At 43.0% G+C, this 72089-nt stretch overlaps 2 protein-coding genes and 1 long non-coding RNA gene across 8 annotated transcripts in view; 1 reads left to right on the top strand and 2 right to left on the bottom strand.

Annotated features, from left to right (window-relative positions):
- LOC118394930 (rho GTPase-activating protein 12-like) overlaps nt 1-21697 on the bottom strand; it is a 232701-nt gene extending 211004 nt beyond the window's left edge. For 2 of the 5 annotated variants that reach the window (XM_052464086.1, XM_052464087.1), the window contains exon 1: nt 21437-21695. The gene's annotated coding sequence lies outside the window, so the exon portion shown is untranslated. Of the gene's footprint in view, nt 1-21436 lie in introns of all 5 variants that reach the window. The other 3 variants (XM_052464088.1, XM_052464090.1, XM_052464089.1) reach the window with 3 other exon arrangements.
- A 4917-nt stretch (nt 21698-26614) lies between these two features.
- On the bottom strand, nt 26615-56716 carry LOC118394929 (kinesin-1 heavy chain). Of its 2 annotated transcripts, XM_035788630.2 has the most exons (25): nt 56339-56716; nt 44144-44231; nt 43745-43923; nt 43364-43412; nt 41860-41915; nt 41493-41580; nt 40689-40813; nt 40107-40211; nt 39692-39837; nt 39286-39434; nt 38390-38577; nt 37746-37814; nt 37425-37631; nt 35908-36051; nt 34875-35063; nt 34302-34419; nt 34108-34163; nt 33509-33618; nt 32783-32884; nt 32535-32595; nt 32154-32330; nt 31267-31483; nt 30826-30961; nt 29957-29994; nt 26615-28951 (listed from the first exon to the last, which is right to left on the bottom strand). In XM_035788630.2, the coding sequence occupies exons 1-24, from the start codon at nt 56465-56467 to the stop codon at nt 29982-29984; spliced, it is 2901 nt and encodes a 966-aa protein (XP_035644523.1). In that variant the 5' UTR covers nt 56468-56716; the 3' UTR covers nt 26615-28951; nt 29957-29981. The 2 variants fall into 2 exon arrangements, with proteins under 2 accessions (XP_035644523.1, XP_035644524.1); XM_035788631.2 differs by lacking the exon at nt 29957-29994.
- LOC127907658 (uncharacterized) lies at nt 47598-51143 on the top strand. The gene is made up of 3 exons (XR_008065384.1): nt 47598-47736; nt 49986-50082; nt 50173-51143. It is a non-coding gene; the product is annotated as an uncharacterized LOC127907658 (long non-coding RNA).
- Nucleotides 56717-72089: the final 15373 nt, after the last annotated feature.

Genomic DNA, 72089 nt, shown 5'->3' with positions numbered 1-72089 from the left:
AGTACAATCCAATCAATTGCGGTCGGACTCCCTCTAGTCATTTGTGTGTCGTAATTATTTCAAACAGTTCGCTTAAAGCATCAGACAAGCTCAGTGCATATAGTTGATTTGATTAAAACAAGGGCTGTCAAACGATTAAAATAATTGTGATTAATTGCATTCAATTCTGTAGTGAATCTCAATTAATCGCTCAAATTTGGTGCTAAATAAAGATTTTTCCATTTTAAAAAAGCTGTGTATTGAGTTATAGGCATGTAGTTAAGCAATACAAAAGTCTCATAACTTACTAATGCTCCCAGCAGGCCTACTAATGCTCCCTCATAAATTCTCTCTCTCTCACACACACACACACACACACACACATACACACACACACAAAATGATTGTTCTCCCAATTACTGACTGGAGGGTTGACTATAAGAAAATAAATGACTGGCTCTATGGATACAAAGAACAAAGAGCATGAACCTGTCCAACAATGTCATGAATTCCACAGAACATAAACCTTTGACCACACACTTCAGTCGTCCTCCAATTTCTTTTCACTGAGCCAGTTGCAAAGACAGACAAGCCTGTTGAAAGTTTTAGATGATAAAGCTGCTCTCGTCTTTTGTACGATATGCCCAGAGAGTGAAAACAACCTCACACAAGGTACTGATGTGGCAGGCGTTGCCAGGTACCTTCGTACACTACAGGCCAGCCTGGTGTGAGGCCAGTCCTCCATTTTGATGCTGGGCTCTGCTTTGTAACGCTCCACACATTTCTCAATGGACTCATCTTCATCAGAGTCATACTCAGAAGAACTCAAAAAGGGCAGCTTTATTCTTTGGTGTTTCTGACTCAGGTTTCTGACTCAGGTTGCTGTTCAGGCCTGTCTTCCTTCAGAAAGTTGCTGACCAAAGCCCACACCCCACCCCTCTCAGGTCTGGGAAGGCACTTCAGGTCCTTAAACCTTGGGAAGAGAGCTATGGCGATCTTCAGCCATGTGAGGTTGGTGTTTTCCTTGCATTACTCCAGGCCTGTTGTGAATGTCAGCTTGAATCTTACCATGTAGGCATGGTCATCATCGGAGCCATCTATCCCCCAAAGGAGATGACATAAAGCAGGTAACACCACTGAGCGGGAAATGTAATTCTCTCCTCCCAGAAGTTCAGCCAAGTACATGCAGTGAAAGGTCATTCAAAATAACTTTCGTCAACTCTCTCGCACACAATTATAACACTAACAGTGAGATAAAGACTATTACCTTCAGGGCTCCAGTAGTGCCTCCAGCTTCTGCAGTTTCTCTAGTTCAGCTGTGGTTGGCATGGTGATGTTGGGTTCTGTGGACTCGCTTTATCATTTCCAGAGTGGAACTCCATCTTGTTGTGACATCTTGTGCGAGTGACTCCTTTAGCCCATTTGCAACTTGCTGTTGTCCTATAGCTCTGCAGCGTTTGGTGGGCTGTGTTTGAAAAGCACAACAATTTTTCGGCATTTGGCTAGGGCATTGGGGAACCCGCTGTTCTGTAGGGATACTGTGATGGACCTTTGGAGACTATGCGCGGTGCAGGGCAGGTGTTCAAAAGGCAGATGTCTCGCAGCTGAAATCATGATCCGTGCACTCTGTGCAAACTGTGGTAACTTTGTTTTCAATGTTCCACTGCTTTGCTAGATCCATGAATTGCCCGGCGCATGTTTCAGCATAGTGCCTCTTTTCTGTCTACATTAAAGCCAGAGCGTGTGAATTCAGCGATGTGGTGCGCAGTAACTCCAAGGTAGTTGTGGTTACTGACCGAAGTCCAGTGGTCTCCCATGAGAGCAACAGCTGTTGCATGTTTCAACTCCTCCGCTTTCATTGCCCTCTCGCTTTCATACAGCTAGTGTATTCTTGTAACGACGGTGGCTCTTGTGGGTAACTCATACGTGGAGACGTTCAATGCTATCCAAATGATATGCCTCATCCGTCTTCCACCACAATGTGGACTGGCCTGCAAGCTGTAGCTATCCACTTGGCTATTGCCTGTGTTAGCTTTGCTGCCCGTCGACTTGTCCATAGGTCTCCGGTTCCCACCTTCTTCTAGCTTAGCCTGCCGAAGATGTCCTCCATTGCTACTAGTAACGTTACTTGTGTAAATGATGAAGAAGACTCGATGTACTTCGGTGATAAAGAAATTCAGCCTTGCAGTAGATGCAAATGACTTTGGTTTTATCCAGAGAGCCACCTGGGAAGGATTTGAAATTGAATGTATAATTTAAAAGCCCATTACTACTGTAGCATTCTCCCATCATTCAGTCATATGAGTAGCTAGCTAGTTAAAGTGGTTGTCAAACTAGCGCATTGGCTGCCAAGGCTTGAATTTGAACTATGGATGGTTCAGGGGGTCAAACTACAGGAGGAAAAATGTGTTAATGGTGTCAAAAAAGGTATGGCATGAAAAATGGGTTAACTTTGACAGCCCTAATTAAAACACATAGGGAAAATGTATGGTAACATACACGTTTAAAAACGGACTACATGTTTAAAAACTCACACTCTGGTGTTCTAAATCAATAAATCAACATGTCGGGAACATTAACTTGATTGACCATGCAGTAGGTCATGTAACTGTTACATGCACTATGCTTTGTGGACCCCACTGGACAGACGTTGCTCTCCCGTTTTGTGATGAAACAAAGGTATGGTTGACTATTCTTCCACGGTGTCTTCTTATTTTCTTAGCCTTAGGCCTATATATCAGTGGCAAGGCATATGAACTAACAGGTTATAGTGCAAACAACGCATTTAAACAATAGGTTGTAATATGGCTTTTTCCCTGGCTTGTCTTCCCTAGCGATTTCACCCACGAACCGCTACTGAACTAAACAGCTAGACATCAAATGCGCATCAAACAACTATATGTAATTATTGAAGAATCCAGTTAATGACCGTATGGATTTAAAAAAAAATTCAATCATATTAAAGTTACTCTTTCTGTTTGAAGCATTGGATTTTGCAATCGTATACATTATTTTGGATATGTGTGCCCATGAAAACGGTTCACACCGTAACATAGGGAGATACGAAATGTTAAGAAGTTACAGTACACTGCCGAGATCGCCATACAAAAAAAAGAATGTAGCAAAATTTGAAATGATGTTTTTTTTACATTGGATAAATTAGAGATTTGTATATCATACACTCCAGATGAGGAACAATGGGAAAGTAATTCTGCTTTGAAAATTGATAAACGTGTAACCCCACTTTTGAGAAAATGGCCATTGAATGTTTTGGTACACCTACTGGAGAGCTCCTCTTTGTCTACACCCATTCAGCATCGTTCACACCATATTAAGCCTTAGTCCCACCAATCTCTTTAAGGATTCATGTGAGACCATGTGGTAAACACACGCTATATCAAATAAAATCAAAGTTTGTCACATGCACAGGATACAGAAGGTGTAAACGGTACAGTGATAGTATTTGCAGACTTGCATAGTAGCAATATCAAAAACAGAAAGTGTCCCCCAAAAAAATATTTTAAAAATATGTTATCGTTATTAGATGACGCTTACCCGACACACTTGTCTAAATTGATGGGTCATGTGAAGGTAATGCTATAACCATCTAGCTAAGTGGATGGGTCCCTATTGTCTAGACATGTACAAATTCATTAAATACAATCAATGGCCGTAAATCACCCCCAGACACACCTGCTAAATTGATGGGTCATGTAATAATCCGTCCGAAGTGGAGTCTTTTGTTTAGACATGCATCTAGCTAAACAAACTGGGATAACCCCAACTCATACTACTACCAATAAAAACATTGTCAAAGCTGTAGTATGAATCTGCAGGTAGCTAAAGCTAACAAACTAGGTACAATGTTAACTAGCGAACATTAGACTATAACTAGAAATGCAAATGGATTTTTGAATTGAATATTATTACTACACAGATCATACACGTAACATTAGCTAGCGAGCCAGCAAGCTAACATTTGCTAGCCAACTAACAGTATGCTTTAACTTGCAATAAAAATGGCTGACAAAATTAGAAACGTATATCTGTAAAATGTAGCTAGACTCTTACCCGTATATATGGATGAACGCTTCACGGGAGACCGGAACCATTTAACTACATGTTGGTTGGCCAGCTTTGTGTGAAGTCACTCCGGTTCACAATGACAATGACATGTGCAGAAAGTAGCCCATCACTTTTCCTACTGATCTGTCAATAGCGCCTGCTAAATTTAGGGCATCAATGAGGAGAAAAATAGCAACTTTTTGGTAGTTTCCGATGGTGTCGTGTCTTGACTATCATTAAATGTGAATACTTATTTTATCAAATCAATTCTCTATGTGTAATTATTATTACGTGATTAAACTAATCATGTCAACTTAATTAACTAGGAAGTCGGGGCACCACGGAAAATGTTGATTTTCAGAAGTATAATTTTCCAAATATAACTTCAGATATTTCTTCAGATATTTCTGTTATGTGTGAAATTTGTTTCTGTATAGTTTAGGTTCAGTTAAGGCAATTGTTGGGGTGATTATCAACTGGGCACAGGAGGCTCCTTCGACTGTCGAGAGAAGGAGCAGAGCGGGCCCTAGTGTCGGGAGAAGGAGCAGAGCGGGCCCTAGTGTCGGGAGAAGGAGCAGAGCGGGCCCTAGTGTCGAGAGAAGGAGAAGAGCGGGCTCTAGTGTCGAGAGAAGGAGCAGAGCAGGCCCTAGTGTCGAGAGAAGGAGCAGAGCAGGCCCTAGTGTCGAGAGAAGGAGCAGAGCAGGCCCTAGTGTCGAGAGAAGGAGCAGAGCAGGCCCTAGTGTCGAGAGAAGGAGCAGAGCAGGCCCTAGTGTCGAGAGAAGGAGCAGAGCAGGCCCTAGTGTCGAGAGAAGGAGCAGAGCAGGCCCTAGTGTCGAGAGAAGGAGCAGAGCAGGCTCTAGTGTCGAGAGAAGGAGCAGAGCAGGCCCTAGTGTCGAGAGAAGGAGCAGAGCAGGCCCTAGTGTCGAGAGAAGGAGCAGAGCAGGCTCTAGTGTCGAGAGAAGGAGCAGAGCAGGCTCTAGTGTCGAGAGAAGGAGCAGAGCAGGCTCTAGTGTCGAGAGAAGGAGCAGAGCAGGCTCTAGTGTCGAGAGAAGGAGCAGAGCAGGCTCTAGTGTCGAGAGAAGGAGCAGAGCAGGCTCTAGTGTCGAGAGAAGGAGCAGAGCAGGCTCTAGTGTCGAGAGAAGGAGCAGAGCAGGCCCTAGTGTCGGGAGAAGGAGCAGAGCAGGCTCTAGTGTCGAGAGAAGGAGAAGAGCAGGCCCTAGTGTCGAGAGGGGCTATGCTGACCGCTCCTGCAGGAGTAATAAAGGCTTAGTGCACTAATTTGTTGGAAGAAATAAATAAACAAAATAAAATTTTTATTGTGATTTATCAGGGGGTGGTTTGATTCCAGGCTCTATCACATCCGGCCGTGATTGGGAGTCCCATAGAGCGGCGCACAATTGGCCCAGCCAAGACAACAGAGGAGTGGCTTCGGTACAAGTCTCTGAATCTCCCTGAGTAGCCAACCAGAGCCCGGACTTTAAGCCGTTACATTTGGAGAAAAAAAATACTAAAAATCTGTTTTTGCTTAGTCATTATGGGGTATTGTGGGCAAATTGGTGATGGGGAAAAAACAATTTAATCCATTTTAGAATAAGGCTGTAACGTAACAAAATGAGGAAAAAGTCAAGGGGTCTGAATACTTTCTGAATGCACTGTATATGGACATTTTTAGATATATATAGGGTAAAGTTTATAATTTCATAACGAGGACATCAATCACTTTCGCTACCTGCACTGCATGGTCGAAGCGGGAGTAGGCCTATATATGGTCGGCATTCAGGTCCAAAAGGCTTCCAATGTTCCCACAAATGTTGTGTTAGTGATTAGAATTAGGGGCTATCTAGCTAGCTAAATTCACTGAGATAGGGAAAAACATTGCATCTAATACAGGCCAGTACCAGTGGTGGAGAATATCAGCATTGTTTGTGCAACAGCTTGTTATTAACACTAGAAACGCTAAAGCAGTCATTTGGACTGCTCATTAATTAATGAATTGTATTACTCTACCACTTTTAAAAAGTCATGCCTGCGCCGTTCCTTCTCCCCCCAGTAGGGACAGTTCCGCTCCTTCTCCCCCCAGTAGGGACTGTTCCGCTCCTTCTCCCCCCAGTAGGGACTGTTCCGCTCCTTCTCCCCCAGTAGGGACTGTTCCGCTCCTTCTCCCCCCAGTAGGGACTGTTCCGCTCCTTCTCCCCCCAGTAGGGACAGTTCCGCTCCTTCTCCCCCCAGTAGGGACAGTTCCGCTCCTTCTCCCCCCAGTAGGGACTGTTCCGCTCCTTCTCCCCCCAGTAGGGACTGTTCCGCTCCTTCTCCCCCCAGTAGGGACAGTTCCGCTCCTTCTCCCCCCAGTAGGGACTGTTCCGCTCCTTCTCCCCCCAGTAGGGACTGTTCCGCTCCTTCTCCCCCCAGTAGGGACAGTTCCGCTCCTTCTCCCCCCAGTAGGGACAGTTCCGCTCCTTCTCCCCCCAGTAGGGACTGTTCCGCTCCTTCTCCCCCCAGTAGGGACTGTTCCGCTCCTTCTCCCCCCAGTAGGGACTGTTCCGCTCCTTCTCCCCCAGTAGGGACTGTTCCGCTCCTTCTCCCCCCAGTAGGGACTGTTCCGCTCCTTCTCCCCCCAGTAGGGACTGTTCCGCTCCTTCTCCCCCCAGTAGGGACTGTTCCGCTCCTTCTCCCCCCAGTAGGGACTGTTCCGCTCCTTCTCCCCCCAGTAGGGACAGTTCCGCTCCTTCTCCCCCCAGTAGGGACTGTTCCGCTCCTTCTCCCCCCAGTAGGGACTGTTCCGCTCCTTCTCCCCCAGTAGGGACTGTTCCGCTCCTTCTCCCCCCAGTAGGGACTGTTCCGCTCCTTCTCCCCCCAGTAGGGACTGTTCCGCTCCTTCTCCCCCCAGTAGGGACTGTTCCGCTCCTTCTCCCCCCAGTAGGGACTGTTCCGATCCTTCTCCCGACGGTTGAAGGCGCCACCCGTGCCCAGTTGATATTCACCCCAATAGTTGCCTCGAAAGTGAACCTACACTATACAGAAATGTATTTCACACATGACAGATTAAATAAATTAAGTATGATGGGGGAGAGAGGGGGGGAGACGAATGGATGCAGACGCTGGATCAGCGTTGCTACAAAATCTGAATGAAAATGACTCCACTGGTGGGGAAGAAATGAATTATGATGACATCTCTGATGGTTATTCTTCTGATTCTGAGCCTCAGCCTGAATCTACACCTGTGAGGCGTAAGCGCAAAAAAGCCAGAACGGTGCACACTGAGCAGGTGCCTGCGCCACCACCAAATAACACGGTGAGACAGGAGAGAGGAAGGGACGGCACTGTTTCCATTGAACAAGTAGGTGACAATGCTGATGGCCGATTAACAGCACAAAATGTCATCACAGAGAGCAGACCCGACATCCCAAGCAAAACAAAATGATCAGCAACGCACTCATCAGAATACGTTGTTTATGTGACATGATCCAACTGATGCCATTGTAGGAAGACACACACCATGTAAGCACGAGTTGACAATCATTTACTATTTCTGACTGCTGTCAGACACATCCATTATATTTCCATTATTGCTTTTGGTGCTTATGATGATGTTAAGGCTACTGATGATTTCATCATTTGACCGTGCGTCTTGGTGGTTGGGGTATTATATATGTTTTGTAGCTATACAAATAAGATGTTACCGCGTTCCAACACATATGCTTTCTGTTTCATAGTTGTAACAAAGGCACTCCATGAATAAATTGATTTAACACTTGAATTAATATATATTTTTTGTTTTTACATAACCTACAGTAACAAACTAATGAAAATGTTATTTTGTTATAAAATATATATATATATATATATATACACAGTGCCTTGCGAAAGTATTCGGCCCCCTTGAACTTTGCGACCTTTTGCCACATTTCAGGCTTCAAACAAAGATATAAAACTGTATTTTTTTGAAGAATCAACAACAAGTGGGACACAATCATGAAGTGGAACGACATTTATTGGATATTTCAAACTTTTTTAACAAATCAAAAACTGAAAAATTGGGCGTGCAAAATTATTCAGCCCCTTTACTTTCAGTGCAGCAAACTCCAGAAGTTCAGTGAGGATCTCTGAATGATCCAATGTTGACCTAAATAAATAAATAAATAAATAAATATATATATATATTCTAATGTTGCCCATGACCTTCATAAACTCAAATTATAATTTTTGAAATGTAGCCTATTAATTACACTTAAATTACACTTAAAATGTTGTAGTCAGAATGACTGCTCATTAACTTGAAGGGGGGGGCGAGGCCCAGTGGTTAGTGTTAATCAGAGGAAAAGGCGATCTATTTAAATTGAATTAGGGTCCCATGAGAAACACTGACAAACACTTTGGTTCCAACTGTCACAAATATCTCCTCCCTTACTTTTTCATTCGTCATGCCAAACAAAATAGCATTCCAAGTGTCCACTCTATTCCAACCATAAAATTATCATTCTATTTCTACGATTCTATTTCTACGATTCCAACAATTTACCAAAGTGTTTTGATGTATAAATCGGAAGTGAAATCTAAAATCCCAATATTTGGTACAAAAATCACATTTTTTGCCCATGTCGTGCAGTCCTAAAGGATAGGCCTATTTAGTTTGGCTAGGCATCTCAGGCTAGACATTCACAGTCAGCCAGCCAAAAGTATAGGAGCTATTCACAAAACCTTCTTCGAGATAGGTGGCGCTCTTTTAATTTTTGGATAAAAAACGTTCCCGTTTTAAACAAGATATTTTGTCACGAAAAGATGCTCGACTTTGCATGTAATTGACAGCTTTGGAAAGAAAACTCTGACGTTTCCAAAACTGCAAAGATATTATCTGTGAGTGCCCCAGAACTAATGCAACAGGCGAAACCAAGATGAAGTTTCATACAGGAAATGCCCCAGATTCTGAAGGCGCTGTGTTCCAATGTCTCCTTATATGGCTGTGAATGCGCCAGGAATGAGCCTGTCCTTTCTGTCGTTTCTCCAAGGTGTCTGCAGCATTGTGACGTATTTGTAGGCATATCATTGTTGGAAGATTGACCATAAGAGACTACATTTACCAGGTGTCCTGTGTCTAAATTATTGCGTAATCTCTAGGTCCATGCGCGTTCCATTTCTTCAGAAGAGAAAGTCAACTGCCATGAAGGATTTATCATCGATCGATATGTGAAAAACACCTTGAGGATTGATTCTAAACATCGTTTGCCATGTTTCTGTCGATATTATGGAGATAATTTGGAAAAAAGTTCACGTTTTAATGACTTAATTTTCGCGTTTTAATGACTTAATTTTCGGGTTTTTTTACCCAAACGTGATGAAAATTGTCAACACAAATAATATTTTTGTAAAAACTGAACATTTGCTATCTAACTGAGTGTCTCCTCATTGAAAACATCTGAAGTTCTTCAAAGGTAAATGATTTTATTTGAATGCTTTTCTGTTTTTTGTGAAAATGTTGCCTGCTGAATGCCAGGCATAATCCTATGCGAGGCTATTAATACTGTTACACAAATGCTTGTTTAGCTATGGTTCAAAAGCATATTTTGAAAATCTGAGATGACAGTGTTGTTAACAAAAGGCTAAGCTTGAGAGCAAATAGATTTATTTAATTTAATTTGCGATTTTCATGAATAGTTAACGTTGCGTTATGCTAATGAGCTTGCGGATAGATTTACATAATCCTGGATACAGGATCCTTTTCAAAAACATTGGTTTTGAGTCGCCTAATTACTGGGGTCTTAAGAAAAGGGTTCCCACAGAACGACCACAGCGAGCCAAACTGCCTTGTGTATTTATACCCTGGCTCCACACAGTGTGCAAACGCCCAGACAGAGGCCACAGAGAGAGTGACTTTAAAACTCATCTAAAAACTGCTCAAAAAGGGGGACCAATTTAGTGGCCTTGCCCTGGAGTCTGCACTGAAATTAGAAGGTTGGGGGTTTGGTCAAGTCATACCAAAGACTTAAAAATGTGACCCGATGTCTCTCTGATTGGGGGCAAGGCCCTACGACAGACTAGTGTACAGTCCTGGGGGTGACTTGTACATCAAGCTGTCTCACACTACATAACCAGGAGATAAGATCCTGCCCAACGGGCCGTTCTACCTCGGACGAGCTTACTGAAGGAGTCCTAAAAGCAGAGCTTCCGTAACCAACCTCACCAACACCCACGGTCTCCTCTCTTCATAGGCTACTGTTACCGTGGCTAACCAAGCCTCGAGGTGGCTCAGTCAGTGAAGACAAACTCCTTACCAGATCTGCGTGCCTAGCGACAATGCCTAGGGCCTGGGCCTGTAGCTTTACTCACCTATTTTTGTGGACAGGGCCTGCCCTATTGTGTAGGCAAAAGACTAAAGGGTCTGCTCTGGAGACTGGATGCTGCTCATAAGACGCATGCAATGTTTTGTACATGAAGCACATCGTTTGGAGACAGAAGGTGTGTTTAACAAACAGCACAGAGTTATCTATTCTCATCCAGCAGCATGAAGATTTAACCCTCATAATTCATTACCACTGAACACTCAGATGGATCCCAAAACACATCCCAGAGGAAAAAAGCCAGAGAGAGGATCCAAATAAACAAGGATAAACGCAGTGTCACATGGGCAATTTAAATGCAAACTCAATACGCTAATGCAACGTGGTAAGAATATTGTTTTATGAATCACAATTCACTGCGCCAAGGCTGCATCCCAAATATATATATATATTGGGCAGATCGAACTCTATTTTGGTGGCCTCTGGTACATTCTAATGGCTTAATGCCATCTGAAATACACAGCTAAATTATTGGATACTTTAAACGACTACCTCCCAGATTGGTAAAATGCATTGTGACAAATGTTTTATTACAATTATTGAAAATGTAGTGTATTAGTTGTTTTGGATATCGCCTAGGCCCACAGTATATGATGAGGGTTGTTTTCTAAGTCAAATTAAACCCGTCTTCCAGATGAAAGTCATATGTACAGTTTTACTGCAAGATATACACTGCAGGTCAAAAGGGAAAGAACACATTCACGGTTGGTTTTTAAACTGTTTTCTACATTGTAGAATTATAGTGAACATCAAAAATATGAAATAACACATCAAATCATGTAGTAACCCAAAAAAAAAGTGTTCAACAAATCCAAATGTTATATTTGAGATTCTTCAAATAGCCACGCTTTGCCTTGATGACAGCTTTGCATTTCAATTAACAGGTGTGGCTTCCTAAAAGTACCAATGTATTAGAATTGATTTCCTTCTTAATGTGTTTGAGCCAATCAGTTGTGTTGTGACAAGGTGGGGGGGGATATACAGAAGACAGCCCTATTTGGTAAAAAAACATCAAGCGCTATGATGAAACTGGCTGTCATGAGGTCCACCACAGGAATGGAAGACCCAGAGTAACATCTGCTGAAGAGGAGAAGTTCATTAGAGTTAACTGCACCTCAGATGCAGCTCAAATAAATGCTTCACAGAGTTCAAGTAAACAGACACACCTCAACATCAACTGTTCAGAGGAGAATGTGTGAGTCAGGCCTTCATGGTTGAATTGCTGCAAAGAAACCACAACTAAAGGACACCAATAATAATAAGAGATTTGCTTGGGGCAAGAAACATGAGCAATGGACATTAGACCGGTGGAAATGTGGTCCTTTGGTCTGGAGTCCAAATTGGAGATTTTTGGTTCCAAACACTGTGTCTTTTTGTGAGATGCGGTGTGGGTAAACGGAGGATCTCCGCATGTGTATTTCCCACCGTAAAGCATGGAGGAGGAGGTGTGATGGTGCTTTGCTGGTGACACTATCTGTGATTTATTTAGAATTCAAGGCACACTTAACCAGCATGGCTACCACAGCATTCTTCAGCGATACGCCATCCCATCTGGTTTGGGCTTAGTGGGACTATCATTCGTTTTTTTCAACAGGACAATGACCCAACACACCTCCAGGCTGTGTAAGAGCTATATTTGACCAAGAAGGAGAGTGATGGAGTGCTGCATCAGATGACCTGGCCTCCACAATCCCCTGACCTCATCCAAAATGACAGGTGTCTGTCCTGTCAATAAATCACTAGGAGACGCATATCGTTCATTCTAAAGGGAGAAGGCTATACAGACTTTTCTGACAAGCAAAATGAAATGAAAAAGATGCATGAAGTGAAGTGGAAAACTCTGCTAACTCCAGTGGGATTAACCCTTCCTAATAGGAATACCTCAGCCATAACAGCCATAACACCATCCCAGGATTACTACATTACTGTACATGGGCCATGGCTAAAAACTCCCACCAGTCATCAACTGTTTACATAATGTGAAATCTGAGCCAATAGGGCTGTTCTAAAGTATTGCACTACATAGGGCAGTGTTTCCCAACCCTGGTCCCAGAGTACCCCCAACAGTACACATTTCTATTGTAACCCTGGACAAGCACACCTGATTCAACTAGTCATCAAGCCCTCAATGAGTTAAATGAGGTGTGTTTGTTTAGGGCTACAACGGAAATGTGTACTGTCAGGGGTACCCGAGGACCAGGTTTGGGAAACACCGACACAGGGAATAGGGTGCCATTTGGGACAGAGCCTGGGTCTGTCTGATTGCCTGCATCTCTTCCAGACAGACTGTTGATCGGAGGACTCCTGATTCGGGTGGCCAGAATGACGGGAAGACGCAGAAGCTCTATTTCTATATAATCCCCATCTAATTCTGAGGAGACAATCAAAAGTAGCCAGGACAAGACACCAGTCTCTTCCAGCAACCTTGAGGCTTTTCAGGTGCCTCTGACAAGTAAACATTTGTATTATTCTTAAAAAGTGGCAATGCATACTTTTTAGGGATTCTTTTCTTATTTTTCTTCCTTCTATAGGCTATTACAACAATTAAATAGAAACTGTCAGTCCTTGAATTTTTTTTTTTTTAAATGTCTTTAAAAGTCTTGAACCCTCTATAGGCTTTGCAAATGAAAGATAAAATCACTTGCTTATTGAAATTATTCACACATCATTCGCTTTCCTGTCCGATCTTGCCGACCTGGCAGAATCATGATTATTTGCACGGAAACACCACTAGTAAAACACACCTGTCTGGCTGGCTGAATTAAAGGGTTGAAATTTATCATATTTTCCCCAGACCTAAAAAATGGTCCCTTGATGTGGTTTAAGCATTGTTGTGGAGTTATAACATCCAATTTTGTCGTTTATCTATTAGGAAGTGTCATTTTGACATCAGTTTTCATTTTGTATTTTTCTTGTGCCAGGGTATCATTTTGGTAACGGAATTGCAAGACAAAGCAACGTTTCTTAAATTTACAGTAGGCAAATAATTTCTCCAAAACTAAATGTGTTGATATTAGTTGGAAGGGTTCTGATGTATGTCTAATACCTTATAAGACTTTTTCTGGTAGATGTTGTCTAAGACGCCTTTTCCATCTGTTTGACTCGAAATCAAAGCCTTTGCTTATTCCTCATTTTTAGGATTGGGAAAAAGGTTGAATTTTTTCAAATAAATGCTTTAATTTCTCAAAATACACTCTTGGCTGTCATTTACACCCAATGTGACATGCTCCTGAGAACTTCACGTTGGTGCTCATGGGTCCTTTTCGATGGAAATGCCCATATAGCATACCTTACAATAATATATTCTCTAAAACAGTACAGTAAAACTACTCTGCAATAAGAGTTGGATTTCTAAACCAGATGAGTTCTCAAATAGCAGCTGCCCAATACCACAATGTCGGATGCGTCGGGATATAAGGTATGGAGAATGATAGAAATAGAATGTTTGACTTTCAAATACTAAATGTTCAGTGAAGGCATATTTAGGTCATTTAAATTATTAACTTTCCTACTAACATTCTAAAAGTTGACAGTGCCAAACAAAATCTTGCCAATCCATCCATTATTCTACCATGAGTGAGTACGATACATGTTTTCCATAATGTACGTTATATGCATATATATTGAACAAAAATATAAACGCAGCGTGTAAAGTGTTGGTTCCATTTTTCAAGAACTGAAATAAGAGATTGCAGAGATGTTCCATATGCACAAAACGCTTATTTCCCTCAAATGTTGTGCACAAATTTATGTACATCCCTGTTAGTGAGCATTTCTACTTTGCCAAGATAATCCATTCACCTGACACATGTGGCATATCAAAAAGCTGATTAACAGCATGAGCATTACACAGATGCACCTTGTGCTGGGGACAATAAAAGGTCACTCAAATTTGCAGTTTTGTCATGCCACAGACGTCTCAAGTTGAGGGAGCATGCAATTGGCATGCTGACTGCAGGAATATCCACCAGAGCTATTGCCAGAGAATTGAAAGCTGTCAACAAAATCGCTTTAGAGAATTTGACAGTACGTCCAACCGGCTTCACAACCACGAGTAACCACGCCAGCTCAGGACCTCCACATCCGGCATCTTCACCTGCGAGTTCATCTGAGACCAGCCAGTTTATGAAACCGAGGAGTATTTCTGTCTGTAATAAAGCCCTTTTGTGGGGAAGAACTCATTCTGATTGGCTGGGCCTGGCTCCCAAGTGGTTGTGCCTAAGCCCTCCCAGGCCCACCCATGGCTGCGCCCTGCCCAGTCATGTGAAATCTGTTGATTATTTATTTAAATAAAATTATTTAACCTTTATTTAAGTTGGCAAGTTAGTTAAGAACAAATTCTTATTTACAATGACGGCCTAATCCGGCCAAACCCGGACGACGCTGAGCCAATTGTGCGCCGCCCTATGGGACTCCCAATCACAGCCAGATGTGAAACAGCCTGGATTCAAACCAGGTATTATAGTGACGCCTCTTGCACAGAGATGCAGTGCCTTAGGGCCTAATGAATTTATTTCAATCGACTGATTTCTTTATATGAACAGTAAAATGTTGAATGTTGTGTTTATATTTTTGTTCAGTATACCTTCGAGCAAAGAACACCATCACAAACAGTGTTTCACCATTTACTGAGTACAAAGACAAATAGCAAGGGTGTCTCAGGCAGTATTCAAAGTACTAAATAGTATCTAAATATAGTGTAACCTACCACTCAATATATCAAGCAGGGCCTGAAACTAACTTTTTGGTCCACCAGCCATTGTGGCAGGTAGATCTATCTACCAGCCACTCTAGTTTTTTCACCAGCCCAGGGATCTCAAGCTGCTGGAGTCGTCAGTGACGGTGGAACTACTGCACAACTTTTTGGAGCTGACGCCGACTCCTGTGGTGGTGCTGGAAGGACTCTTGCTCGACTCCCAAAACACGCTGAAACGAATGCGCACGCATGTGCACACCACCTCATTATTGCAGAGTCCTACTAGGAATACTGCATTTGCATTCTAGCGGACTGACATGAGCATGATGCTGCCCATTTGCTCATCAACTTAGCCTATAAAATACCTATTTTTGTTTGAATACAGAAGGTGATGTGTAGGAACTATAATATTTCAGTGATATTTCTGCTGTGCGCAGCCTTGACAGGTCTCATGGGAGGATGCGGCACACTATGCTGATAAGCCTATTCTTTACCATGTTAAAGCCCTATTTCGGATGCCCTACTTTGTTATCTATAGGACATCAACAGCCAGACAGGATTTCATTAAATAAGCTATATACTCAATACTTTTGGTGCATTTCACAATGTTCAACTTCAATTCACTGGCACTATGAAGAATAGCTTAGCCATACTCATTGATAGCCTAATATATACGTTTGGTGAATTTACGCAACACGAGAAATTGCGAAATACAAATGATCAAAACATGCAATATATTCTATGCGCACAATTCCGACTGTCTGCCCGAACCGCTCTCCCTCGCTGGCTTGCCTTCTCTTCCCCTTGACTATGTAAAACGCTAGTGTGTTTGGTCTTCAGACTGTTGCGTGTAGAATAGCTCAGCCTATTGATAGCCCCGAATTTAGTGAACTTGTGCAAGACATTGGAAGCAAAGAAATTGCGAGATATCGCAATGCTGTAGCCTATACATCTTTATGATAACCGATGCAAGGTTCTGACTGTCTGCCTGGTGGCCGACATGCCTAGCTATGCCTGGCTGTGCCGCTCCCCTCTCTCGTTAGCTCGATCTTTCTTTGCTGTGAAAGACGCAAGAGTTTGTGTTCTTGAAGAACCCACGGCAACTTGTTTCCTCCGTAGCAAAACCACTGAATCTTAGGAGTCGATTCTTGTAGAGTTGACTCCCCACCACTAAACATCGAGAGATAATCTGATTAGTAACCTGGCAGTTGAAGCAAACTCAAACATTGAAAAAGGTTGAAAAACAACCTAGCTGGTGAACAAAATGTAAATAGTTAAGAAACACAAGAATAAAGTCCCACTAGTAGACTTAAGTCAAATATACCAACTTTTCCGACTGTGCGCAGAGCTTCTAAAAAATGTATCTTCGGCATCCCCAGCCAGACAGTGTCACGCAAGGTGGGATATATTTGGATTCATAGCGCTGTGTGATTAGCTACCAGCTATGAAACAAAACAACAGAAACACATTGCTATAAAATGTGCTCATACTTGACAACTATTTTTATTCACAAATGTGAGTGAAAGAAACGCTTGCACTGTGGAACACAGGAGGATGGAGGCACATTAGTTGGGGAGGACAGGCTCGTGGTAACAACTGGGGTTATTGGAATGTATCAAACGCATCAAACACATGGTTTGATAACATTCCAGACATTACCTCCTACTGGCAGGTGTTCATTTTAGGCCTTGATATCATGTGCCGTGGAGGGCACAATCTAACCCAAAGTCCAGAAATGAGAGCTTCCAAAAATGCCAAAAGCCTGGGCCTCTGGAGACTGAACTGTCAACAAGGTATGCTTCACTATTCCCCCTTCTCTCAAGGAGCATGTGTGTGCCAAGACCCATAGGCTTCTCTCAAGGAGCATGTGTGTGCCAAGACCCATAGGCTTCTCTCAAGGAGCATGTGTGTGCCAAGACCCATAGGCTTCTCTCAAGGAGCATGTGTGTGCCAAGACCCATAGGCTTCTCTCAAGGAGCATGTGTGTGCCAAGACCCATAGGCTTCTCTCAAGGAGCATGTGTGTGCCAAGACCCATAGGCTTCTCTCAAGGAGCATGTGTGTGCCAAGACCCATAGGCTTCTCTCAAGGAGCATGTGTGTGCCAAGACCCATAGGCTTCTCTCAAGGAGCATGTGTGTGCCAAGACCCATAGGCTTCTCTCAAGGAGCATGTTTGTGCCAAGACCCATAGGCTTCTCTCAAGGAGCATGTGTGTGCCAAGACCCATAGGCTTCTCTCAAGGAGCATGTGTGTGCCAAGACCCATAGGCTTCTCGAAAGGATCCCACCCTGGTCACCAATGCATCTGACCGAGACAAGTGCCTTAGCAGAACACAATAGAAAGCTTGTGTGGTCCAGAGACGAGAACTCTCATCTACGTCAAAAGCCTGGGCTCCTGACGGGGAGAGTAGAATTGTCACCACTGCATGTTACAGTAAAATAATTTGTCACCAGTCGAACTGATTCTACATTGAATGGATTGTCCGAGATGCTCAAACAAGCATGTCTGTAGTTGGTGTTCTTCAACTCTAAAACGCACTAGACTGAGTAAGACAAAACCCACAAACAAAAGACAACAGGCAAATGCATATGCGGTCCCAATGTCTAAATAGTGACTGCAGGGCTAGTTGAAACTGCAGGTAGGATTGTTCTCCTCACAGGTGAGTGATTCAGCCCATGGTTGGTGAATAGCACTTGGTTGATCTCTGGGAGCAGGACACGGGAGAGCTGAATAGATCATGAGAGACAAAAGTGATAATCAAATAAAATTATCGCAGCAAAATAATTAGTTTGAGCTAGAAAATTAACATCCCGACAGTCTGAGGCAGGGAGCTCTGCAATCATCCTACTCAAACTATTGTCAAGGATAATGTGGCATTTCTTATTTGTCAGTATGAATGAAATGAGTGGGTCCTGCCTTGATGACTGTATTACCTTTACACTACTGGTCCTACAGATTTTTATGGTCTTAAAAGGATCGGACCCTTTTTTTCAATTTTCACCTAAAATGACATACCCAAATCTAACTGCCTGTAGCTCAGGCATTGAAGCAAGGACTTGCATATTCTTGATACCATTTGAAAGGACACACTTTGAAGTTTGTGGAAATGTGAAATGAATGTAGGAGAATATAATACATGAGATCTGGTAAAAGATAGTACCAAGAAAAAAAACACATTCTTGTCATCTTTGAAATGCAAGAGAAAGGCCATAATGTACTGTTCCAACCCAGGCGCAATTTAGATTTTGGCCACTAGATGACAGCAGTGTATGTGCAAAGTTTTAGACTGATCCAATGTACCATTGCATATTTGTTCAAAATGTTGTATCAAGACTGCCCAAATGTGCCTAATTGGTTTATTAATACATTTTCAAGTTCATAACTCTCTCCTCAAACAATAGCATGGTATTATTTCACTGTAATAGTTACTGTAAAGTGGACAGTGCAGTTAGATTAACAAGAATGTAAGCTTTCTGCCCATATCAGATGTCTATGTCCTGGGAATATTTACAACCTCATGCTAATCACATTAGCCTACGTTAGCTCAACCATCCCACGAGGGGGGATCGGTGTGTGTCCCGTTTCTTGTCCCGGAATGGCAAGCTAATTCGTGATGAAGCTATCTGCTTCTGCTAGCTATTAACAGACCTACTTGTAACTAAATAGCAAGCTAGTTACATTACGAAGGTTTCTGTGTTCTAAGTTGGGGGTCATTTTACAGCTCGCATTGATGGTATCACGTTTCTATAAACTAAAAAGTTAACTAGATTACAAATAAATAAGACTACCAGATAGCAGTTGGTCTGACTGATCTCTCTCGAGCCGTCGCCAGCTGTCTACTACCTTTGGCATGGATAACATGATTGCCAGACGTGATCAGCAGAGATAGTACACAAGTTTGGATTGGTTTACAGTTTAGTACTCGACTGCATTTGCCTGTCCAGTTAGCGAACAAAACAAGTATTATTTCGTCGCAAGAATTGACTTTGCCAACAAACAGAAATATGCTCAGAAGAAATAAATATACACAATGTAAAAAGCAGCTCCTCCCTCGATAGATCATCTCAGCCCAACACCACAGGTGTGTGTGGCAATGCACTGCCATTTGGCACGCAGCATGTTGGCAGTACTTGCTGGGACTTGTCGTGCAGTGTATCACAGGCGGTATGAAAGCGGGACAAAATGAATTGACAAACCAAATCATTGCAAGGGCCGGATAGAGATGTGTCAGGCATTGTGTTTGACACAGTGCCTTAAGGGATAGTGTGACATTTTGGCAATTAAGCCCTTTTTTTTCTTTACCCAATCAGACGAACTCATGGATACCATGGATACCATCTCTGCGTGGAGTTAAGGTAGTTTCTGGAACCATTGCCAACTAGTGTTAGTGCAATGACTGGAAGTCTACAGCAACAGCTAGCATGGTAATTGCCAAAATGTCACATTATCCCTTTACCACTTCTGGTTTTGAGCTGTCTGCTCACTACAGAGCGCTAATACCCACTGAGGCACAGAACTGCATTTGAAATGCCATTTCTGGTTTCTGTGATAATGAGGTCCTTTAGTACACGCCCTATGTTCCTCCAGGAACAAAGATGGCATAAGTACAATGAGGTGTTGGATGGGATAGGATTGGGAGGGGCAGTTTCAATGGCACTGACTGAATACAAAGTGTCACTAGCTACAGGACAGAAGTCAGGCCGAGTTAGGAGTGATGGTTTGCATCCCAAATGGCACCCTATTCCCAATATAGTGCACTACTTTTGACGAGGGCCCGGTGTTTTCATCTAATGAGCTACATGGACTGGAATGGAGAATGTGCCACTGTCAGCACGCCACTTAGCTACTCTCCCTCCCTCACAGATAATAAGGCATTGACTGAGGAAGTAACATCGACATCAGCTACTTTTACTGAAGGTTATTTCAATAGGCCTACACACTTGACTGCTGCTGTACTGCTGTTTAAGATGCCTTTATTTTAGAACCTGTCAATGATGCTGCATTCACTTATTTACAGAATGGAAAGAGACAGACACCAAGGTAAGGAGATATAAAAGAACTTGAAAACTAACACCGGGATTATTGAGGAAACCTTCAAGGGTAAAAGAAGACACAGATCCTGGACTAAAATACACAGAGGGCATGGTGATGCTATTGCAATGCTGTAACTAATCTTGTCCCAGGCCAGCCCCACTCTAGCAATTGAGGCTGGAGATGAGGTTATGCTGTAATCAGGGCAATTCCACAGTAACAGATTGATGCTGAGACTCCGATTTTTTCCACTTTAAAATGGCAAAACAAAAAACAATGATTGCAAAGTTAAACAGCTGTATTTACAAGGACTACTTCAAACAATTTCCACAGAACACTTTATAAAAAAACAATCACCCTGCAAATGCAAAGTTTGGTAACAGAATGAAGGTCAGTGCCAATGCATAGCTTCCTGGAATATTTCTGCCTCTCTTCTCGCAACCTAGTCTCAGAGCAAAACGTAATATATTTGACTAAATCCATGCCACATCATTTAATATATGTTACTTTACGTTGGCATTACACTGGCCTACTAAAGTTATAGTGGTCATACAATATAATACAAGTTGTATGACATAGTATCCTATGTCTGGATCACATTTGACCCGTTTAGCATGATATATTATGTTTGACTGCTTTAGTATATAGTAAGTTAGAAACTAACCTTAACCCTTGAATCTAACATCCTAAGTTCCTAATTAGCTAAAAAAAAAATTGACCTTTGAGGTATACGCCCAACCAACCACCCTCCTTTCATTTTTGCCTTACTAAGCAACCTACTGTCCATACCAAACAAACTTATTTGAGTGTCTCGCATTTATTTAACGTGTTATTTGAGTGTCTCTGATTTACATTTATGTAACGTGTAGTCAATGTAATGCAACCTAACAGAAGTAACAGTGTACTAAAGTAAGTGACACGGATTTTTAGTAAAATATAATAGGTTTTGCTCTGAGACCAGGCTGCATTTCTCCATAGGTAACTACAGCTAGCTAGGTGGTGTAAGGGGAAACGAGTCTCAACATTCTCATTTTCACATTCCAGGGCACGAAATAAGCAACTCTACCTGGTTTGTGTTTACCTCCTATGTACATGGTCAATATTTCCAAGCTCTCACCTAACCAGTAATTTACTTGTCGACAATCTAATGACCAGTGTCTTGTGCCGTGAAACGGCGTCAAAACAGGTTGATTCTAACTCCAGAAAATTGGGTAATTTTCCTAGCTGAAAACAAATACATTTGTGGAAAGACGCACTAACATTAACTATGGTTGCTAAATAAGACCTTTTACTATATCCTGGGAAAAGACACAAATCAGACTTGACATACCTTTTCTTCTGGCGGTGATAATCCTTGTTTTGTAAAACTAAGCACTTGTGATGAGGGTAAAACGTTAATTCCATAAACTTTTCTTCCTTCACCTCCCCGTCAGCCCAACACTGAAGTCACACCACTGGTAGCAGCACAACACACATTTTCTCCACCTCGTTTCCACTTCTCCCTGACGTTCCCGCTGTTGCTCGCTCCCGCTTTTGCCTGCCTGCAAACTTCGCTACCACTCAAGACAGCCCGCAACCTTTTTTCGAGGGAGAGAGCAGTGATGGGGTACTGCCACCTTGTGGCTGACGGGAAAACGTCTCCAAACACCTGTAGTCGCAGCCTGGTCTCATAGACTAGACGTAACATAATAGACGTAACATAGTCTATTTAACACCAGGACACTCAAATTAATATATGTTACCTTTGGTAGGGTTATGTAAGATAGATGGTTACTTAAGGCAAAAACAAAAGTAGGGTGGCTCTGCATTTAGCCGAAAGTTTGTGAGTTTGAATCTTGAATCAAATGTTTTATTTTATTGAACATTTATTTAACTAGGCAAGTCAGTTAAGAACACATTCTTATTTACAATTATTGCCTACCAAAAGGCCTCCTGCGGGGACGGGGGCCTGGGATTAAAAAATAATAATACATTAAATATAGGACAAAACCCACATCACAACAAGAGAGACAACACAACACTACATAAAGAGACCTAAAAACAACAACATAGCAAGGCAGCAACATGACAGCACAGCATGGTAGCAACACAACATAACAACATGGTAGCAGCACAAAACATGGTACAAACATTATTGAGCACAGTCAACAGCACAAATGTCAAGAAGGAAAAGACAACAATACATCACACAAAGCAGCCACAACTGTCAGTAAAAGTGTCCATGATTGAGTCTTTGAGTGTAGAGATTGAGATTAAACTGTCCAGTTTGAGTGTTTGTTGCAGCTCGTTCCAGTCGCTAGCTGCAGCGAACTACACTGCTCAAAAAAATAAAGGGAACACTAAAATAGCACATCCTAGATCTGAATGAATGAAATATTCTTATGAAATACTTTTTTCTTTAAATAGCTGAATGTGCTGACAACAAAATCACACCTAAATTATCAATGGAAATCAAATTTATCAACCCATGGAGGTCTGGATTTGGAGTCACAGTCAAAATTAAAGTGGAAAACCACACTACAGGCTGATCCAACTTTGATGAAATGTCCTTAAAACAAGTCTAAATGAGGCTCAGTAGTGTGTGTGGCCTCCATGTGCCTGTATGACCTCCCTACAACGCCTGGGCATGCTCCTGATGAAGTGGCGGATAGTCTCCTGAGGGATCTCCTCCCAGACCTGGACTAAAGCATCCGCCAACTCCTGGACAGTCTATGGTGCAACATGGCGTTGGTGGATGGAGCGAGACATGATGTCCCAGATGTGCTCAATTGGATTCAGGTCTGGGGAGTGGGCGGGCCAGTCCATAGCATCAATGCCTTCCTCTTGCAGAAACTGCTGACACACTCCAGCCACATGAGGTCTAGCATTGTCTTGCATTAGGAGGAACCCAGGGCCAACCGCACCAGCATATGGTCTCACAAGGGGTCTGAGGATCTCATCTCGGTACCTAATGGCAGTCAGGCTACCTCTTGCGAGCACATGGAGGGCTGTGCGGCCCCCAAAGAAATGCCACCCCACACCATGACTGACCCACCGCCAAACCGGTCATGCTGGAGGATGTTGCAGGCAGCAGTTCTCCACGGCGTCTCCAGACTGTCACATGTACTCAGTGTGAACCTGCTTTCATCTGTGAAGAGCACAGGGCGCCAGTGGTGAATTTGCCAATCTTGGTGTTCTCTGGCAAATGCCAAACATCCTGCACGGTGCTGGGCTGTAAGCACAACCCCCACCTGTGGACGTCAGGCCCTCATACCACCATCATGGAGTCTGTTTCTGACTGTTTGAGCAGACATGCACATTTGTGGCCTGCTGGAGGTCATTTTGCAGGGCTCTGGCAGTGCTCCTCCTGCTCCTCCTTGCACAAAGGCGGAGGAAGCGGTCCTGCTGCTGGGTTGTTGCACTCCTACGTCCTCCTCCACGTCTCCTGATTTTCTGGCCTGTCTCCTGGTAGCGCCTCCATGCTCTGGACACTACGCTGACAGACACAGCAAACCTTCTTGCCACAGCTCGCATTGATGTGCCATCCTGGATGAGTTGGACGACCTGAGCCACTTGTGTGGGTTGTAGACTCCGTCTCATGTTACCACATGAGTGACAGCACCGCCAGCATTCAAAAGTGACCAAAACATCAGCCATGAAGCATAGGAACTGAGAAGTGGTCTGTGGTCACCACCTACAGAACCACTCCTTTATTGGGGGTGTCTTGCTAATTGCCTATAATTTCCACCTGTTGTCTATGCCATTTGCATAACAGCATATGAAATTTATTGTCAATCAGTGTTGCTTCCTAAGTGGACAGTTTGATTTCACAGAAGTGTGATTAACTTGGAGTTACATTGTGTTGTTTAAGTGTTCCCTTTATTTTTTTGAGCAGTGTAAGAAGAGGAGCGACCCAGGGATGTGTGTGCTTTGGGGACCTTCAACATAATGTGACTGGCAGAACGGGTGTTGTATGTGGAGGATGAGGGCTGCAGTTGATATCTCAGAGAGGGGCAGTGAGGTCTAAGAGGGTTTTTATAAATAAGCATCAACCAATGGGTCTTGCGACGGGTATACAGAGATGACCAGTTTACAGAGGAGTATAAGAGTGTAGTGATGTGTCCTATAAGGAGCATTGGTGGCAAATCTGATGGCCGTATGGTAAAGAACTTCTAACCGCTCGAGAGCATCCTTACCTGCCGATCTATAAATGATGTCTCCGTAATCTAGCATGGGTAGGATGGTCTTCTGAATCAGGGTTAGTTTGGCAGCTGGGGTGAGTGAAAGAGGAGCGATTACGATAGAGGAAACCAAGTCTAGATTTAACTTTAGCCTGCAGCTTTGATATGTGCTGAGAGAAGGACAGTGCACAGTCTAGCTATACTCCCAAGTACTTGTATGAGGTGACTACCTCAAGCTCTAAACCCTCAGAGGTAGGAATAACACCTGTGGGAAGAGGGGCATTCTTCTTACCAAACCACATGACCTTTGTTTTGGACGTGTTCAGAACAAGGTTAAAGGTAGAGAAAGCTTGTTGGACATTAAGAAAGCTTTGTTGTAGAGCATTTAACACAAAATCCAGGGAGGGGCAAGCTGAGTATAAGACTGTATCATCTGCATATAAATGGATGAGAGAGCTTCCTACTGCCTGAGCTATGTTGTTGATGTAAATTGAGAAGAGTGTGGGGCCAAGGATCGAGCCTTGGGGTACTCCCTTGGTGACAGGCAGTGGCTGAGACAGCAGATTTTCTGACTTTATAGACTGGAGAAGTAGTTAGCAAACCAGGCCAAAGACCCCTCAGAGACACCAATACTCCTTAGCCGGCCCACAAGAATGGAATGGTCAACCGTATCAAAAGCTTTGGCCAAGTCAATAAAAATACCAGCACAATATTGCTTAGAATCAAGGGCAATGGTGACATCAGTGAGGACCTTTAAGGTTGCAGTGACACATTCGTAACCTGAGCCGGAAACCAGATTGTAAACCCGAGATAATACTATAGACATCAAGAAAGCCAGTCAGTTGATTATTGACATATTTTTCCATGACTTTTGATAAACAGGGCAAAATAGAAATAGGCCTATAACAGTTAGGATCAGCTTGATCTCCCCTTTAAATAAAAGGACAAACTGTGGCTGCCTTCCAAGCAATGGGAACCTCCCCAGAAAGGCTTGGCGATGATAGGGACAACAACCTTAAAGAAGAAAGGATGTAAACATTCTGACCCAGATGTTTTTTGGGGGTCAAGTTTAAGGAGCTCCTTTAGCACCTCAGACTCAGTGACCGCCTGCAGGGAGAAACTTTGTAGCTGGCAGGGGAAAAAGAGGGAGAAGCATCGGGGCGGGTCGCATTAGAAGGGGTGGGAGATGAGGAAATGTTGGACAGGCAAGGAGGCATGGCTGAGTCAAATAGGAATCCTGACTTAAGGAAGTGGTGATTAAAGAGCTCAGCCATGTGCCTCTAGTCAGTAACAACCACATCATCAACATTAAGGGACATGGGAAGCTATGAGGAGGAGGGTTTATTCTCCAGGTCTTTAACCGTTTTCCAGAACTTCTTGGGGTTAGACCCACAGAGAGAGAAATGCTCCTTAAAGTAACTAACTTTGGCAACAGACAACTTTACAATTTTAGATCATTAGCAACCTTTCAACTACTTACTACTTTTTAGCTACTTTGCAACTACTTAGCATGTTAGCTAACCCTTTCCCTAAACCTTGTAGCTAGCCCTTCCCCTAACACTAACCTTAACCCTAACCTCTAGCCTAGCTAACGTTAGCCAGCTAGCTAACGTTAGCCACCTAGCTAGAATTCGTAACATATCGTACATTTTGAAAATTCGTAACACATTGTACATTTTGCAAATTGGTAATACATTGTAAGCTTTGCACATTCCTTACATATAATACAAAATGAGTGATGGACATCAACAAATTATTACATACCGTTCGAAACACAACATATCACACTAAATGGGTGTACAGAATAACATGAAATGCTCTGAAACCAGGTTGGTGTTCACTGCAGTAATGTCAAGTATGGCTACAGCACTCAAAGCTACTGTATGCAGTACTGTTCAAAGTAAATCAGATCTCAATATTTATTGCCGGATTCTTTTCATTGTCACATGCAAGAATACATTTTGACACAGATAGATAGATGTAACCTTGATAGATTCTACTCCATTACAACTGGAATTCTCAGTGGTATGAACAATATAACAAAGATGGTATAATGCAAAATTGGCAACGTCCGGTTACTTTTATCATTTTCAATATCAGACACAATAGAATCTAGATCACCTCCACAGGGGCGTCTCTAGTGGGGGTGCATGGCAGGGCATTTCCCTCCCAAAAGTTATTGTTTGCCAGCCCAAATTACTACGCTTGAGTCATATTATTACCTCAGAAATAGCCAACAAATTTCTGTCTACCCACCCAGAAATATCATCCTAGAATTTGCCATGCACTCCATAAGAAAGTTTGAATGAGACCGAATGAGTCGAGCACTGAATTAGACTGACACCAGGTAGGTTTTTCTCAGAATGATTTAATCACACATACATTTACATCATGCAGTCAATCCAAAATGGTGATATCATTCGACTTTGAACATCCCCTTCACCTCTTCCCCAGGTCGCTATGGTTCCGTCCCAAATGGCACCCTATTCCCTATGCAGTCAGAAGTAGTGCACTACATAAGGAATAGGGAGTCATTTGGGATGTACCCTAGGAATGATCCAGTACCTTTTTCCATTGATGGAATCCTTATCTGTCAATTAGAAATGTAAGTAACTATTACACAGTAATAAAGTGGCTACGCTTTTCTTTAGAATCAAATGCAAACAAATGAATTTGGTAAACATCGTGGACAAATGGTTGTTGTTCTTTTTCTGTACTTCTCCATTTCATATCCATTAAATTGATGGAGTACAGTGGAACCCTGGCAGGTAAGGATAGGGTACTATGCACTTCGAAGACCACGTTGCAAAGTGTTCACTGTTCAAATGGTTACAAAAATGAAAACTTGACAGACATTGTCCTGTCAAAGGTATAGGCTACCTACCTCTCCCAAACTAGCCTCTAATAGCAGAAAAGTATGGTTTACAGCCCCATAAGTTACCATATGTTGGAGTGTTTTCTAACCCTGTTTAAAGTTTAAACTTTACATGAAGTGCCATCTTATCTGACAATTTTATGTCAAATCCTTCCAAAACAACAAACGTTCGTAACATAAAACCCCAACACCTTACTGTGGCTGCAGACTATTAAAAAGACTCTGGTCACACCTAACAGTATATCATTGGTATATAATATTGTACTCACAAGATGTCAGTGTTTTTGTTTCATGCTGGCCTACATGCACAGCAACAGCAAATGCTTCAGAATTGACACAAAATGACATAAAAAACAAGGGTTGGAGAGACATTTTACTCTCACATAGATAGGGAAAATAATTGAAGGGGATTCGGGAAGAAAACAACAAACGCAAGAAGACAAGAAGTGTAAAATGTATAAAATCCTTGGCTCCTGATTACAACTTCGATAATTAATAAACCACTTTCCAAGATGCTTTGGGATAGGTCTGAAACGGCACCGTATTCACTATGTAGTCTTGACCAGGGCCCATAGGGCTGTGCCATTTCAGACCCAGACTAGTTAACCAGCAGACTGAACCCGACCAATCCCCTTCCTAGCCAAAGGCCCCCTGCTTAATGAAAAGAGGGTGATTTTGGAAAAGTCAGAGCCTGCCTTTATCGATTCCCAATATCAATTTAAAACAGAGGCCCCCCTAAATGTATTTACTTCACTCGTCTTGACATTACTGGTGGTGGGGGGTGGGGGCACAGAAAGGAGCCCATTGATCAAAGTACTATAAACAGTTACGTTACAAAATAAAATGTTAAAAACAACCACCAGCCAATGGTTTGTTCAGAGGAGGTCAGGACAAAAACGGTGAGTGGATGAGAGGACCTAGCTGGCTAGGACCAGCGTGTGTGTGCCATCTATGTGCGCCCAACGGCCAGACAGATAAATAACATCCGAACCGTTGAAGAAGTATAGACATTTGGGACGCAGGCATGAAAGCTCCTCTTTCCTTCTCACATCCGTTTAATGTGGTCACCGCACCAAGTATGTGTCGTTTTATCTTCCTTACAGTGAAAACAATGGCCATCACAGGTACTCTGTAATTACATCAATCTGAACTGGAATCACACCTCTTGGCATTTCAAAGCCAAACACCTCTTAAGGAAGCATGTGCCATATTACATATGTACAACAGGACAGTAGTGCGGTTCAAACCTTTCAAGAAGCTTGTCAAATCTATTGATAGAAAGAAGTGTGGTACAACCAGTATAATAATAATAATAATGTACAAGAGATTAGCCTACGAATGTTTGCGGTATCAAGGATCAACATTTAGATTTACTGTGTTTCAGTCACCTTTTCTTTTTCTCTCATCTCTTTTGAAATCCCGGTTAGCGTACATTCACATTGGCACAGTGCAGACCAAACCTTAAGACATCAGAGATGACGACAAACTGTGCCACGAAAAACATAGCTACACATTCAAGTCAAATGTAGTTCAATGCGCAAAGACTGCCCTCTGCAGTTGGTGGGCGTCTTGTTGTGTGTTTTGTTTTGTATATTAAATTAATTTCGCTGTTGTTGTTTGCTCCGGAGAGAAGAAACATGAAGGTAGGTGGATCTGTACAGGGCAGGAATATTTATATATTTATATTAAAACTCCTCCCTCTCTCTAATATATTGCCTGCAGGAAGCCAATGGCTGTAATGGAATGACAGGTTGCCAGGGTGATATCCATCTGCATCTTCTGTGGTCATGTCCCCTCCCATCTTCAAATGCTTCAGATGTGAGAGGAGAAGAGGAAGAGAGCGAGAGGGGAGGTGGGGAGGAAAGGAATAGAGGGAAGTTGGGGAGGGAAGGAATAGAGGGAAGTTGGGGAGGGAAGGAATAGAGGGAAGTTGGGGAGGAAAGGAAGAGGGAAGTTGGGGAGGAAAGGAGTAGAGGGAAGTTGGGGAGGAAAGGAATAGAGGGAAGTTGGGGAGGAAAGGAATAGAGGGAAGTTGGGGAGGAAAGGAATAGAGGGAAGTTGGGGAGGAAAGGAATAGAGGGAAGTTGGGGAGGAAAGGAATAGAGGGAAGTTGGGGAAGAAAGGAGTAGAGGGAAGTTGGGGAGGAAAGGAATAGAGGAAAGTTGGGGAGGAAAGGAATAGAGGGAAGTTGGGGAGGAAAGGAATAGAGGGAAGTTGGGGAAGAAAGGAGTAGAGGGAAGTTGGGGAAGAAAGGAGTAGAGGGAAGTTGGGGAGGAAAGGAATAGAGGAAAGTTGGTCAGAGAGGAAAAGAGGGAAGTTGGTCAGAGAGGAAAAGAGGGAAGTTGGGGAAGAGAGGAAAGTTGGTCAGAGAGGAAAAGAGGTAGGGAGTAGAGAGAGAGAGGGAAGGTAGGAAGAGAAAGAGAGGGGGGGCTGTTAGTCTTACAAGACATGGGTGACGTCTACCAACACAAAATGTTACTGGCATCTCCCAAGAGAGAACTAATCTGGCATGTTAGATGTACACATGGTAATAAGATTTTAGAAAACATTAGCAGGGGTTAGCAAAAAACACACGACTCATCAGAGGATCCATACTAGCCACCAGAAAAGTCAAGGCCATTCAACTACACAGCAGTTTTCTTCAGAGCTCTACTATTTAGAATCTGTTAACACTGTTAATTACAGTAGAAAATTGACCCATTAAAAACTCCCAAGCCCTGTGGTTAGCTGCCTTTCAAACAGGCCCATTCATACTAAGCGTGTTATGGGCATCATCCTTGCCTCCTCCGGCCATAGAGGTACCGGTCAGTCTCACCTGTGTATCAGATCCGGTCTCTACTCTAGCCATCTGACCTATGTGGTATGGAGGGGGTCATCAGAATTACTACACTGCATTCACTATAATATATACGCTCAGTTGCCAGTTTATTAGGTACACCACCCCGTTCTAAAAAAAAATGGTTTGCTCCTACAAACAGTGAGTTATGTGGCTGTGGCTTGCTATATATAGACGAAAGACAGGCATTCAGTTACTGTTCAATTGAACGTTCAAATGAGCAAAACGTGTGATCTGAGCTACTTTGAGTGTGGTAAGATCATCGGTGCCAGGGGCAACACTGGACAATTGAGGAGTGGAAAAACATTGCCTGGTCCAACGAATCACAGTTCCTGTTGCGTCATGCTGATGGAAGAGTCGGGATTTGGCGTCATGGCCCGACTTCATGGCCCCATCCTGCCTGGTGTCAACGGTACAGGCTGGTGGTGGTTGTGTAGTATTGTTGGGATAGTTTTCCTGGCACATATTAGGTCCCTTGACACCAATTCAGAAATGGTTCAACACCCCAAAGAATTCAGGCTGTTCTGGAGGCAGGGGGGGTCCGACCTGGTACTAGATGGGTGTACCTAATAAACTGGCCACTGTGTATATGCCATATAAAATAAAATGTTATCCAAAGCAACTTGCAGTAGTGATTGCATACATTTTTGTATGGGGGGCAGCGGTGGGACGCAAGCACCATGGTCTACCAACTGAACCACACAGGCCCTGAACACATTACTACACTGCATCAACTCTTTTAGATATATGGGAGAAGTCGAAATGATCCCCATGTTGGGAGTTATGGATCAAACTTGTGTTTCTCATCATATTCTACAGTATATTTTTCCCATTAGTCAGTCACTCACTTCTTGTCTGGCTTCATGCCTCCTCCTCCCCTGATGGCCACGGCCTGGCTGTTCTGGTAGAAACCCCCTCCGCCGCGGTTCACGTTGGGGTGGGTGGGGGACGCCACTGGAGGCTTGCCAGGACGAATGGGTTTGGCTGTGGAGGGGGGCAGAGGAACACAGCAGTCAAGGAACGGCATGCATTTATGTACTGAATAACGTTCAAGGATCAAGTTTATTAAGCAATTTGTAGGTATTGGAATACATATATTGCAATGTGTTTTGTATGAGCTCAAAAACAATAAAAACATAAGTTACACACAAGGCAGTCAATGTAAAAGCAGTACACAAAAATATATACTAGAGGAACTCAGTTTAGGAATGGAATCCATTAATATACTGAATATCCAACCATACATTAAACCACCAGGATTACAGCATGCAGTGTGTATCTTCCCTCACCGATCTGAGCAGAGTGGCCCCTCCTGGCCATGTTCTTAGCCCTGACGGCATCTTTGATGCGGTCCACCTCCTGCTGGTAGCGTTTGCGGTCGCGTGCGGCGTTCTCTTTGGCCTCCTTCAGCGCCGACTCCAGGGCCTTGACCCGCTCAGCCGTAGCGCGCAGACGCTTCTCCAGTTTAGGAAGCTCACAGCGCAGGTCTGCATTATCACGTACCAGCTGAGAGGGAGAGAGAGGTTTGACAAATTAGCCATCTCCAAAAGCACTAGAGTTGGTATGATTTCAGTGTGTTTGGGTCTACTTGTTGGTATGATTTCAGTGTGTTTGGGTCTACTTGTTGGTATGATTTCAGTGTGTTTGGGTCTACTTGTTGGTATGATTTCAGTGTGTTTGGGTCTACTTGTTGGTATGATTTCAGTGTGTTTGGGTCTACTTGTTGGTATGATTTCAGTGTGTTTGGGTCTACTTGTTGGTATGATTTCAGTGTGTTTGGGTCTACTTGTTGGTATGATTTCAGTGTGTGTGGGTCTACTTGTTGGTATGATTTCAGTGTGTGTGGGTCTACTTGTTGGTATGATTTCAGTGTGTTTGGGTCTACTTGTTGGTATGATTTCAGTGTGTTTGGGTCTACTTGTTGGTATGATTTCAGTGTGTTTGGGTCTACTTGTTGGTATGATTTCAGTGTGTTTGGGTCTACTTGTTGGTATGATTTCAGTGTGTTTGGGTCTACTTGTTGGTATGATTTCAGTGTGTTTGGGTCTACTTGTTGGTATGATTTCAATGTGTTTGGGTCTACTTGTTGGTATGATTTCAGTGTGTTTGGGTCTACTTGTTGGTATGATTTCAGTGTGTTTGGGTCTACTTGTTGGTTTCTCAGCTGAGAACATACCTGTTTGTGAACCTTGGTAAGCTGCTCCAGGTTGTTCTCCAGAAAGGAGATCTTCTGTTTCTGAGCTGCGCTGCCTCCTGTGTCATCAGAGTCCATCTCAGCACTCTTCTTCACTCTGGTAGCCAGGTCCTGGACAAACAGCTTCCTCAGGTTGTGCAGGGTCTGGAGCTCCTTGGCCTAGCGGAGTAGGGGAAGTGTTAGAGGGGTTAAAGGGGAATGGAAACACTCACCCAAATTACCCTGCTTTTTTTTTGGCAATTATTATTCATAGAAAGGCATAAAGATTCATGAAAATAAATAAGTTTGGTTCATTCAAATGTACCTTTTAACAGCCCTTTAAGAGGGAAACCGAAGAGCTGTTGTTATCTGTAGTCTACTCACCACAGTCTCCTCCAGTCCCTTCAGGTCCTGTCTGGCCTGCTCTCTCCTGTCCTGCATCACCCTGCACAGCACAACACAGGGACGCATTAGCCACAGCTTGACCGCAGTAACACTGGACAAGTATAGTGCTAATCTAAGCTAAACAGACGCGATAGCTTCTCTAATGAGCATGTCATGTGGGCACTCGTGAGCAACATCATTGTGTATATGCCACACAGTAATTAGCGATCACATATTCTGTATCGTACGTTAGCTCGTGAAGTTTGCGGCTCTTCTCCTGGTCGGTAGACTTGAGTTTGTCGTGTTCCACCCTGAGACGCTCCTGTTCCAGCATGATCTCCTGGTTGAGACTGGAACAAATCAAATCGTATATTTGTCACATGCGCCGAATACAACAGGTGTACAACCTTCATGTGAGATGCTTACTTAGAAGCCCTTACCAACAATGCAGAGTAAGAAAATACTTGGTAACTAAACTAAAGTTAAAAAAGTTACACAATAAAATAAGAATAACAAGTCAGGGGTACCGGTACCGAGGCAATGTGTGGATGTACGGGTTAGAGGAGGTAATTGATGTCATATGTCCATGTAGGTAGGGGTAAAGTGACAATACATAGATAATAAACAGTGAGTAGCAGCAGTTTAAAAAGGGGGTCAAATACAAATAGTCCTGGTAGCCATTTGATTAACTGTTGAGCAGTCTTACGGCTTGGGGTTAGAAGCTGTTAAGAAGCCTTTTGGAGAACAGTCTATGATTTGGGTGGCCGGAGTCTTTGACAATTTTTAGGGCCTTCCTCTGACACCGCCTGGTATATAGGTCCTGAATGGCAGGAAGTTTGGCCCCGGTGTAACACAACAACACAATATAACACCGTAGCCCTGGAGACAGGAGACATTGTGGTTGCCTCCCAAGTGGGACATAACCACAGTAAACAGTGGACAATGTGTACATGGGGGTGTGTTTCGTCTCTTACTCCTGCAGTTCAGTGATGTGGTGCGCCTTCTTGTCCAGCTCATCTCTCAGACTGCTGATCTGTTTCTGATGGGTTTCACGGTGGCCAGCGATCTGCTTCTCTACGGCCTCCTGGGGATGACACACAAGAGGACACCAATCAACATCCATAACATATCATAGTAGGCAGTCGGACAAGTCTGGACTAGTCGTACCAAGAGGTCACCAATCAACTGTATCATCTGGAATATATCATGACTTCTGGGCCTGCTTCCCAACTGGTACCCTATTCCCTATTTAGTGCACTACTTTTACCCAGAGCCTGGTCAAAAGTAGCAGACTAAACTCCACGGTGAGGGAGGTTTCTGATGAACTCCGCCAACGGCGTGGACCCGAGACCAGGCTCTGTGGAATCTGGCTCCGACTACTCAATTCGCCGGAGGTCAATACTTTATGAAGCCTGGTCTCGGTTCCACGCCGTTGGTGGAGTTCATCAGAAACTTCCATAGAGTGGAGTTTAGTCCACTAGGTCAAAAGTAGTGCACCATTTGGGTCACACCACTGATCTGAAATTGAATTTGGAGTAGAAGGCAGCCCTATGGGATGGAGAAGATATCGTACCTTGACCTCATTGGCTGATTGGATCTCGTTCTCCTTCTCCATGGCGGTGACTTTCTCTGCAAAAGGGAAACATTTGTCACTAGGTGGCACTATAGGCCTTAAATCTGTTTTAGAGATGTTTATATGCAATGTATTCCATTATGTGTTATCAGTGCATAGCTGTAGCAGTGTGTGTGTGTGTGTGTGTGTGGTACCCTGGGCACTGATCTTGACCAGTTCTTCGTTCAGAGAGTCAACGTTCTCCTCCAGCTGTCTCTTTTTCTGCTCCACGTTCTGAAGGTATTCTGTCAGGGACTTGATCTTAGCCTCATGCTGCATGGGGGGGATGGAGAATGTTAATTACACAAACACATGGGGTTTATGTGGATTAAATAGCTAGTGATTCTGTAGCAGGTCTCAGTTTGATTACTGTGTTCCTGGGAGGAAAAGGAAAGAGTAAGCCTGATCCCAGATCTGTTTGTGCTTTGCCTACTCCTCTGTCATTGCCAAGCCAAACATCAGTGGAAGATTAGGTTGGTGAGAGTGATTATGGTGTTATGGCCAATTCCATTTAAATTCAGTCAATTCAGGAAGGGAATTGCATTAGAATTGGACTTTGTTTACTTCCTGAATTAACCGAATTTAAATGGAATTGAGCGCAACCCTGATAGTGGCAGATTGAGGCTGTTGTGGAGTGTGTGGATCTAGAACTATGATGAGAGAAGCGGGCTAATACCCATAGAGATCCTTTAATAATACACTTTCTATATGTAATGATATGGTAATACCTGTTGGATCCTTAGCTGACAGGCGGCCAGCTCCTTGTCGTTCTCGTCCATCTTCTTGTTGCTCTCTGACTGGGTGCTCTCCAGCTGTTTGCTGCGTTTCACCATGGTCTTCACCTCCGACTTCATCTTACTGATGTACAGACGAGCCACCGTAAAGTCCTCGTCTATCAGACCACTGCCGTCGTGTTGCTAGGGGTGAGGGAGGTGAGTGAGAAACAGAGAGAGAGAGAAAGGAGGAGTCGGAGTAGTGTTATGATTTTATTCAGGTTGGCCCTGTCCGGGGGTATCGTCGGACAGGGCCACAGTGTCTCCCAACCCCTCCTGTCTCAGCCTCCAGTATTTATGCTGCAGTAGTTTGTGTTGGGGGGCTAGGGACAGTATTATATCTGGAGTATTTCTCCTGTCTTATCTGGTGTCCTGTGTGAATTTAAGTATGCTCCTTCTAATTCTCTCCCCCTCTCCTCCTGGAGGACCTGAGCCTTGGGACCATGCCTCAGGACTCCCCGAATGGCCTGATGACTCCTGGCTGTCCCCAGTCCCCCTGGTCGTGCTGCTGCTCCTATTTCAACTGTTCTGCCTGCGGCTATGGAACCCTGACCTGTTCACCAGACGTGCTACCTAGTCCCGGACCTGCTGTTTTCGACTCGCTTTCTCTACCGCACCTGCTGTCTCTAACTGTGAATGCTCAGCTATGAAAAGCCAACTGACATTTACTCCTGAGGTGCTGACCTGTTGCACCCTCTACAACCACTGTGATTATTATTATTATTTGAGGACTGGCCACTCCTCATAGCCTGGTTACTCTCTAGGTTTCAGCCTTTCTAGGGGGGAGTTTTTCCCTAGCCACCGTGCTTCTACATCTGCATTGCTTGCCGTTTGGGGTTTTAGGTTGGGGTTCTGTATCGCACTTCGTGACATCGGCTGATGTAAAGTGAGTGATTGGAGAAAATGACATTAAACATTTTCCTTCAGTTGCCAATAAAATAATGCCCATCTTTGGAGTGTCATGTGGTGATGTGCCATGTCCTTTTACCTTGATCTCGGTGCTGCCCACGGCGATGCCAACCTCTGCCAGGTCTTTCAGTAGTGAGGACATCATCTCAGAGACCCTCTTCTTCTGGTGGTTGCTCATGTCCTTCAGTTTCTGCAGTTCAGAGTCAATGGACGTCAGGACGCTCTGGAGAGCGAAAGAGAAAAAGGTTTTGACATAAACATTTCCTAAATATTAGGGGCAAAAAAGGGCCATGACTGACATACAGTACAAGCCAAAAGTTTGGACACACCTACTCATTCAAGGGTTTTTCTTTATTTTACTATTTTCTACATTGCAGAATAATAGTGAAGACATCAAAACTATGAAATAACATATGGAATCATGTAGTAACCAAAAAAGTGTTAAACAAATCAAAATGTATTGAAAATATAATATACTATATTGAATTCTAAATAAATCACAGACAGTGTCACCAGCAAACCACACCATCACACCTCCTCCATGCTTCACGGTGGGAACCACACATGCAGAGTTCATCCATTCACCTACTCTGCATCTCACAAAGCCCCAGCGGAAGGAACCAAAAATCTCAAATTCTCATCAGACCAAAGGACAGATTTCCACCAGTCTAATGTCCATTGCTCGTGTTTCTTGGCCCAAGCAAGTCTCTTCTTCTTATTGGTGTCCTTTAGTAGTGGTTTCTTTGCAGAAAATAGACCGTGAAGGCCTGATTCACCCAGTCTCCTCTGAACAGTTCATGTTGAGATGTGTCTGTTACTTGTGAACTCTGCGAAACATTTATTTGTGCTGCAATTTCTGAGGTGCAGTTAACTCTAATGAACTTATCCTCTGCAGCAGAGGTAACTGTGGGTCTTCCTTTCCTGTGGCGGTCCTCATGAGAGCCAGTTTCATCATAGCACTTGATGGTTTTTGCGACTGCACTTGAAGAAACGTTCAAAGTTCTTGACATTTTCCGGAATGACTGACCTTCATGTCGTTAAGTAATGATGGATTGTCGTTTCTCTTTGCTTATTTGAGCTGTTCTTGCCATATGGAGTTGGTCTTTTAAAAAATAGGGCTATCTTCTGTATACCTCCCCTACACAACTGATTGGCTCAAATGCATTAAGAAGGAAAGAAATTCCACAAATGAACTTTTAACACCTATTGATTGAAATACATTCCAGGTGACTACCTCGTGAAACTGGTTGAGAAAATGCCAAGAGTGTGCAAAGCTGTCAAGGCAAAGGGTGGCTAAAATCAAAAATATATTTGGATTTGTTTAACACTTTTTTGGTTACTACATGATTCCATATGTTATTTCATAGTTCTGATGTCTTCACTATTATGCTACAATGGAGAAAGTAGTAAAAATAAAGAAAAACCCTGGAATGAGTAGATGTGTTCAAACTTTTGACTGGTACTGTATTTAAAATATTAGAAGAATATATTGAAGTGACCAGGAAAAAATGACATGCAGATCCTAGAAAGCATCACAATGAATCCGACACAGACAGCGCTCTTCATGAGCAGGGACAATGAGGGACATTGTCTCACCGATTTCTGGTTGAGCTCATCGCTGACCATCTCAAACTCCTTGGTCTTGTCCTCGACCTCCTGGCTCTTCTGGTCATAGTTAACAGCCAGCTCCTCCAATGCCTGCAGAACCTCCTTCACCTCATCCTTGGAAGCCTCGTTCTCAGCCTGCAGGCGGTTCAGCTCCGACTGCAGGTTATCGTGGTCGCGCCGAGACGACGCCAGTAGCTACAAACACAAACATGTTTTGAATCCATTTTATGATTCAACCCATAGGGCTCTGGTTAAAAGTACTGCACTATATAGGGAAACGGGTGCCATTTGGGAAACAGACAAACTCACCTCCTCCTGGTCCAACATCTGCTGCTTGAGCTTCTCCGCCAGCTGGCTCTGCTGGTTGATCTCATCATCCTGGACACACAGATAGAGGACATGGTTAGCATCACACTCATTTAAAACAGGGCTCAAACTGGAAGTTGAAACAATCAAGTCTGTCTACATTTTGGCCTGAGTTTGAGCATTGTCTACCTTCAAAATGAAGTGGTTAACACGGGAAGCCAAGGCGCTGTTTCTGAGAGAAGACTGCTGCAAATAACCTCAGAGCCTGCTGTCGCTCAAGCACAGTACCCTCTCTGAATTCAACCATTGACTGTTCCACGCTGTGGTCTCTATGACCACAGGGTGGCTGGCTGTTCTGTTCCTACAGGACTGGAGGTTCTGTGACCGGTTTCACCCTTGAGTTGGAACGAGGGTGCAATTGGCCCATAATGGAGATAGCCGTCAACGGCCCTGCCCATGCTGTCACAGAAGTGGTCATTGCAAAGATGAAAGATGAGCTTACACACACACACACACACACACACACACACACACACACACACACACACACACACACACACACACACACACACACACACACACACACACACACACACACACACACACACACACACACACACACACACACACACACACGTCTCTCTCACCTTATCATCCAGCTGCTTATAGAGCTTGGCCAGCTCCACCTCACACGTGTCCTTCTCAGCGTCAGTCAGACGGAGCTGGGGCATGTTGGGGGTAGAGGCAGGCTTGTCGTTGGGCACATTGTCCAGGGCCAGCACCTCAGCTTGAGCCTTCTCCTTGTCAAACTGCTCGTCCACCGGCACACTCTCCCCTGCAGCGGGCAGCATGGTGACACAGAAAGCTCAGACGGGAGTAGGATGAAGTTGCTTCTAGAAGCTGAACTTCAGTCAGTTTTGCATTTTCCCCACTAATGGTTAAGGTTAGGATTGGTGGAGGGAAAGCTGATCCTAGATCTGTACCTAGGGAAAACTTTACCCCAGAGAGGTCAGACAGACACCCTGCAAGGCCTTTACTGTACAGCAGACCTAGTAGAACAGCAGGTTCATTAAGGTAAGGCATAACGTAGCGAGCCTGTTCACAACAGAGTGGCTTTCTTCCGGTTTGCACCCATTAAACACAGCCCAGGTTTGCATGGTCAACATGCGGGTGGGTGCGTGCGTACATGTGTACGTTTGGTGTCGTGTTCGGGAGGGAGGATTATTTGAATAATCTACAATGAATACATGCTTTGGATGAAACTGGAGGGGGGCGGAGTCTTTCCCCTCAGTGCAGATGGTTTCCAGTGAATGATGCAGCCACTCAGCTAAAATGAGACCATTATGTGAAGAGTGGGGCCCAAACCTCGGGTCCGTCCCAAATGGCACCCTATTCACTATATATAGTGCACTACTTTTGACCAGAGCCCTATGGGCTGTCAATGGTGTCAATATTTTGTAGGCCCTGGTCAAAAGTAGTGCACTTCATAGGTAATAGGATGCCATATGGGACTCAGTGCAGGTGAATGTCCTCTCCTCCTCACCGTTCCTCCAGCGGTTGAGCTCATTCTCCAGCCAGGTGATGGTGTTCCTCAAGGCCTTGCCCTTCTCCTTCTCCCTCTCGTACTTCTTCTTCCACTGTTCTGCCGTCAGCTCCACGTTCACACACACGGTGTTCTTAATGGTCTTCGCTCTGGAAACACCACCAACAGGACCAAGGCTTTACACCATATTCTAATTCAACAGCCCTGAATAGCTCACTACATAGTGACTGTTGGTAACTCGTTTTTTTCTTCATATGATGTAAAACTCATCATCATCACACGTTTTGCTCTGTACTGAAAATGTGACTGCTGACATGCACACTTTTTGGGGGATTGTATCAACAGTGGACTACTGAAAAGATTGTTTTGAGTGAACTGTCCTTGAAGAGCTAGTGAGCGTGCCCACCTCTGACCGAACATGAGAGTGGACTTGGTCTCCGACTCGTTGTAGGCGGAGGGGGAGGCGCAGATGACAATGGTGGTCCTACAGTTCCCCCCCAAAGAATCCTGAAGGATTCTGGTCATTTTACTGTCTCTGTATGGGATATAGCCCTGAAACAAAGCAAACACAAACAAACAAAGAAAATTCATTAAGAGAAACAACAATAGAATTGCCTCCAGGTTGTGAAAGCAAAGAAACAATACAAACCAATCTATGATTAAAATAAGAGGTGTAGAATTAGACAAGTTTGAATCAGCTTGAACCAAAACCTTGCCTCGAGGTACATGTACTTTCATCTCTTAAAGACTTCTACGCGTCTTTACAATGAACGAACCCGAACCGCCAGTCATAATACCCGTCAGAGTAGAGAAGTACTCACAGACCCTTCGGCCAGGGCTGAAATGACATTGCCCAGTGACGACAGAGACTTGTTGATGTTCTTGGCCTCATCCAACACGGCACCCTCGGCTCCCGTCTTGCTGACCTGGGAGGAAAGAGACAGACAGGGGACCTTCTGGTAAGATGGAGGACTTGAACAGTAACACTTTCTTTGCAACAGAGTCCTTAAGAGGTCTTGATAGTATATTATCACGGGTCAAGCATGTGGTCTGAATGACATTAACCTAACGATGTTAATCAGTTCTGATATCAGTTCTGATAATAACAACATTAGGGAACCGGGAAAAGACCGATGGGCTATGTGCATTTGCTCAGAGATGGAAATCTTTTTTCCATTTCTACCATGTAGTAGAGAGGACTAAGTGTGAGAGAGCGAGAGAGAGAGAGAGAGCGAGAAAGACCGCTCTTGCCAGTATACCTTTATTAAGATTACATAACGGTATCTCCCTCAGCCGTCATCAGAACACGAAAGAGCAGTGTTCAGGTTTCTCTCCCCTAATATCATTGTTTATTCCCATGCCCCTGCAACAAGCTAACTCAGACGTGCGAAGGCTTTTCCAACCTTTTCACTTCCAGCCAGGTCGACGAGGTAGAGCTTTCCGCTGAGTTTCTGCTCTGTAGCAGTGTTCTCCTGCTTCACGTTGATCTGGAAGATACTGTGACTCCTGGAGCTGTGCTCATTCATATCTACAGCAAGACAACACATCTGGGATCAGCACTGAACAGGCATTTATATGGCACCCCATTCCCTACATAGACCAGAACCCTCAAAAGTAGTGCACTATAAAGGGAATGAATATACACTACAGACAGAGTGTATGATCATGTAGTATGTGGCACACTGTTTCTTATGGTATACAGTAGATTGGTTTGATTTGATGGATGAGTCGGTTACGGTAACCAGAGCTCTGACACATGCGTGAGAATAGCCTGGATGCTAGATCTGTTTGTGCTCTCTTGACAACTACTTTATGGAATTGTCATGCCATGTTTGGCGTGGCGATGCGTGACGAGTCGTTAAGAGAGCACAAACGGATCTGGGACCAGGGTAGCGTGAGAAACCATTGAGCACCATTTCTTAAATCAGAACAAAAAGAAAATCGAACTCAATGACCTATTGAGGCGTATCAGGTAAAATTACAGACAGAGGAACCATTTTGGCAAAGAATATGGCATTGAAATGGACACACAAGATAAGTGAGGCTCAGGGTTGGTGCTTTGGGATGCGTCCCATAAGGTACTCTATTCCCTTTATAGTGCACTACTTTTGACCAGGGCCCATGCCCCTATGGGGATTGATCAAAAGTAGTGCACTATAAAAGGAATAGGGCGCCATTTGGGACGCAGATTTGGTGCGGTCTCTTACTTGTAACTGCTACGTGTCTGTTAGATTTTCCTTCGTCGATGGTGTCCATGACTTCCTCTGGGCTGCAGACAAACCTCTCAGTGCATCCCTGGGGGCAAAAACACAGAACAATGATGTGACACTGGCCCAATTCTAAATATAATAATAACAATAATAAATGCCATTTCAACAAATGCTTTTTTTCAGAACGACTTGCACTAGTGCGTGCGTACATATCTTCAGAGAATGTGTCTTTTCATAGGGAAAAGCTACATTAACAAGGTCAGGTGACACCTTCATGTCTTTTGTTATTAGGTGACTGCGGTCTAACTCTGTGACAGTTGAATGGGCGAGGGACAGTTAGTTCATCCCTGGATTGAAGCCGCACCTTGACATAGGGAACTCTGTTTTTGTCTTCGTGCACCGACAGGTTCGTCTTTGACACTGGAGAAGAGAGAAGGAAACATACATTTCATTATCCTAGTGGTCTCCAACAGGTCGATCACCAGCTAGCTACCAGTTGCTCGCAGCCCACCTACGAGTAGCTCGCCAAACAATTCTAAAAGTATATGCAATATTCACGTGTTCCACCGCAAACTGTCATAAACAAATCTCACATATTAGCTTAAAAACACACTACTTGCCAAATCATTTCCAGCCATATTGCCACCGTCTGTCTGTGTGGTGCACGCGTTTGCCTGTCACTCCGTGTGTAGCCAGTTGATGTGATAACCATCTTGTGTGAAGACAGAAATACTTCCCCAAAACCTTCTCAATTAAATGTTAACTGCAAAGTAGGGTTTACCTGGCAGTAAGTATATCATTTGTATCTGTTATTTGCAAACTTTGCTATGAAATTAGCAGCAGCGTTACTAGACCAGCACATTAGACTGCACATTCCGTACTCGCTAGATGTGCAATTAAAGGGTCAGATGTGCAATTAAAGGGGAATTACACAACAACAAAAAATATTTAAATGTGTTAGTGTTCTTCCAGACCTAAAATAAAATGGTATTTGAATATGATTTAAGCATTGACATGGACTCAGAACATACAATTTTGTTGCTTGTAAATTTGAGAGTGAAAAACCAATATACGAAAAAAATATATACAAAATAATTTGGGTGAAAAAAAACAATCACAGATTTTATAGGGCCCCCCTTGAGAGTTGTTTATTAACCATTATTTTACTAGGTATATTGACAGAAAACACTACTTTCTCATGTACACTAAGGACCCGGGGAAGAGTTCCAGGAGAGAGAAAAAAAATGTTGCTCATGACATTTTTTTAAAGTAGCTGTCATGCTAGAAAAGGTTGGCGACCCCTGAATTCGCCATTTAAGTATCCTTGACGCTTGACAGCGTTTACACAGGCAGACTAATTCTGACTTGTTTCCACTAATTGATATTTTGACCAATCAGATCAGCTTTTTTGCCAATAATTGGGGAAAAGATCAGAATTGGGCTGCCTGTGTAAATGCAGCCATAGCGTGTGAAGAAACCTCATGCTCAAACTGGGTGGGGAGAATTTACATAATGGCAGATCCAGATACAGCATATTAACGTACCAATATGCAGACATTCTTTCTTTTCAGTCAAAAAATGAACTGAATATTCATTCCAATATCAGTAACATTTTCACTCTTTTCCTCTTTCAATATGCACATTTTCATTCATTAGATAAGCTCTACGTAGCCTTATCAACAGAACGTTATGTGAACTAGCCAATTATCCACAATACTGTAGCATGGCCACGAGCCAAAAGGAGAGGCACGCTATACATTGTGTGTTCCAAATGGCACCCCATTCCCTACGTAGTACACTACTTTTCACCAGAGAACCTTGGTCAAAAGTAGGGTACCATTGGGACAGTGGCTCTGCCTGGGACATACCATCCAAGAGGTCCCGAATCTTGTCCAAGTAAATTTCAAAATACGAAACCTGGAAGAGAAGAGTCAGCTCTTATTAGCAGAGATCCCACATAGAAAAATCAATAGGTTTTAAAAACCTGTTAAGTGAAGTGATACTACGGAGTGTCTTTGAACTAGCTGCGGCAATTCAAGGTCAGCATGCTGCCTATGGAGAGTAGGAAGAGTTGTTCTAATTGGACAGAACAAATCTGCATCCCAAATGGCACCCTATTCCCTACATAATGCACTACTTTTGACCAGAAACTATGGGCTCTGACAAAAGTAGTGCACTATCTAGGGAAAAGAGTGCAATTGAGGAGGCAAGCAGGGGGATGTATTTGTAGAGTACTAACCAGTACCTACCTTGATGTGGAACTCCAGGTTCTCGTCCATGGAATAGATGTAGTTAAAGATGTCCTGCACTATCCTGGGGATGATCCCCATTCCATCTGTGTCATGGAGGTTACCCTCCATCGTGTGTGTTTTGCCGGAAGATGTCTGTCCGTATGCAAATATTGTCCCGTTGTACCCCTCCAGAACATCTGGAAGAAGAAGACTACTTTATTCATTTGTACAAGACAGATATGTGTCTTCTGTACTCAACCCCTGTCACAGAAATACACAGAAACCCAATAGGACAGCCAGAAGGCAGTAGTCACTGCAAAGTTACTCCTCTTTCTCCTCGGGTTTGTGCAATGGACACATTAACAAAACACCTACAGTAGGGAGAGTGTTCATAAACAGTGAATGAAGAGAGCTCACCTTTGACGATCTTCTGGGCGCAGGCGTTGTATACTTGCTCCTGTGTCGTATTGGGCTGGAACACTCTGTCAAACTGGAACGGTTTGCTCTGAGAGAGAGAGAGAGAGAGCGCGAGAGATTAGAGAATGAATGTAACAACTTGTCTGACATTCAATTTAAACACAGATTAAAAAATCAAGATGAAGCCCACATAAAGTGTGCCACAGTAAGACATGGAGGTCAGTCAGACATGGAGGTCAGTCAATGCGGAAAATTTCAAGAACTTTTCAAATTTCTTCAAGTGCAATCGCAAAAACCATTAAGCGCTATGATGAGGACCGCCACAGGAAAGGAAGACCCAGAATTACCTCTGCTGCAGAGGATAAGTTCATTACAGTTAACTGCACCTCAGATTTCAGCCCAAATAAATGCTTCACAGAGTAACTGACACATCTCAACATCAACCTATTCAGATTAGACTGCGTGAATCAGGCCTTCATGGTCAAAATGCTGCAAAGAAACCCCTACTAAAGGACACCAATAAGAAGAAGAGACTTGGTGGGCCAATAAACATGAGCAATGAACATTAGACCGGTGAACATCTGTCCTTTGGTCTCATGAGTCCAAATGTGAGATTTTTGGTTCCAACCGCCATGTGTTTGTGAGATGCAGAGTAGGTGAACGGATCACCTCCGCATGTGTGGTTCCCACCGTGAAGCATGGAGGAGGAGAAGTGATTGTGTGGGGATGATTTTCTGGTGACACTGTCTGTGATTTATTTAGAATTCAAGGCACACTTAACCAGCATGGCTACCACAGCATTCTGCAGCGATACACCATCTCATCTGGTTTACACTTAGTGGGACTATCATTTGTTTTTCAACAGGACAATGAACCAAAACACATCTCTAGGCTGTGTAAAGGCTATTTGACCAAGGAGAGTAATGGAGTGCTGCATCAGATGACCCGACCTCCACAATCACCCAACCTCAACCCAATTGAAATAGTTTGGGATGAGTTGGACCGCAGAGTGAAGGAAAAGCAGCCAACAAGTGATCAGCATGTTGGAACTTCTTCAAGACTGTTGGAAAAGCATTCTTCATGAAGCTGGTTGAGAGAATGCCAATACAAATAAAGAAACACCCTGGAATGAGTAGGCGTGTCCAAACTTTTGACTGGTACTGTATATACAGTATTAATCTCGGTTAACCCAGAACTAAAATCTTCCGTAATTTGGTCAGATCATTTTCATGTTCATGTTTACGTAGTCTGTCCACAAGAGATAACCAATATAGCGAGCTGGTCAAAGTAGTGTAATATATATGGAATAGTGTGCCATTTGGGATGCAGAATAGTGCTGTGGCTCTCGTCTCCCCACTCCCACAGCTCTGGGCTTCAGCTCTGCAGCTCTGGCCTAATGAGCTAGGTAGCCTACATCAAATATGGCCTGTGTCCCAAATGGCACCCTATTCCCTATATAGTGTTATGGTAAAAGGTAGTGCATTATGTAGGGAATAAGGTGCCAATTCGGAGGAGAGCTGTGCGGAGGGAGAAAACAAAGAATACATTTAAAAAGTCAACCACAGAGGGTATTAAACTGAGTGGTTCAAGCCCTCAATGCTGATTGGCTGACAGCCGTGGTATATCAGACCATATCCCATGGGTATGACAAAACATTTATTTTTACTGCTCTAATTACATTGGTAACCAGCTTATAATAGCAATAAGGCACCTCAGGGGTTTGTGGTTTATGGCCAATATACCACGTCTAAGGGCTGTATCCAGGCACTCCGCATTGCGTGCATAAGAACAGCCCTTAGCCATGGTATATTGGACATATACCACACCCCCTCGTGCCTTTTTGCTTAATTATAGGCACTTTGGTGGTTCAGCTTGAAGAACTGTATAAAGTGACTCAGAGTCGGAGTGCTGATTTAGGATCAGTTTAGCATTTTTCATCATATTAATGAATAAGATGAAATTGACAGGGTGGACCTGATCCTAGATCAGCACTCATACTCTGAAATGCTTGACAGATAAGGCCCCAGTTCGGTCTGTGCAAAAACCTTCCTCTCTCCCCCTTCCTATCCACCAGATGGACATGAACCATTCAGACACAGCCACGTCGGTCTAGACCATTGGCCTGATCTGGGAGCAGACCAGATCGTCTCAGTGCCCTCCCAGCAGTAATTATCAGGATGAATGAAAAGGCCTAAATTGGCTACAGAGTGTAAATAGGATAATTTTGGTCATAAAGTCAGTCTCAACCAAAAGTGAGTTTTGTAAATGAGTTCGTCATGACATACTGGAAGGTTCTTTATGGATTACTTACATGGCCACTCTTTTCAGTGACGGCCAATTGCCCAGCTGCCATGCGGGTGTTTGTAGTCAAGTCTGTATATGATATGGTCCAACGCATGCACATTTTGCTTGGCTAATAAGAGTGAAAATTGGCTTCCATAAAGTCGGTGCAAAATTCCAACGATATTGCCAGATGGCCAAGTATGGATTACATCCGACGCGGTCACTTCTGCTGCCTGTCAACCACTAGTGTTGGTTAGCACGTTAGCTAAGTAGATAGCTGGTACGAGCTTGCTGGTAGCTACTTTTGGTTATACAACATGATTTGATAATGCTAGCGGGCCAGGCTAGTTTATGATACCACAGATGAATGGGGAATGATACTGTCGCTCGTTAAAACTATCAAACGAATGTGTAATGTGATGTAAGAGGAAGATGTGCATAGCTCACGTTGGGGCAGGCACTTGGATGCTAGCTAATAATAGGATGTAGACCTCTCTTTAAATAATCTTTAAACTCAAATTGGTTCGCTAGCAAGTCAACTAATTTCAACTTGGACAAAGACATAACTAACTCGGATTTGCAAGTTAGGTAGTTAGCAGTTGGGGGTTTCATCTGCTAACCCAAAACAACATGCCTGTTCTCAAAGTTTAAAATGTATTTTGTAGGGCAAAAATGAATGGACGGTAGCAAAAAAAATGGATGGTCAACTACAAATATAGCTCAGGCAGAAAATAACAAAAATATCAGCATCAGCAAGCATTTTGCACTCCCGAGTGGAGCAGCGGTCTAAGTCACTGCATCTCAGTGCAAGAGGTGTCACCACAGTCCCTGGTTCCATTCCAGGCTGTATCACATCCGGCTGTGATTGGGAGTCCCGAAGGGCAATTGGCCCAGCGTCGTCCAGGTTTGGCCGGTGTAGGCCGTCATTGTAAATAAGAATTTGTTCTTAATTAACTGACTTGCCTAGTTAAATAAAGGTTAAAGAAAATATAAAACAATTCAGCAACTTACACCGCTGGTTGCATATTAACGGCGTCAGCGTCACCCGGGCCTGAATATATTCTGTAACTATACAGTCCCTTTATCAGCATATAAATTAGTTCCAAAGTAGTGAACGTTAATTCTCTTGCAATTGGTTTATTGAGTGATGATATTTTACTTCATTCACAGGCAACGTACAAAACCTGGTGGATTTGATGTTCAGCAGCATCATGGGAACCCCCTTTAGCATATCATGAGCTGTAACAGAAGGCTGAGGCTGTGGCCAGACACTAGTCCAGCTTCAGAATAATGGAGCACACTTGAATCACGTTGGTCAAATTTCATATGGTCAAAAGACTTATCTGTCCTGGAATTCACATAACCACAATGTAATCAGTGCTGTGTGTATAGAGTGCCTTGGGAAAGTATTCAGACCCTGGAATTCGCATAACCACAATGTAATCAGTGCTGTGTGTATAGAGTGCCTTGGGAAAGTATTCAGACCCTGGAATTCACACAACCACAATGTAATCAGTGCTGTGTGTATAGAGTGCCTTGGGAAAGTATTCAGACCCTGGAATTCACACAACCACAATGTAATCAGTGCTGTGTGTATAGAGTGCCTTGGGAAAGTATTCAGACCCTGGAATTCACACAACCACAATGTAATCAGTGCTGTGTGTATAGAGTGCCTTGGGAAAGTATTCAGACCCTGGAATTCACATAACCACAATGTAATCAGTGCTGTGTGTATAGAGTGCCTTGGGAAAGTATTCAGACCCCTTGATTTTTCCCACATTTTGTTACGTTAGAGCATTATTCTAAAATGGATAAAATACACACAAAAATCCTCAGCAATCCACACGCAATACCCCATAATGACAAAGCGAAAAGAGGTTTTTAGAAATGTAATTGACAGTGCACAGTTGACCGTGCATGTCAGAGCAAAAACCAAGCCATGAGGTCGATGGAATTGTCCATAGAGCTCCAAGACAGGGTCATGTCGAGGCACAGATCTGGGGAAGGGTACCAAAACCTTTCATTGAACATTGAAGGTCCCCAAGAACAAAGTGGCCTCCACCATTCTTAAATGGAAGAAGTTCGGAACCACCAAGACCCTTCCTAGAGCTGGCCGCCCGGCCAAACTGAGTAATCGGGGAGAAGGGCCTTGGTCAGGGAGGTGACCAAGAACCCGACGGTCACTCTGACAGAGTTCTGCTGTGGAGATGGGAGAACCTTCCAGAAGGACAACCATCTCTGCAGCACTCCACGAATCAGGCCTTTATGGTAGAGTGGCCAGACAGAAACCACTCCTCAGTAAACGGCACATGACAGCCCGCTTGGAATTTGCCAAAAGGCACCTAAAGACTGTCAGACCATGAGAAACAAGATTCTCTGGTCTGATGAAACCAAGATTCAACTCTTTGGCCTGAATGCCAAGCATCATGTCTGGAGGAAACCTGGCACCATCCCTACGGTGAAGCATTGCAGTGGCAGCATCATGCTGTGGGGATGTTTTTCAGCAGCAGGGACTGCGAGACTAGTCAGAATTGAGGGAAAGATGAATGGAGAAAAGTACAGAGATATCTTTGATGAAAACCTGCTCCACAGCACTCAGCACCTCAGACCGGGGAGAAGGTTCCCCTTCCAACAGGACGACCCTAAGCACACAGCCAAGACAATGGAGTAGTGGCTTTGGGACAAGTCTCTGATTGTCCTTGAGTGGCCCAGCCAGAGCCTGGAAGATTCTAAATTAACAGAGTAAAAACTCACATTCGATTATTAAAGCTCAAACCAAGTTTATTCACCCAATAGTTAAGGCAGCTGAACAGACAAAGACATGTTCCCACCAGCACAAGTATACATACCCCAATTTAGGTGAAGTCTCATCCTTCCCTCTAAACATTACATATTTATTGCTAGGCAGGAAGTTAAGTGATGTGGGAAATAAACTGTTCCTTCTCCCTTAATGTGACCTAACCTCGGCCCCCATTCCTCACTCATCCACAGCTCTCCACCCTTATCAACCCTAATTCCGAGTGGAGCAGCGGTTTAAGGCACTGCATCTCAGTTCTAGAGGTGTCCCTACAGACTGTAGTTCAAATCCAATCGGCCGTGATTGGGAGTCCCATAAGCGGCGCAGAATTGGCCCAGCGTTGTCTGGGTTAGGCTTTTGTTTAATCATTATGGGGTATTGTGTGTAGACTGATGAGGGGAAAAAACTATTCAATCAATTTTAGAATAAGGCTGTAGCATAACAAAATGTGGAAAAAGTAAAGGGGTCTGAATACTTTCCGAAGGCACTGTGTTACTTGTATGGTGTAAGGAGGTGCCCCCTTCCACTGTGCCAACAGATTACACCTGTGCCCAAGTGAGTAATGCCCACAGAAATAGAATAATTCAATATTAAACTGATTATGGCAGAAAGCTGACTATGGCATTAGTCATTCTATTTCTATTGTAAAGCCAACCATGCTGTGAATCGGGACCTCTGATTGGCTGTGTTCAACTGTGTATTTACTGTTGGCTTCCATGACTGTATGGTGACAGTCCTTCTCTGTCTCCCTCCGTGATATAGGAGCTGAAGTTGGGCTCCTTCATGACCAGTATCTGTGACGAGAGGGGCCTGGAGCTGATCTACGCTGCCATGCCCATCAGATGTTTCCAAACAAAAGGTGATTACTAATGAAACGGTACATCATGAGTGTTTAGTAATATCACTCTTTCGATACATATCACTCATCAACTCTTCCTCGTTTTTCTAGATGGGCAGAAGACAGGTTGATACTGAGACCTTGCCTTGCACTCAGCATTACAATTACAAGACAGCCATTACATTTTGTCTTTTGTTATTATTGAATTGAATGGTACCATCAGTGGGTGGGGCCCCTGTGTATTCTTCAAACATATCAGGGAACGCCTGTCTTATACAGGACAGGAAGGCATAATATTTGCACATTGTTATATTAGCAGTCCAGTTCTACAGTATTATGTGAAGTAGGGTGTATTCAACATGGAACTGTTACACTTGAAAGTTAACAAAACACTTTGTTCACGTCTACATTAGTTCAGCAATTTCACTCTTCTCGTATCACTCTGTAGGCTACTGACAAAGCTTCCTCCTTAGATGTGGCCAAATAGAATCCATTCTAGTTCTGGTTAGACCGCTGAAGTTGTAGTCTATACACAACTTGTTTTTATTTGCTAGGTAAGTGTACACATACTGTCTTTAAGCACATCAATATGATATTTACAGCATAGAATGTTTTGTCTTTGTAACACGAACATAGGTTTTTAGTTGATAAATGTATCTACCCTCAAACTGGGCAATGTCTGTGCAATGTCCACATGTAGTCTACACCGGTTGTAGGGATGAAAGTAGTTTGGGGATTTGTCCCCCTGGAAAGATCAAACAACGTACTTAAGGAGAGACGAGATGAGAGACATCTCGCCAGTTATAAAATATGTTGTAGGAAAGCTGAGCTGACTCAAGACCGGGCATTCAACTCGCAGTTGATACCATTTCCATAACGTGATGAAACTAAGTTTCAAGCTACTTTCGTAGCAAGGTGTTGTAGAACTAGTGTCTTACACATGAGACACCCCGAGAATCTCCCTGCCGATAGGTACTTATATCACAGTGGGAGGCCTTTCTTTCACTTGCTTGAACAAAAGCTGTACCTGCTTGCGGGCCAACCCAGAAGCGATGAACCTGCCCCTTCTCCTTGTAGAAGTGCAATGCTAATCAGTAGCCAACAACTTGACTTTGAGCCAATCAGAGAGCACAAACCCCCACGTGGGGAGCCAACAGGAGTGACACTTTCTTTTAATGTGGCATTTGTTTCATATATCCACGGTTAAATGGCATGAGCCAGTCACACTTCATAGGAAACGTAGGCTATGGGATTTTTAAAATTGATTTTTCATTTACCCTTAATTTAACTAGGCAAGTCGGTTTAAGAACAAATTCTCATTTACAATGACGGCCTACCAAAAGGCCTCCTGCGGGGACGGGGGCATGGGATTAAAAAAAGAAATACAATATAAATATAGGACAAAACACACATCACAACACTACATAAAGACAGACCTAAGACGATAACATAAGGCAGAAAACCTTAACATGGTACAAACATTGGGCAATGGGATGGTAGCTAAGTACACAGACACAACACTACATTCCTCCAAGCTAGCTAACCAGTCTAGCTACTATTGACATAATTAAATCACAATGGATTCGTTTCCTTGAAACAGCTTCCGAGTGAGTGAGGTGTCCTTAGCTAGCTAGCGCTCTAGCTATATTGTGCTAGCTAGCTAATATGATAACGTTAGCTAGCTGGTTAAACATTTGGCTATGGACTGGCAGTATGGAAAGTGAATTAAATCGTTTCTTCGTCATCTTTCTAGGTAGTTATCTAACTTTGGCCATCTGGCTAGTATCAATAAAGGCTTTCTACAAAATACCAACATTAGCGCAGCTTGCTTGTTAAGGTTCGTCACATGATTTCTCAATTTACAGTACATTTGATGATCAGCTGTGCAGCCAGACTTATTTGTCATTCCTTTTGCCTCGTTCCTCTCAACCATACCATTTTTAAATTCCTCATCAAACCACAGGGATTTAACACTTTTTACAGTCATTTAATTAATAGCTGAATCCTTATTGGTAACTGGAATAATCAATTTCATAAAGGCATCAAGTGCAGTTTCTGCTTAGTCCATATTACACACAACAGACCAGCAAATGTTCTTTACATTTTCAACATAGGAATCACTACCAAACCTCTTGTATGATCTCTTCTACACAATATTAGGCCCAGCCTTTGTCACTTTGGTTTTGCTAGATATGGCTATTATATTATGATCACTACATCCTATGGATGTGGATTCTGCTTTAGAGCAGATTTCTGCAGCATTAGTAAAGATGTGACCAATACATATGGATGATTTAATTCCTGTGCTATTTTCAAATACCCTGGTAGGTTGACTGATAACCTGAACCAGGTTGCAGGCTGGTTACAGTTTGAAGCTTGTGGACAGCTTCATGAAAACCGGTCAATATTTAGGTCACACAGAAAATATACGTTCGTTGTTATCGCATACATTTTCAAGCATTTCACACATATTATCCAGATACTGACTGTTAGCACTCGGTGGTCTATAGCAGCTTCCCACAAGAATGGGCTTAAGATGAGGCTGGTGAACCTGTAACCATATTACTTCAACAGCATTTGACATGAGATCCGTTCTAAGCTTTACAGGAATATGACTCTAAATATAAACAGTTAGCTGCCTGGCATCACCTGACCTACTGGTCAAGTCACGAGACTTGACACTTAAAGTTCAGCCAGACACAACATAGCCAGACTGAGGTTGCGTCCCAATTGTTACCCTATTGGTTATAGTGCACTGCACCCTATTCCCTATATCGTGCAGAGCCTGGTCAAAAGTATTGCACTATACATGGAAAAGGGTGCCATTTGGACCAAACTCATGACTGCCACTGAAGCTGAGAATTGTAGCTGTACCCATAACATCAGGTCAGCCAGGCCCCTTACTAACAGTACAGCCTGAGCACAGCCCCCAGTTCAAAGTCATCATGAGTCTGGAAGACAGTGCCCCAGTTACCTCCACTACACTGCAGCCGGAAACAATGATTACTCAGTGATAATCATGATGACACAGTGAAACCATTGTTTTAGTATTTAGAAGTGATCTCTTTCACACATACTACTACTGGCTTCTTGGTCTTCCACCCTTTAGGCAAATCTGATGTCTTGAATATACAAACACTTCTAATCAATAGGCCAGTGATACATCCAAGATCACTCAGAGAGAAAAATAAATAGCTGCAGGGGTAGCTAAGGGGTTGAAGGACAAGTGCTGTAGCAACCCCCCCCCATAGACATTCTGCTAAGCAATAGCATTGGTAATAACTGCCTGAATAGTAGGCTACTCCCAGTTACAATCCTCTTCCCCTTCTCCTGCTGTTAGTTTCCACTGCTAAAGCTAAAAGTAGCACACTCTCATGGTGCTGTGTGTGTGTGTGGGTTATGGGTAGTCTGTTGTAAGCACAACGGTAGCATCAGTGGAGGTCATGGTACTAATCAATCAATCAAATGTATTTGATAGTCCTTTTTACACCTCTAGGCCCAGATTGAGATGTGGAGTCTAGTTACACAACCAGATAAGCCTAAACTCAGATCCTACAACTAGCTGATAATACGCTGGGAAAGTGATGTCACAAGCCCTGAAAATGTAAACAAAGCAAGCACTGGAGACAATCATCACCTTCTAAATCTATTTTATATTACGAAACACTATATTATTATCTTCCAACTTGGATGATGGGACTAGGGCAGCTTGCCTATTTTGACAGATCAGATCCACCCCTGGCCCAAATATATCCCTACTGAGCATCCCTTTCAGTAGTCAATAGCCATGATGACATATAGTAGGCAATAACCGCCAAAGGTCTGTTGATCTTGAGTGTGTTTCCCATGAATGATGTAATTCTTCATTCAGCCTCCAAATCTAGGCCGTCCTAGGACTAGGCTATACCAAAGTATGTTATTATTATTTATAAACTGGGTGGTTTGAGCCCTGAATGCTGATTAGCTGACAGTCGTGGTGTATCAGACCGTATACCACGGGTATGACAAAACTGCTTTTTACTGCTCTAATTCTGTTGGTAAACAGTTTATAATAGCAATAAGGCACCTCGGGGGTTTGTGGTATATGGCCAATATACCACGGCTAAGGGCTGTGTCCAGGCACTCTGCATTGAGCACAAGAACCACCCTTAGCCATGTTATATTGACCATATACCACACCCCCTCGTGCCTTTTTGCTTAAATAGTGCACTACCTAAATGAAAACAAGAGACACTGACTGTGTTGAAAGGTAGGTTGACGGTGAAGATTTGTGAGGACACACTCGGTGCAAATAAGTTACTGAACTACAATTTATTTCTGTCAGTAAAAAGCTTTATAGCCTTAATGATGTTGGCTTTGGTGAGGCATGTCCAGTGCATCAAAGTCCATGAGAAACAGGAGGATATCTTGTGGTGAAAATATAATATTTAACCATCCTTTTTCATGTCTATTGCTTTACTGTCAATTTGAGGAAGAGTCCAGTTATTTCTAACCTGGTTCCGTTGGAAGTTACTCTGTTATTTCATTGTAAAGTTAAAGCTGTTTGAACAATGACAAAGGAAGGTTATTCCTCATATCGTTCTTTTTCTGAGGGCCTGTAGCGCAAATATGGAAATATGGCATTATATGGCGAGTACATTGTTTTATCTTTCAAACCCATTTATTTTTCCATTAAATAAGGAATGAAGGCCAGGTCATTTTCTTAATAGTTGAATGCTTATTGGTAACTGGAATAATCAATTTCATAAATGCATCAAGTACAGTTTCTGCTTAGTCCATATTACACACAACAGACCAGCAAATGTTCTTTACATCTTCAACATAGGAATCACTACCAAACCTCTTGTATGATCTCTTCTACACAATATTAGGCCCAGCCTTTGTCTCTTTGGTTTTGCTAGATATGGCTATTATATTATGATCACTACATCCGATGGATGTGGATACTGCTTTAGAGCAGATTTCTGCAGCATTAGTAAAGATGTGACCAATACATATGGATGATTTAATTTAATGACGTGCATAGTTTCTTCTTTCAAACAGATTTCTCCATTAAATAACGAATGAAGGCCAGGTCTGCTGTTTGAAAACATTCTAAGCACCACATTGTGTGGAAGGCACTTCCTTCTTTTGGCATAACAAGTGTGCATCTTGAATGGCACCCTATTCCCTATATACAGAACACCCCATAGGGCCCTGGTCAAAAGTAGTGCACTACACAGGGAGCCATTTGAGATGTACACAATGTTTTACATTACAAGATGACTAATTAGGCCAAAGAATCTATTTACTAATGGACCAGTGGTGTAACTGTAACCAGATATGTTCAGAGATAACTAATGTAGCCAAGTACAATAACATGATTACGAAATGTATTTGTCTGCATCATGTTAGAAACCCATTTTAGGCTACAGACTATGAAATGAATCAATTCTAGCTACAAAACACATGCACTGTCAGTGGTTATAAATGAACTAAATGTATTGCATCTGAATTCTGATCTTGATACAGTCACAGTGCTGTATTGAGCTGTGTTCTGTATCCCACAGCAGTCTTGTTTGACTAAATTAACTAGGGTCAGGGGGCATCATCATCATAGCTCGCTTGTCAGTGATCTTGTTTATTAAATAGTTAATACTAGTTAGCTAGTCAAATTCTGAAACATCTTTGCTGCTGGGTGTAGCTAACGTTAGACCAACTAGTTAATTTGCCATTGCTAGTTCTACTGGCCGAACTACTAGATAGCAATTTCAACCATTGCTATGATTTGAAAGCTAATGTTAGATCAATTAACTCAGTCCCAGCAGATTTTGGGTGTTACCTCAAAAGATGTGCAGTTATTTTGAAGGCAACGTGTAGTTAGTTACACGTTGTTAGCAGATAACGTTAACGCTAGTGTAGTTAGCTGCCGTTAGCAAAGGCATAGCAAGCAGTTGGCTGCCATTGTTGTTGTTTAGTGACAGCTGACTGGCTAGCTAGCCGATACGGCAAGATTAACTAATCACGTCGACTGTAGTCGACTCGCCAAATCAGCGAAATACAGCTAGCTACTTATACACACTTGACAGGCCACCAACTGTTAGCCAAAAATACTGTCCTGTCCTGATCGGCGATGGTGTGGGTAAGCCTACAACTAACGTTAGTGCAAAACATAGCGGATGTGGGTGGACAGGTATGTTAGCCAGCTAACTAGCTACTGTTCTGACACTGGCCGATCACAAGTGGCGCAGCGCACTATCGAGGGCAGACAAATAAATAGCTATGGCAACCAACTTACCCCGACGACCACATGGTCTTCCCCTTGAAACTTTGGGATGTATTTGTCCCCTCTGGTCACCTCTGAACTATTCAAGGGCCTGAAACGGCACATCACTTTGATGGTGCACTCCGCCGGTACGTCGGCCATCTTCCACAATTTGCTGATGAAAACTCACAATACAACACAGTAGATCCTCGTTCTAGAGCCGACCGAGCAAGTAAGGGCGGCCCGGCCCCATCGGTCCCAACCTGAGACCAGAATGGGTTCAGATTTTCAACAGTGAATGGTTATTTTCTTCTAGGATTGTGCTAAATCACTTCCCCTCCAATATTGAAGACATGATATCAATGGATCACAGGCTTGCGCACACTCTCCGTCTGTGTGGGACGCATAACAAATTACGTCCCTCTAAATCAGGGTTCCCCAATAGTCTGCATTTTATTTGGGCCCCCAAAGTTTTCTGATCAAAACAAAACAATTACATGTTTTTTTCTTGGACATAACACTAAAATCACCAGGATATTAGGTCAAACTGATTTTAGTTCCCAAGTAATCAAACGCATAGAGACATATGTGATCCCATCCCAGGTCAGAAATTATACTGTTTTCGTCAAATACTGATTGGGAATATTGTGGGCAATTTTCAGTGTACAATTGATTTACAACTACTGTATGTCAGCCCACGGCTGAATGTAATGGGGACCGCTGCCATAAATCCCCAACACTCCCTCTGAAGTACACTATCCTGATTGGCAAATGTATGTTTCTGCAAGTTTTTACCATTGACCTATATAAGTTCATATACTATGGCAATAGTCAACCAATATACTATTTGTTGAGATCAGTTATTACTTAGCTATCACTCTTTCATGAAGCGATAATATGGCATTTTCTTGATGGCAATACATGGTTATTGATTATTCTATATTCCCTCTGATGATGAACGATGGTAGTCTATGAGTTTAGTTTTCATTAAAAGCAAAGATATGGGATATAGATACATGACATTATTTTCCACATCTTTCCTTATTGACAGACCCAATAAGTGTCCTCGTCATCATCCCTGTATAAATGTATTTCAATCTGACTAAACTAAACTAAACTAAACTTCCTGGTGAAGGAAGTGTCTGATGAACACCACCAACAGAGGTGGACATCAGACACTTTGAACAGACTTTGTTGAATTCAGCTCAGACTAAAAGGTCAATCATTTAAAAAATGCTAATTATGAAACGCTTACCTATGTTTGTCCTCTGTAGTTGCGTCTTATCAGTTGAATGATAATGGCAAGTAGTAATCAGCATTTTAACATTTGGTAGACAGTTTCATTATTTTGACCTCCCCACATTTCATTGGTGCAGAAAGTGTAAACTCTAACATTTAGCTAGAAAGGTACCGTTATCTTGGCAGCATAGAGAAGATTGTGCTGTTGTAAGCAAATTTTCTGCACCTTCTACACATTTTCCATTGAGCTGAGAGAAAAAATACACAGTGTTGAAGCTCATTTCTAGCAATTCTACAGTTTTGAATGGAGCTCAGCGAACATTTAGCTATTTTAAAGCAAATTTCCTGTATTTTGCCATGGTTAATGTTGCTCCTCTCTAATAGTAGAATGCACAAGGTAACAATTCTCAGTTTTTGGAATGTTCTATTCTCCCTGACTGTCTAGCTTTTATTTGATTGGTAGTTCTCAACTAGAACTAGAAGCACAAGCATTTCGCTACACTCGCATTAACATCTGCTAACCATGTGTATGTGACAAATCAAATTTGATTTGATTTAGTTCTCAAATATGGTATTATTTAATATATATATATATATATAGTTCAATATCTTTTCTGCATGCTTTCTATCTGGTTTTGGTACTTTAAGTTGACAAACTGTTTTACCATCATGAAAATGACAACTTAGACATCCTGCTTTCAATTAAAATGGTCAAATGAAACCAAAATAGCTGTTTGCAATAGCTTCTTAGCAAAGAGCAATTTCTCAATCAAGAATTTTGCTAGGACTGTCTGGGAGTGATTTGAGTGAGGATGGGGAAACTGACAATTAGCTGTTATTGGCAGAGAGGCTGGAACTCTTTCTTATTGGTCTATTGACTAAATTACTGCATGGCGATGTCACCGGGGAAGGCCAAAACTCACTCCCACCAAAATAGTCTGAATAGTCTTCTCAAACAGCTCTTACACATAATTTTCACAGTATTATTCCAGTCTCATAGCGTGGAAATATATTTAAAACACAGGAAAGTCACGTTTTTGACTGCACTGGGCCTTAAAATAGCTCAACTTGGCAACCAAAGGGTTATTTTAAATCTCAAAATGCAAGGTTTACTTGTGTTCTACCTGGTCTGTAAAGTGTAGTCCCAATATTACATAATTGATGCATCCTTGACTAGGCCAGTGTTTTTTTTAAGGATCTCAGTCTGGCTTTCAACTTACTCTTGAATGTTGTAATAGTAGTAAGCACAAGGTGAAATTTCGAAATTGGGTAGTGCATCATCACTACTCCTCTTGTCATTGCATAACGTAGGGAGCTAAATGAGAACTTGTTCTCAACTAGCCTACCTGGTTAAATAAAGGTGAAATAAAAAATAAAGGGAGCTATTTATAACTTGTCAGAGAAGTCCAGATTAACTAGCCCATGTCAGCTAACGTTTTTTAGCCCATAGATTTTGTAGCAATGTTCGAGTTAGTCAAATATCACATGAATACATATTAGTCATGGCAATGTATAGAATTGCAAGAAAATTTGATTTAAAACTGCTACATTTTCTTTGCACCCCGTTGCCAAAATGTGTAGAATTACAAGAAATAAACTTTAAACCTGCAACATTTTCTCTCAGCCAACAAGAGGGATGTAAAGAGTTTGTGTATGAATAGTGCTTGTGTCCATAGAAATGGGGGGCACGAGATGTTCCCCGATGGTGGAAGGGGGCCTGAGTGAAAAGGTTTGGGAACCCCAGGACTAGGCTACCAGCTACTAGTTCCTACGTTAGACAAACTAAAAAGGCATGTTTTAGCATACAGTATATTATGAAATCCCACATTTTTGCTTATTCATTTCACACACTTGCTTTTACGGAAAAAAATATGAATTGCAACATGTACGTTTAAACATACAGCATTAAAAAAAGAAGGGACTTATGGACTTCTGTTATTATGTTATTATATTACCATCACTGCAGGTGGCACAATTCGCTAAAACGGTTGATATGAAGTTGGCAGGGTATTATTATTATTGGTTCGAAACCCCCCTTGAATCATGCGTTTTTGTTAAGGATAAAACTGTTCACTGCTGGTCCTCGATAGCCTGGGTACCAGTCTGTTTAGCTAACATTCCACTCCTTGTACTTTGTGTCCCAAAGAGACTGGCCTTTCGGTAAAAAAGAGACTGGCCTTTCGGCAACATTATGCAGCTGTATTTTGTGCGTGATCACTGATTTGTTGTTGAACATAACATGAATAATTCCATGGCAAAATGTAGAGCTTCAAGCTGTTAGCTAATCAAGTTGAGATATTTTGAGGTTTCAAAGATAAGATGTTCTGGGGTTGGAATTGCAGTATGCATTTAGTTAGAGAATTTCGACATCAGCTAGCAACTTTTGACAGACTGGTATCATTTGGACAAAAAAAAACGGTTGCTTAGCAACCAGACTCAAAAAAAATCTGTGGAGAGTTCCAATTAAGGCTGCGTTCATAAATTCACTCTGGCTATCTACTCGGATTTCAGAGCACTCTCGTCTGAGTGTGCCAGAGCGCAGAATAACTGATGAATTTACGAACGATCAATACCCGTTGAATATGGCCAGTGTCAGTAAACTTTGGCATAAAAATGTAATTTAATTGTTGCAAGCAACACAGTTAGTCACCAAGGATATGCTAGGATATGAATCCTGAATATGTGGACAACTACAAATACCTTGGTGTCTGATTAGACTGTAAACTTTCCTTCCAGACTCAAATTAAGCATCTCCAATCCAAAATTAAATCTAGAATTGGCTTCCTATTTCGCAACAAAGACAATCCTTCACTCATGCTGCCAAACATACCCCCGTAAAACTGACTATCCTACTGATCCTTGACTTCGGCGATGTCATTTACAAAATAGCCTCTAACACTCTACTCAGCAAATTGGATGTAGTCTATCACAGTGGCATCAGTTTTGTCACCAAAGCCCCATATACCACCCACCACTGCGACCTGTATGCTCTCGTTGGCTGGCCCTCTCTTCATATTCGTCGCCAAACCCGCTGGCTCCAGGTCATCTATAAGTCTTTGCTAGGTAAAGCCCCGCCTTATCTCAGCTCACTGGTCACCATAGCAGCACCCACCCATAGCACCGCTCCAGCAGGTATATTTCACTGGTCACCCCCAAAGCCAACTCCTCCTTTGGCCGCCTTTCCTTCCAGTTCTCTGCTACCAATGACTGGAACGAACTGCAAAAATCGCTGAAATTGGAGATCTCCCTCACTAACTTTAAACATCAGCTGTCAGAGCAGCTTACCGATCAATTGCACCTGTACATAGCCCATCTGTAAATAGCCCACCCAACTACCTCATCCCCATTTAATTTTTCTCATTTGCACATCTCTACTTGCACATTCATCTTCTGAACATCTATCACTTCAGTGTTTAATTGCTAAATTGTAATTATTTTGCCACAATGGCCTATTTATTGCCTTTACCTCCCTAATCTTACTACATTTGCACACACTGTATATAGATTTTTCTATTGTGTTATTGACTGTACGTTTGTTTAGACCATGTGTAACACTGCTTTGCTCTATCTTGGCCAGGTCGCAGTTGTAAATGAGAACTTGTTCTCGACTGGCCTACCTGGTTAAATAAAGGTAAAATAAAAAATAGGGCGAGTAAAATGGTCAGAGTGAGGTGTTCTCTCATTTGTGTCTTGAAGTAGCTAGCAAGCTAGCCAACGTTAACCAGTTAGCTTGGGTGCTTGACTGCCGTTGTGAGTTCAGAACGCTCGGAACAACCCTACTCCTCCAAACGCTCTGAATTTAGGAATGGACAATCTGACAACGCTCTGAATTAACGAACAGCCGGAGGGCACTCTGAGCGCACTCTGGCACTCCAGATTGAATTTACGAACAAGCACTGAGTGATTATGCCAGAGAAGCCCGTGTTTGGAGGATATTGGCACTGGTGTTGTTATTTTCGTTGAGGGCCAGCAAACCGTGCCAATATATCCTCCGAACACCGGCTTCGAGGGCATTATCACTTTTTTACAACGGGGTAACCAACATGTTCAAATAATGATTGACATATTTTCATTAAAAAAACGTTATTTTGATGGATTTATTCATACTATTTAATCCTTCCACAAGATATAGTCCCGACACAAATCTAGGGTTGCTACCCAAGCCGTCTGGTCGATCGTTCTATCCATCCTGGCCCTGACCTAGTCATTCAGTCATTTTGTTCTGTATCTATGGACGTGACACAGTCATTCACTCTAAAATGTTCCATTTATCACATTTCAGGTAAGACCCAAATGCAGACTGTGCCAAAGTAACAATGTTTATTACAGCAACAGGGGCAGGCAAATGACAGGTCAAGGCAGGCAGGGGTCGATAATCCAGAGTAGTGGGGCAAAGGTACAGGAAGGCAGGCAGGCTCAGGGTCAGGTCAGGCAGAGGTCAGTAATCTAGAGTAGTGGGGCAAAGGTAAAGGATGGCAGGCAGGCTCAGGGTCAGGTCAGGCAGAGGTCAGTAATCTAGAGTAGTGGGGCAAAGGTACAGGACTTCAGGCAGGCTCAGGGTCAGGGTGGGCAGAAAAGGTCAAAACCGGGAAACTAGAAAACAGGGACTATATCAAAGACAGGAGCAAAGGAAAACCGTTGTTAGGTTTGAACGAACAAAGCAAACGGGCACAGACAGACAGACAAGCCCAAGCACAAGCACAAGGACAGGTGAAACAGATCAGGGAATGACAGTACCCCTCCTTTAGGGATGCCACCTGGCGTCCCACCTGGGTGCATACCTGGTTGAGTGGGGTGCCAGCGTTGGAACTCAGATGAGGCCTGGGTCCAGGATGTCCCTAGTGGAGACCCAGCACCTCCCCCCGAGCCATAACCCTCCCAGTCAACCAGCTACTGGAATCCCCTGCCCCGAGGTCGAACCTTCAGGAGACGTCTCACCTTGTACGCCGGTTGGCTGTTGATGAGATGGGGGAGAGGGCTGGGCTTTAAAATAGGAGACAAAGGGCTGTGAGACATGGTTTTAATTCTAGACAAAGAGCAGGAAAGGGGGGAAGTATACGGAGGGTACGTGGTAACAGAGGATGAACAGCAGAGGGGCTAATGATCTTGGAGTGGGGGGGAAAGGTCTCGGCTTCCGGGGGTGTAGCCATGGGGCTATAGCGAAGTGCCAGTGCATCTGTCTTGACCTTCTTGGACACCGGTCGGTGCTGCAGAAGCGAAGTGGCCCGGGCCTTACTGAACCCCCTCCCGGAGGTCCTGGTACTCCGCGGGGCTGGCGTTGAGGTCCGGGGCAATCTCCAAGCCCCCGGGAAGACGCCCCAGGGCAGGCAGAGCTGACTTCAGACAATGAGTGTGGCAGATAGTAGACCAGTCAATAGAGGGATTGTTTCGCTGGAGCCAAGAGAATCCCAATTCCACCGGAACCTGTGGAGACTCAATTGGCAGGAATTGGATCATCTCGCTGTGGTTCCCCGATACTCGTAGGTTGATAGGGGTGGTATGGTGGGTGACCCGGCCTATAGAGCGCCCGTCCAGCGCGCTAATATCCAGGGAATGAAGAGGGGTTGAGTGGGGATTCCCAGCTCGGACGCCAGGGTAACGTCCATAAGACTCATATCGGCCCCGAGTCAATAATTATCTGGAGAGACTTGGACTGGTCACCCCACAGCAGGGTGCCATGGAGAGGGCGATTAAGGGGAGAAGCAACATTATCCTTAAGACCAACCAGAACACTCATTCCTACAAATAAGCTAGATCTCTTGAAGGGACAGGTAGACACAAAATGACTGGCAGTACCGCAATACTGACAACTCTGGGTATCAAGTCTGCGTACTCGTTCGGATGGAGACAGCTTAGCCCTGCCAATCTGCATCGGCTCGGGATGAAGTGAATCGGCAGTCTTCGGAGGCTCTTGGAGGAACTCAGGTAACCTCGGATCCTCTCGGGGAGGTAGACGCCGGAGACTTCCGGAGTTCATCAGATGCAAGGTGGGATCCTTGATTGAGCGATTGGGACCGCAATCAGACCTCTTCCCCCTCCTATGTTTCTGTAGCTGACCGTCGATCCAGAGGGTCACAGCGATGAGCGAGTCGAGATCCGTCTGTAGTTCCCGGGCAGCAAGCTCGTGCTTTCCTTCCTCTGATTATCCGTGCAGGAACGTGTCGAACAGCACTTCCAGATTCCAGGCATCCTCTGCTGCTAGTGTGTGGAAATCCACTGCGTAGTCTGCTACACTGAGGGAGTCCTGCCGAAGCTGGAGTAACTTCTGGGCAGCCTCTCTCCCAGACACCGGAGCCCCAAACTTTATTCACCTATGCCACGAATCCCTCCAGACTGAAGCATACGGCCGACTGTTGTTCCCAAACAGCCGTAGCCCAGGCGAGGGCCCTCCTGGACATCAGCGTGATGAGGTACGTTATCTTAGTTGACAACCCGTGGAATTGCTCCCGCAAATCATCCAATGCTAGGTCATGATGTTTGGAAACGGCCTGGAACCCTTCCATAAGACTACAAAGCAACTCCTTGTGCCTACCAATGGTGGCTCCTTGGGATGAGATGGCATTGCAGAGCTGGGTCTGCTGGGTCAGTCATGGCCAGTTCGTACTATCGCGTTTCAGGTAAGACCCAAATGCAGACAGTGTCGAAGTAAGAATGTTTATTACAGCAACAGTGACAGGCAAACGACAGGTCATGGCAGGCAGTTGTCGAAAATCCAGAGTAGTGGGGCAAAGGTACAGGACTTCAGGCAGGCTCAGAGTCAGGGTGGGCATAAAAGGTCAAAACCGGGACACTAGAAAACAGGGACTATGGCAAAGACAGCAAGGGAAAACCGCTGGTAGGTTTGAATGAACAAAACGAAATGACACAGACAGACAGAAAACACAGGTATAAACACCCAGGGGATAATGTGGAAGATGGGCAACACCTGGAGGGGAAATGGTTCCAATCGTTTTTCCACCATTCATTTTTCCCATAGGTCGATTTTAGAAACACTTAAAAGAAGGCCTGTTTCTCATGTAGGCTTACTCTGTCATGACATTTTGATAACCATGTAAATCTTTCACGGACAAGGTTACCTTTTCCCTGTTTGACCTTTAGATTTTATGGGTATTATGACTCGTACTGTGGTACTCTATAAACTTGATTCTTAGCAGTGTGTTTCTCTACAAGGCAGAAGTAAGATGCAGCTCATTAAATGTAGGCTATTCTTAATCTTCATTTTAAATGTGTTGGCTGCACTTTCCTTCGCAATACATTACCCACTGGGCAAAACTGGTTGAATCAACGTTGTTTCCACGTCATTTCAACAACAAAAAATGCTATTTCGATAACATTGAATCAACGTGGAAAACTGATTCGATTTGTAAAGGAATTTCGTATTTTTTTCAACCAACTTTGAACCTAAATCCAATGACATGGTGAAATATTTAGTTGATTTCAAGTTGAATTCACGTTAGTTGACAACTCAACCAAATGTTAATCAAAACTAAACATTGAACTGGTGTCTGTTCCCAGTTAGGCGTAGGCCTAACTAGAATAAATGTAATTCTACATTTCAAAGGAAAAACATTGGCCGTGTTTGAGAGGATCAAACCCGCAATGCACCATAGGTACATTTTGACTGACTGACTGATCTAATGAGTCGTTTTGATGCTCTCGAACACAGCCAATATCTCACCTGGAATTCGAACTTGCCACAAACGGGAAAATGACTTGGAGTCAGGCTGGCTACACTGTGTGCTATTAGTCAAAGTTTTTGGGTGTTTTAAGAACTTTTATGGAGCCGTTTGCTTATATTAAGGACACTCTCATGGAAAGTGTTCCATTAAGTCCAACTACATCAACATTTGTAATTGGCTGATGCAGAATTTGTTATCGGACAAAATCACTGCCACCTGGTCAGGTTAGCATAGGGCTAATTGTGCCCTCTGGGTTATGTTAACAGCTAACATGTAGTGTTTTATCCCCTGTAACCATGTCAATGGTTTTAATTGGCTGATGTGCATTTTGAGACAGAAAAAGTTTAAACTTTTTCTAATGTTCTAAGTCTGCATCCACGAGTTTCTGCGTGCATGAGTTGGTTTTGGGTTTGCTTGCGACAACAGTGACATCAGATGGTCAATTTAGGAAATTAGAGAAACGTACTAGAAAATGCGTCATCGTACCAGAGAATACTTCTCAATAGAATCTAGTAGTAGGCTTATTTAAAATGTAGTTAACAGCAGAGGCAAGTGAATACCAAAGATATTTAAGATAATAAATTATTACACCATCTATAGAAAAAAAACTAAAATATATCAGGTCACTCATATGTCAAGAAATCCATACAAAATAGCCACAAACCAAGTTGACTCATTCCCCCAAAATACACAATAATGAATTATACATACACTTGCGACTTTACAATAAAAGCATTTCTGCAGCCTCATCCAAAACCGCCACAAGATGGCAGACTTACACCTAATTTTAGATTGTGTTCTGGGCAGCTTTTGACCTTTTCTTGAAGCTCCGAGTCATTAGATTATGGTCCTTTAAATTCCTTTCATTATCTCTTCTCATTGTAAAACTTTTAAACTTGAATGATAGAGTTTTGAGAACATGTTTGACCTGTCTATAAGTTTTGATCTGATATTGAGTAGTACAGATAAAAGTATACACCTGTACCTCTCTATATTTAATCACAGATGAACATTTTATTGAGATAAAACTCAAACAGGGTGATTGAGAATATGCTGTAATGTGAGTTTGGTTTGGTGACAACCAGGAAAACTGTGTTGGAGAAATCCCAACATACTTCATACCTTTATAATAGTTGTCCAATGGCAAATTAATATGACAGTATTGCTTTATATGCTGCAATGTACTGCATGGATGTTTCCAAAATAACCAATGAATTGTAGTCCAGATCTATAATTGGTTGCCTTTTTGATAGCCGTTTGGAAGACTGTGTGTTTGTTTGTGTCATACAGTAACCCATTTACTCGGATATCTCTTTTGGTATTACAATAATATTTTTTGTTATAGCTCTAGTTATAGTTTCTATTATTGATGAAATATGAAATACAGATTGAATGTACACTATTTATACATTTGTGTGGGTTGTTGGCCTTGTGTAGGTTACTGACATCATGGGCTGTTTGCAAGTGTCACCTTCCTTCTAAAAAAGCATCTTCACCCGGCACAGCCAAAGAGAACTGGCCACCCCTCATAGCCTGGTTCCTCTCTACCCAGCACAGCCAAAGAGAACTGGCCACCCCTCATAGCCTGGTTCCTCTCTACCCAGCACAGCCAGAAGAGAACTGGCCACCCCTCATAGCCTGGTTCCTCTCTACCCAGCACAGCCAGAAGAGAACTGGCCACCCCTCATAGCCTGGTTACTCTCTACCCGGCACAGCCAGAAGAGAACTGGCCACCCCTCATAGCCTGGTTTCTTCCTAGGTTTTGGCCTTTCAAGGGAGGTTTTCCTAGCCACCGTGCTTCTACACCTGCATTGCTTGCTGTTTGTGGTTTTAGGCTGGGTTTCTGTACAGCACTTTGTGACATCAGCTGATGTAAGAAGGGCTATATAAATACATTTGATTGATATATTTCTTATTTGACCTTGGAAAATTGTCATGAAAATCAAAGTTTGTGATTGGTCTAAAACAATGCCCATATGTGCATGTGCTCATTCCGTATGTGTATGTGTCATTCATAGTTGCTGTGAGGATTATTGTGATTCTTGTGAATGCGGATATGCCTTTTGAATGAGAATGATCTTGTAACCGTGTCTGTACTGTATGTACACCTGTACATTCCATCACAGACACAGAGTGATTAACACACCGGCTTGATTCGAATCGTGTCTCGAAGTGAGCGTTTCTATGGCAATGAAGGCCAGGAGGAAGTGTGTGTGTGTGTGTGTTTGATGACTGTGTGATGCATGATGAATTGACGTGGACAGAACCTGGAACGGTTTGTTTTCTCATTGCATATTCCGTCCACTCTCCTACAACCTCATATCACTCATCTCATACAACACTCACAGTCATTCATATCAGCTCGAGTAAACAAAAGCCTTCCATTCTAACGCACAGGAAGTCAATTCCCATGATCCCGGCAGACTAGGATGAAATTACATTGTAATTCCATTCTACCAAGGGCTAAATCAATACCCTTGCTGCATGAATATCAGGATAATTCCAATACATTCATATGCAAACAAACGTGCAGGAATGTGGTTTGTAATGAAAGGTGGCAAAATACTGTATAGATAGATGTGGATGAAATCCTTTGTTATTATCATCAGCTATATTTTTTACTGAAGAGCAGGTCTTGACGTGACCCCAAGATACGAGGGTGTCTCAGGGGGAGTTGGAATATGCCCCAATATTTGTTACTATAAAGCAGGCCGTGACGTAACCTTACTCTAAAATATGTAAAACACATTTCCAATTCACACATGTACAAGTGTGTATTAATACACGTGTGGAATAGGACAGATAGAAGCACCCACCAAATGATTATTATTTTATATTACCATTTCACCCTCCAATACACCACTGAGTCACGGACAACCTTAAGATTCCCGCCCTCCCTTAACTCCCTTAATGCTTTCCTTCCTTTATTCATCTTCTTATCTCCTTCCCTTAGACAGTTCCAATTATTGTACATATCAGGGAAGGAAAAGGAGAGTGGGTGGAAGACTTGGAGCAGAAGCCATTGTAGAGTACTACTGGGAGATAGGTAGTCATCATCAATGGCTGCTCCCCTGGCTGTCCCTCCTTCAGACCAACTGGCGCTTGAGTCTGACTTCCTCCCAGCAGTAACACAATCTGTATTGGCCCACTGACCCTCTGACGCAGGTTAGGCAAAACCGAATGGAAACCACCACCAGCAGGACACACATACACTTGGTTTGCGTGCGTGTGTGTGTACCAGGGGTTGGAACTGGTTCAGGTAACAGAACCGAAAACCGGAAAATAACAAAATAATTTGAGGAACAGATTCAGAAAGTGCAAAAGGGATTTTTATTCTATTCTGGAACAAAACCATTATTTTAAAAGCGGTTAATAACGTTATTTTACATTACGTGCATTTTTTTCCCCTAGTCCGACAAAGAAACACCACAAAGCACCTATGCAAAGCCCTCCCTCTGTCACTAAGAAACTTATTCCAGTGTCTGCCTGCCAGCTGAAAAATGTTGCCAGTGTGAGTGCCTGTGTCGGCTACCTGCACCTCAAAGCATAGTCTACAGTAGCCTACTGACTTTACAAGCGTGATTCAAAAATTAGGGACAGGTATTTTTAATTAGAGAAGAATGGATTTACTGTTTAAATGCTAGTTAAGGATACAATAGTTATCACGTTGGATTTATTAACTACAAAAAGGTAAAACATGTTTTTCTTTTAATTCTGGTGCTGCTCTGCACACACACACTTGTTAGCTAGCTAGCTTGCTAGCTCTAGTCCAACTTTAAGAAGTAAAGAAATTCCACAAATTAACTTTTAACAAGGCACACCTGTTAATTGAAATCCATTCCAGGTGATTACCCCAGGAAGCATGTTGAGAGAATGCCCAAAGTGTGCATAGCTGTCATCAAGGCAACAGGTGGCTACTTTGAAGAATCTAAAATATATTTTGATTTGTGGAAAACCTTTTTGGTTACGATATGATTCCATGTGTTATTTCATAGTTTTTATGTCTTCACGATTATTCTACCATGCCAGAAAAATAAAGAAAAACCCTTGAATGACTAGGTGTGTCCAAACTTTTGACTGGTGCTGTATGTCGTTAATTTCTGTTCCTTTTTAAACCTCGAAAATCGACATGATTTTACATTTAGCTCTAAATGTAATTTATTGCAATGGAGCGGGCAAGCTATATTTGTTTACATACATTGGACAAACAAGTGTAGGGCGTGAGTTGCAACCTGCAACATTTCAGTCACAAGAGACCGAGAGAGGTTGGAGGAGAAGTCTTGTCTTGAAGCCCTGGACATCTTGTTATGACATGCATTATTTGAATTAGGCCCACGGAATTATTCCTATAGAGGAGTGGCTTCTATGAAGGAACTTTCAATATCTTTGTAATTTTAGGCAAAAATGGAAAAAAAAGGGTCCGATCCTTTAGAGGTTAAAACTTCTTATGGCTTGAATCCCACTAACGGGATCGATATGACAACAGCCAGTGAAAGTGCAGGGCGTCAAATTCAAAACAACAGAAATCTCGTAATTGATATTCCTCAAATATACAAGTATTTTACACCATTTTAAAGATACACTTCTTGTTAATCCAGCCACAGTGTACGATTTCAAAAAGGCTTTGTGACGAAAGCACACCAAACGATTATGTTAGGTCTGCACCTAGTCAAAGCAAAGCCATTTTTCCAGCCAAAGAGAGGAGTCACAAAAAGCAGAAATAAAGATAAAATGAATCACTAACCTTTGATGATCTTCATCAGATGGCACTCATAGGACTTCAAGTTACACAATACATGTATGTTTTGTTTGATAAAGTTCATATTTATATACAAAAATCTGAGTTTACATTGGCGCGTTATGTTTAGTAGTTCCAAAACATCCGGTGATTTTGCAGAGAGCCACATCAATTTACAGAAATACTCATAATAAACATTGATAAAAGATACAACTATTACGCATGGAATTATAGATACACTTCTCCTTAACGCAACCGCTATGTAAGATTTCAAAAAAGCTTTTCCGAAAAAGCACACCATGCAATAATCCGTCAAGTTGTGGAGTCAACAGAAGTCAGAAATAACATTATAAATATTCACTTACCTTTGATGATCTTCATCAGAATGCATTACCAGGAATCCCAGTTTCACAATAAATGTTTGATTTGTTCGATAAAGTCCATAATTTATGTCCAAATACCTCCTTTTTGTTCACGCATTTAGCCCAGTAATCCAAATTCATGACGCACAGGCCAGACGAAAAGTCCAAAAGTTCCATTACAGTCCGTAGAAACATGTCAAATGAAGTATAGAATAAATCTTTATGATTTTTTAAACATAAATCTTCAATAATGTTCCAACCGGAGAATTCCTTTGTCTGTAGAATTGCCATGGTACGCAACTAACTCTCACGTGAACATACGTGATCAGCTCATGCCACTCTGGCAGACCTCTGACTCATTCAGCTCCCATTCCCCCTCCTTCACAGTAGAAGCATCAAACAAGGTTCAAAAGACTGTTGACATCTAGTGGAAGCCTTAGGAAGTGCAATATGACCCCAGAGACACTGTATATCAGATAGGCAATGAGTTGAAAAACTACAGACCTCAGATTTCCCACTTCCTGGTTGGATTTCTTCTCAGGTTTTTGCCTGCCGTATGAGTTCTGTTATACTCACATATATCATTCAAACAGTTTTAGAAACTTCAGAGTGTGTTCTATCCAAATCTAGCAACTGGGCCTGAGTAGCAGACAGTTTACTCTGGGCACCTTATTCATCCAAGCTAATCAATACTGCCCCAGCCATAACAGGTTAATGCGTTTGAGTCATAGGTTGTGTTGTGACAAGGTAGGGGTGGTATACAGAAGATAGCCCTATTATGGCAAGAACAGCTCAAATAAGCAAAGAGAAATGACAGTCCATCATTACTTTAAGACATGAAGGTCAGTCATTGCAGAACATTTCAAGAACTTTGAAAGTTTCTTCAAGTGCAGTCGCAAAAACCCTCAAGCGCTATGTTGAAACTGGCTCTTATGAGGACCGCCACAGGAAAGGAAGACCCAGAGTTACCTCTGCAGCAGAGGATAAGTTATTTAGAGTTAACCGCACCTCAGATTGCAGCCCAAATAAATGCTTCACAGAGTTCACGTAACAGACACATCTGAACATCAATTCTTCAGAAGAGACTGCGTGAATCAGGCCATGGTCGAATTGCTGAAAATAAACCACTACTAAAGGACACCAATAATAAGAAGAGACTTGCTTGGGCCAAGAAACATGAGCAATGGACATTAGACCGGTGGAAATCTGTTCTTTGGTCCGATTTTTGGTTCTAACTGCCGTGTCTTTCTGAGACGCAGAGTAGATAAACGGATGACCGCATGTGTTGTTCCCACCTTGAAGCATGGAGGAGGAGGTGTTATGTGTGGGGGTGATTTTCTGGTGACACTGTCTGTGATTTATTTAGAATTCATGGCACACTTAACCAGCATGGCTACATCAGCATTCTGCAGCAATATGCCATCCCACCTGGTTTAAGCTTAGCGGGACTATCATTTGTTTTTCAACAGGACAATGACCCAAAACACACCTCCAGGCTGTGCAAGGGATATTTGACCAAGAAGGAGAGTGATGGAGTGCTGCATCAGATGACCTGGCCTCCACAATCACACGACCTCAAACTAATTGAGATGGTTTGGGATGAGTTGGACCGCACAGTGAAGGAAAAGTAGCCAAAAGTGCTCAGCATATGTGGGAAGTCCTTCAAGACTGTTGGTAAAGCATTTCTCATGAAGCTGGTTGAGAGAATGTCAAGAATGTGCAAAGCTGTCATCAAGGCAAAGGGTGGCTATTTGAAGAATCTCAAA

Source organism: Oncorhynchus keta, chromosome 15 (genome assembly GCF_023373465.1).
Source record: "Oncorhynchus keta strain PuntledgeMale-10-30-2019 chromosome 15, Oket_V2, whole genome shotgun sequence".
Lineage (NCBI taxonomy): Eukaryota > Metazoa > Chordata > Actinopteri > Salmoniformes > Salmonidae > Oncorhynchus > Oncorhynchus keta.
The sequence above is the reverse complement of the archived record's forward strand: the minus strand, read 5'-3'. Positions and strand labels throughout refer to the sequence as shown.

Excerpts from the sequence above, each read along its gene's own strand:
- LOC118394929 (XM_035788630.2), bottom strand. The coding sequence starts at position 56,467 with ATGGCCGACGTACCGGCGGAGTGCACCATCAAAGTGATGTGCCGTTTC. Across the intron at positions 32,596-32,782 it reads CGCAAACTTCACGAGCTAAC|GGTGATGCAGGACAGGAGAG; the intron begins GTACGATACAGA and ends TGTGCTGTGCAG. Across the intron at positions 31,484-32,153 it reads TTACCAAGGTTCACAAACAG|CTGGTACGTGATAATGCAGA; the intron begins GTATGTTCTCAG and ends TCTCCCTCTCAG.